The sequence below is a fragment of the Actinia tenebrosa genome, unplaced genomic scaffold (genome assembly GCF_029948245.1).
Source record: "Actinia tenebrosa isolate PJP-AT-01 unplaced genomic scaffold, QUT_ActTen_1.0 PGA_scaffold7__59_contigs__length_16204524, whole genome shotgun sequence".
Lineage (NCBI taxonomy): Eukaryota > Metazoa > Cnidaria > Anthozoa > Actiniaria > Actiniidae > Actinia > Actinia tenebrosa.
Genome location: NW_028292584.1, coordinates 1,433,459 through 1,505,547, shown reverse-complemented (window position 1 = coordinate 1,505,547; position 72,089 = coordinate 1,433,459). Strand labels below are relative to the sequence as shown.

The 72,089-nt window shown below is 37.4% G+C and overlaps 4 protein-coding genes, 1 long non-coding RNA gene and 1 pseudogene across 6 annotated transcripts in view; 3 read left to right on the top strand and 3 right to left on the bottom strand.

Annotated features, from left to right (window-relative positions):
• Positions 1–4,465: 4,465 nt before the first annotated feature.
• Positions 4,466–5,295, top strand: LOC148905304 (uncharacterized; annotated as a pseudogene).
• Positions 5,296–15,233: 9,938 nt separating this feature from the next.
• On the bottom strand, positions 15,234–18,397 carry LOC116306252 (uncharacterized). Its single transcript, XM_031716274.2, has one exon. It carries the CDS (start codon positions 18,183–18,185, stop codon positions 16,986–16,988), a length of 1,200 nt encoding a protein of 399 aa, XP_031572134.1. The 5' UTR covers positions 18,186–18,397; the 3' UTR covers positions 15,234–16,985.
• Positions 18,398–21,195: 2,798 nt separating this feature from the next.
• Positions 21,196–48,072, bottom strand: LOC116306251 (electroneutral sodium bicarbonate exchanger 1). Of its 2 annotated transcripts, XM_031716271.2 has the most exons (18): positions 47,889–48,072; positions 47,724–47,777; positions 47,475–47,553; positions 44,510–44,650; positions 39,027–39,341; positions 37,229–37,629; positions 36,062–36,307; positions 35,225–35,299; positions 33,810–33,967; positions 32,920–33,094; positions 30,894–31,514; positions 29,417–29,695; positions 28,604–28,782; positions 27,537–27,609; positions 26,412–26,480; positions 25,151–25,324; positions 24,622–24,813; positions 21,196–23,743 (listed from the first exon to the last, which is right to left on the bottom strand). In XM_031716271.2, the coding sequence occupies exons 1-18, from the start codon at positions 47,967–47,969 to the stop codon at positions 23,309–23,311; spliced, it is 3,747 nt and encodes a 1,248-aa protein (XP_031572131.1). In that variant the 5' UTR covers positions 47,970–48,072; the 3' UTR covers positions 21,196–23,308. The 2 variants fall into 2 exon arrangements, with proteins under 2 accessions (XP_031572131.1, XP_031572132.1); XM_031716272.2 differs by lacking the exons at positions 47,475–47,553; positions 47,724–47,777; positions 47,889–48,072 and adding exons at positions 44,817–44,892; positions 44,972–45,030.
• A 1,596-nt stretch (positions 48,073–49,668) lies between these two features.
• LOC116306247 (uncharacterized) lies at positions 49,669–64,895 on the bottom strand. The gene is made up of 16 exons (XM_031716268.2): positions 64,686–64,895; positions 63,167–63,387; positions 62,389–62,549; positions 61,436–61,681; positions 59,670–59,732; positions 59,291–59,400; positions 58,793–58,900; positions 57,150–57,243; positions 56,568–56,698; positions 56,225–56,311; positions 55,259–55,453; positions 54,413–54,502; positions 53,274–53,378; positions 52,085–52,243; positions 51,632–51,693; positions 49,669–51,129 (listed from the first exon to the last, which is right to left on the bottom strand). Exons 1-16 carry the CDS (start codon positions 64,767–64,769, stop codon positions 50,994–50,996), a joined length of 2,052 nt encoding a protein of 683 aa, XP_031572128.1. The 5' UTR covers positions 64,770–64,895; the 3' UTR covers positions 49,669–50,993.
• Positions 59,611–63,236, top strand: LOC116306248 (uncharacterized). The gene is made up of 4 exons (XR_004198241.2): positions 59,611–59,808; positions 60,958–61,071; positions 61,581–61,684; positions 63,171–63,236. It is a non-coding gene; the product is annotated as an uncharacterized LOC116306248 (long non-coding RNA).
• Positions 64,896–71,360: 6,465 nt separating the features above from the next.
• The window catches only part of LOC148905303 (adiponectin receptor protein 1-like), a 10,387-nt gene continuing 9,658 nt past the window's right edge, over positions 71,361–72,089 (top strand). Inside the window, exon 1 of the mRNA XM_089040259.1 lies at positions 71,361–72,024. Coding sequence (XP_088896385.1) covers positions 71,611–72,024 — 414 coding nt within the window. The 5' untranslated portion in view covers positions 71,361–71,610. The remainder of the gene's footprint in view (positions 72,025–72,089) is intronic.

Sequence of the window (72,089 nt, the reverse complement as noted above, 5' to 3'; positions counted from 1 at the left end):
TCGGTTAGCACCCAGTTCACACGCTTTAAAAGGACGGTCGGTTAGCACCCAGTTCACACACTTCAAAAGGACGATCGGTTAGCACGAGTTCACACGCTTTAAGAGGACGGTCGGTTAGCACGAGTTCACACGCTTCAAAAGGACGGTCGGTTAGCACCCAGTTCACATGCTTTAAAAGGACGGTCGGTTAGCACCCAGTTCACACGCTTCAAAAGGACGATCGGTTAGCACGAGTTCACACGCTTTAAGAGGACGGTCGGTTAGCACGGGTTCACACGCTTCAAAAGGACGGTCGGTTAGCACCCAGTTCACACGCTTCAAAAGGACGGTGGGTTAGCACCAGTTCACACGCTTCAAAAGGACGGTCGGATAGCACGAGTTCACACGCTTCAAAAGGACGGTCGGTTATCACTAATTCACACGTTTTAAAAGGACGATCGGTTAGCACGAGTTCACACGCTTCAAAAGGACGGACGGTTAGCACGAGTTCACACGCTTCAAAAGGACGGTCGGATAGCACCAGTTCACACGCTTCAAAAGGACGGTCGGTTAGCACCCAGTTCACACACTTCAAAAGGACGATCACTCGCTTTCTACTGTGAAGCCGTAGAGGCACTAAATATGCAAAAGTCAAGGTTTTCAACATGGGTTATAAAAGCTGTCATTTTTACCTAAGATGTATTTATCAAATGATTCTAAAATGTATCTATGAAAAAAAGTTTAATAATCAAACAAACTTTTCCCGATGAAACCTAATTGGTATTTTCGAAATTCGAAGAGAATTTAATCCCTGAATATGAACCATGTTTGATATACAAGCCTTTTTTAAAAAATGCTTACTAAAAAGCGTATTTTTACATGGGAAAAAATTACAGAAATACTCTTGCTGAAAGCTAGGATTGTTGTTTGGTATTTCAGCAACAAAATCCCGATGAAACCTAATCGATGTATGTTTTAGATTCTTCAATTTAGGGTTTTATTAAGTTGGGTTTTGAGCTTTTTCAAGGAAAGTTCTTTGTAGAGCCTAATTTGCATCTCATTGCACGGTTTGAATTTGGCGCGTATGGTATAGTAATATCCGGATGATGTCGCCTCATTCTGCCCGATGGTGCCAGGAAAGATCGAAAACTACGCCATTAACAGTGATAGTCAGTGGCATTAGAACTGCCGATTCTTTTGTGTGAGGAAACAAACCAACTAAACGGTATGTATGCTTCATTGGAAAAAATTGCCCATACATTTGGAACATTCGCTCTTTTCGGTCTTTTTCCTCTCTTTCCAAAGCGAGAGGTTGTTCTTAAAAGTAAAGTTATATAGCACAAGTAAACTGCGTGACACAACACCCTAAATGACCCGTAAATCTTCTGTTCCTCGCGAACTACTGTAGTTAGCGTGTTTTCGGGGCTACGAAACCTAAGAAACCATAAGAGGCGAATGTATAGGCCAACAGATAGTATGAGCTCATAAAATCAGCAAAAATACGGTTCTGAATTTTAACAAATTCTTATGAATTATATACCAAAACGTTCAGGAAAGCCCGGGGTTTTCAAATCCACTTCTGTTTTTTTGACAGGTTCTGTTTTATTTGAAGGAGAGACGATTCTCTAGCTTGACCTCGGTTATGTCATGCATTTTCTCTTGTAAAATACGTCCAATAGCGTACATTCAACTCAAAAATTACGGTGTTTTCTTTCAATAGAATTCAATCTAAACCATATAATACAGTCCGTGAATAGTTGAATTAACTGAATCCACTTCTGTTTTTTGCCTAGATAGTCATTATTTTGAGAAAAGATCCAAAAACCGTGTTTTTGAGACATAATTTGGGCTCACATGAGGGGGCATGAGCTTGAAATCGTAGCTGACCAAATGTTAACAGATTTTTCCTGATGTAAAAGTTATAGTTTCTTTGCTAATACACGGGCATTTATAAAATAGTTGTCAGTCACAGTAGGTAGTCAATAATGATTCAAAAATAATTAAAGATATATATATTTTTTAAATAAATATACTGAGCCTTTTTTAAATTTCAGATAAAAATATGAAAAAAGGCTGCGGTTCACTAAGAGTGTATAAGCAAAAAATAATAATAAATAAATATTATTGATTATTATTAAAAGATCTTGTATAATTATCTTTTAGTTCATGTCATTCAAGACAAAATCATCAACTGGACTGGAAAAGTGCCAATAGTTGTTCCGGCTCGTGAAAATCCATCTTCACTCAAAAAAGTAAAACGAGGTAGAATCGAAAAGAAAAAAACGAAGATCTCGCAAAGATGCAAATGAAGATGCTTATCTGGCACAAAACCTTGTCGAGAATACCTTCAATAGGGATCGTCCGATGAGCGACAGGGACAAGCTCTCTAAAAGTTCAAAGAAGGTATGAGAAATACATTTTTACACCACGAATTTGAAGACTGTTAAGTCGACATTAACCATTTATTTTTAAGGGGGAAGTAGGTTGTTAGGTCAAGTTAGGTGGGAGTGCACTAGAAAAAATTGTTGATGCAATATATTTTTAGGTAGAAACTTTTAGGGAATTATACAATAAATCTGAGAATATGTGGACCGCATGGCACTAATGAAATACATGAAGATATAGAAATATAGATCAATTATAGTGCTTGGGAAATACATGAAGATATAGAAATATAGATAAATTATAGTGCTCGTTCCCAAGCACTATAATTTATCTATATTTCTATATCTTCATATACAATAAATCTGTTATTTACGTTTATCAAGATAATTGTTGCAAAAAAGGGGGGTCGTTCCAGGGGAAAAGGAAATCTATGCTGTATTTTCTTCTATGAAAATTGAATTTCCCTAGTTTCACCTTTCTTAACAGACTAAAAAGTTGTTTTACGTTTTGGGACATTTCACTGCAAAATTTCAGCATGCCAAGCGATATATCGTGAAAAAAAGTTTGTAAATAAATCTCTAAAAAGTCTCTAAAACAAGACCAGCCAGCCAACAAGACCAGCCAGCATACAGAACAATAGTTTTACTACCATATGTAGATGGTGAGATCAGCCAGCCAACAAGACTAACCAGCCTACAGAACAATAGTTTTACTACCATATGTAGATGGTGAGACCAGCCAGCCAACAAGACCAACCAGCCTACCGAACAATAGTTTTACTACCATATGTAGATGGTGAGGCCAGCCAGCCAACAAGACCAACCAGAACAAGAACAACAGTTTTACTACCATATGTAGATGGTGTATCCCAAACTTTGCGTAGATGCCATGGTATTCGCACTGTTTTCAGATCCGAAACAACTCTTCTGAAGCAACTAATTAGCAACACCTTAATACATCAATAGGGATTGCTGTATTGACTTACCGGAAGTGATGGGAGACAAATTAATAAGTATACTTTTAAAAGCATATTTCACGTGTGAATTTGAGGTAAAAAATACTGTATTATAGACTTATTATACTGTTATTTATTAAACATAAGAATTTAGATTATTAATGTTTGACTTAACTGAGAATCGAAAAATTTAACCGATAACTGAGAAACTGAAAACTGATAACTTTATAAAATCCAAGGACCTAAATGACTGGAAAGCCTATAAAGAAATGCGAAACAAAGTAAATAATGTTATTAAACGTGCTAAAGAACACCACTATAAGAATGCCTTAAATATTTATGAAAAAAATTCTCGAAAGATTGGCAAACCATAAACGAAATAACGTCTCGTAAATCAAAGGATACAGGTGTCAAGGAATTGAAACTTGATGGTCTTGTAACAAATAAACCTTCCGAATTATCGAATGCATTTAACGAGTATTTTGCAACTATTGGACCAAAACTTGCTGAAGAGATTCCTCAATGTAAGGATGAAGAAGGTGAAAATGGTGTGAGTCATCTCCACTATCTCATTAGCACTGAAAATCAATTTCAGTTTAGCCCTATTACTGAAAGTAAGGTATTCTCTCTCCTGAATAACTTAAACACGTTAAATACAACAGGTTTGGATATGATATCCAGAGTCATTCGAGAATGTGTAGTCAAGATGTTTGAAAGGATAGTATATGATCAGTTCTATTCATTTTTATCTGAAAATCATATAATCTCCAAACACCAATCTGGATTTCGTTCCTTACACTCTACTGTCACGGCATTAATAGAGACAACTGATAGCTGGGCATATAACATCGATCGTGGCAATGTAAATGCAGTAGTGTTCCTATATCTAAAAAAGGCTTTTGACACGGTCGACCATGAAATTCTTTTGTCTAAGTCGTGTACATATGGAATACAAGGAGTTTCCTTAAATTGGTTTAGATCGTATCTCGACAACCGCACTCAACAATGTCTAGTCAATGGCTCATTATCTGAACCATGTAGCCTAAAATGCGGTGTACCACAAGGACAATCCTGGGACCTTTGTTATTCCTGTTGTACATAAATGATCTACCTAATTGTCTTCTAAGTTCTAAACCAAGAGTGTATACAGATGACACTAGTCTGACATACGCTGATAGTGATCCAACATTGATTCAATCAAGTCTTAATACAGATCTGAGAAACATCAGCTGTTGGCTTTCAAAAAATAGACTTAATTTAAACAAGACTAAAACAGAATTTATGTTGATTGGATCACAGCAAAAACTCAACACCCTTGCTGCTACACCAGTCCTCGAGTTAAATAGTGAAGTACTAATTACTCAAGTGAGTACAACGAAATCCCTTGGTGTACTCATAGACTGCAATCTTACCTGGAAAAATCGCATTGAAAAGCTTTCCAAAAAAATTGCTTCAGGTATTGGGGCCCTAAAGCGAATTAGGCCATTCGTCCCATTATCAACATTACACATTATTTATAAAGCATTGGTACAGCCCCATTTCGACTATTGTAACGTCGTTTGGGGTAATTGTGGAAAAACTCTCTCAAATAAACTACAGAAGCTCCAGAATCATGCAGCACGGGTGTTGACCTTCTCTAATTACGATGTGGATGCCGGGGCTTTGATTGAAAAACTGGGATGGTCTACCCTTAGTGTTCAAAGACAAAAACAAAAGGCCATCTTAGTTTTCAAGGCCCTACATGGTACCACTACTGAATACCTTAGCTCTAAATTTGTATTCAAGAGGGATACCACTTGCTATTTATTACGAAACTCCGCCAACAAACTGAGCATTCCTCTTCCGCGCACCAATTGTCTCAAAAACACTGATTTACCTACAGTGGTGCGCAATTATGGAATAGTCTGCCAAATAACTTAAGGCAGGCAGAGTCTCTCAAAGAATTTCATAGACTATTGGGAACCTATTATGTATAGTAAAGCACGGCATTCATGGAAAGCAGGTTTTTTATTTTATTTTATTAGATTAGATTACACTTAGTGTAGATTAGTTGATTATTTTAAATATTTTGTAAATCCTGATGATTATACCGTGGCAAAAGTTTTATGTACTGTTTAATAAACGAGCAGGAGTGTTTTATCGGGTATAAAACACGAGGCGTAGCCGAGTAGTTTTAGACCCGATAAAACACTCCTGCTCGTTTATTAAACAGTACTTAGAAAACTCATTAATAATTCATGAGGAAAACACAATAGAAATCATGACCATGAAGGTGATTTTATATCGGATAAAGATTCGTCTTCATTTGCATAAACTTTAACTTGGACTTTCTCTATCAAACTTGGTTCATTTCGTAAAAAAATCGGTACACAATGAGAACAAACATCATAAGTTTTCTAAGCCGTTCAATAAACGAGCAGGAGTGTTTTATCGGGTATAAAACACGAGGCGCAGCCGATAAAACACTCATTAATAATTCATAAGCTTATGGTCCAATTGGAGCCACCATACAAGTCACGTGCATGAACCTTTATACCCGATAAAGTCCTCTTCATTAGTATTCAAGTGATTTTATATAAAGACACATGTGTCTTTATATAAAGACACATGTGATCTTTATATAAAGACCACTCGAATACTATGAGGATGACTTCATCAGGGATGAGGTATGCATCCAAGTTTAGATGAAGATAAAGAGCTTCATCAAGGTCATAGTCAACCCTAATGATCTTTGACTAACGTGCCTGTCTTTGCCTTGGCACGCAATACCCAACGTGTGGGAGCTTCTATTGAATCTAGTTGCGCATGCCCGTGACGTCAAATCTCTATCGAAGTATAAAAAGCCATGTTCGTGACGTGTATGGTGACTCCAGTTGAACCAAAATCTTTTAAATTGTTCATGAGTGTTTTAAGCAGTTCAAAAAACTCGTAGATCGTGTTTTATCAGGTATAAAAGCATTCGGCTACGCCTCGTGCTTTTATACCTGATAAAACACTCCTACTCGTTTTTTAAACACTACATCTACCTATCTATATCTATCTAAAATTGATAAAATTTAGCTGTTAACTGATACTGGGACACCCCCCCCCCCCCCCCCTTCCCCATTCAGACCCTGGTGCCACCTACATCTGGTGGCCCGCATCTCCTGGCCCCACACGCATCTGGTGGCCCCTTGGCCATAACTCGGGAACGAAGCATACTATGGTAACGAAACTTGGTAGCATTGGTGAGACTTGTGTTGTGACGTGAGGTCACATATCGCGTGACTTACGGACAAAACAATCACGAACTCCATTCACGCCTCTCGTTATATATTTTGAAAGATGTCAGCCAATCACAGAAGGCGTCCTATTGAGCAAAATCTCTTCCTGTTCAAGAGTTTGGTCGGGTTTGTTTTGCCGCCATTTCGATTGTCTTATGGAATCAGTCCATAAAATTGGAAGATAAGATGGACATTGGAAAAAATTGCCCATACATTTGGAATATTTCCTCTTTTCGGTCTTTTTCCTCTCTTTCCAAAGCAAAACGTTGTTCTTAAAAGTAAAGTTTTTTCGAGTTTTCGAGGCTATGAAACCTAAGAAACCATAAGAGGCGAATGTATAGCCCAATAGATAGTATGAGCTCATAAAATCAGCAAAAATACGGTTCTAAATTTTAACAAATTCCTATGAATTATATACCAAAATGTCCAGGAAAGCCCGGGGTTTTCAAATCCACTTCTGTTTTTTTGACAGGTTCTGTTTTATTTGAAGGAGAGACGATTCTCTAGCTTGACCCCGGTTATGTCATGCATTTTCTCTTGTAAAATACATCCAACAGCGTACATTCAACTCAAAAAGTACGGTGGTTTTTTCCAATAGAATTCAATCTAAACCATAAAATACAGTCCGTGAATAGTTGAATTAACTGAATCCACTTCTGTTTTTTGCCTAGATAGTCATTATTTTGAGAAAAGATCCAAAAACCGTGTTTTGAGACATAATTCGTATGGGCTCACATGAGGGGGCATGAGCTTGAAATCGTAGCCGACCAAATGTTAACAGATTTTTTCTGATGATTCAAGTACGAGAAGGAAGATATGTATGTCTTGCAACTGGATTTGCAAAATACTTTTGTTTTCGGTTTTTGGCTGAATGATTGAGATATTTCATTCACTAAAGGTTGCCGATGAAGTCAGTCGAAGATTAGCCTGCTGTGCAGATGTTATAGAGTCGGCTCGTTCCTTTCCCTCTCCCCCTTTGTGGGGAGGGAAAGGAACGAGCCGACACTAAGAACGTCTGCACAGCAGGCTAGTCGAAGATAGGCGAATATTTACTTTAACTGCTCTCATAAAATCAGTACCTAGTTCACATTAAATATTACTTACATTTTGTCAGCTCTTGTTTGTAAGAGACAAGAAGATCTTACAGAGAAAGATGAGCGAACGCATATAAGAAAAGTAGGAGGTCAGTAACTCGCGCGGTATGACGGCATGCTGGCTTTGAATAGCCGTTGAGATATCAACACACTAATTTATTCCATAGAATTGATACAGTCTTATTGATCTTTAGGTAGTATTTATATTGTCTAGATTGATTCTATCTTCTAAACAGATGGAAGCAAGTTTATTATTGATTGCTCAACGTCTGACAACGATACATTTGCTCAATAAACCCTTACCACGATTCTGCGTTTTTTATTCTATCTACTTCAAATGAAACTTTATTTAGTTATAAATAAACAATTAGTTGACAGAAAGCGTGGAAATGCTAAAAAAAACCTTTTAACGGCTTAGAGGGAATTTATCAAATATGCGCAAGCCTCGTTTTCGTTCGCACAGAAAATAAGTTAAAGTGTGATAAATTGAGCGGCCACAACCCACAATGGAGCGAAAACTACGGCTTATGGCCATCAGTCTAACGATATGTTAAAACAAACCCTAAAAATGCTAAACATATTAAAATCCGATATGAAGGTTTGAAATTATAATGATCAAAAAAATCGGGAAAAAACTTCATTGGTGATGGAATTGATTTCGATCTTTTCGAAAGGTTATTTCCTCTTCGCCTGTCCTGTCTAATAAACGAGTCGGTCATGAGGTTGATCGATGACCTGAGGTTTAGTTACAGGCCTTATCATATCCAGTTTATATATTCGTATGAAACCGCACGCAGCAGATCAGATTTGAATCCACCACAGGTAGCCCAAGATATGTCACGTTCTCTGGTATCATATTATTTTAAAAATGTAAATAATTAAATTGTAAAATAGAGTAAAGAAATATTAGATGACTGTTGTAAAATAGTACTTCTTTCGCCCTGTGTGGTTAGATTTTGGATTAAGCCAGTTTAAACGTTTTTTTTTAAATCGGATATAATACCACAGAAACCTAGCTTGTGATGGCATGTGATTCCACATGTGACTGCAAAATGAAGCGGAACATCCTTCGTCAAGTCGCGTCTGATTCAATCAAAATGCTCGGACTTGAAAACTTGACCTATCCATCGATTACCACAAATATTTCTATTTAAAGAACTGTCAGTTTGCAAGCTTGTATTCAAGATACTAAACGTAAGATCTAGCCCCTTTCCATTGTTCATTGACAGCAATGATTGCCATCTGAATGAATAGCACTTGTTGGGTTTAGTCAACCTTCAACCTTCAATTTATAGAGCGTTTTCACGTGACGTCACAGCGGCCATTATGGGATACCAAAACAATACATTTTCTATCCTCCAGGAATTGAACTCTATTTTTATGCAAATACTGTGCAGAAAGTTTCTATTGTTTATAGCTGCCTTCTCACGTGAGTGAAAACGCTCTAAAATATAGATTGATACGATGATGTGTGACAGAGGAACAAATATTAGTCAGACTGCTAGCTTGATAAATTGCACTTTTCTAGACATCATCGATAAAGAATATCAAGAAGAAATTGAATTTAGAATATATTGAATATATAAAAGTCAACTTCTAAATCTCAATTGGAATTCAGTGGATAGAGTCACTCTGTGAAGTGCCACTGTTACGATCCTCTTAAAGTATTTCATCCAATTTCTACGAAAACCCATCCTTGCTAAGACATCACTAGCTTGCTATTCTTCAAAACAGGACTGTTTTCAGTCATCGATACAGTTCGTGGGTCTATCAACCTTCCACCAATTATACGGATAAACATTTCGTAGAACCAACATAATGTCACGAGGAACATATATCTCAAAATCTCCAAAGCGTGCTTTAGGTAGAGACCCCTGGATAGCACTAGAAGGAAAGGACGAAAACAGGTTATAGTTGATGGGAACAAGCCACGTTTCCCAGCCTGTCCTTTTCATCTTGCCGCTGTAGTCGTAAAAAACAAAGAGGTCGACCCAACCATTTGGGCAAAGATCGCTGTTAAAAACGCCAATAATTGCATTGCGATCTAGCCTCTCTTTCAAGATAAACCCTTTGGAAGTGAATGCAGATAGAAACTGTTCTCTTGTGAGTTTTGAAAAATTATCGTCGTCGCCAGACAGCCCTATATCAACGTCTTTATCCCATGGTAAAGGATTGTGGATTTTACGTACGATTCCCCACAACGAACCGAACATCAACCAATGTTTGATACCAAGTTCCTCAAGGATATCGTGAACTGCATGCGAGATGTTTACAAGTTGAGCAATCTCTTCTTTGGTTTTGTGACATCTAACGGGAGTTTTTCCTGGACTGCCAACGAGACTAGAAAGCTGAAGATTCCTGTACATGTAATAACAAAACCCTACCAGCAGTACTGTATATATTATTTTCCTTTTCCTATTCCAGGATCTTCTCATTATTAAGAATAAGGAAAAATGAAACGCTTTAGAAATAGCTAGTGCACGTAGTCTCCTTTTCACAGACGTTTTTAGTCATCACGCAAACTACATGGGAAGATACACATACTAAGTTTGGCAGAGAGTGGACTGGAACATACATTATTTTGCGCGAGCGTATCGCCTCTGACCTCTTTTATAAGTACGGTAGATGCATACGTATCCAAAATAGACGCGCGGTAAAAGTATTTTACCGACGGTACAGATGGTGAAAGTAATTTATATGTAAAATCTACGAAATCATTATGAAAGTCATTAAATTCAAACGCACGCGTTGATTAGTAGAATTGGTCACCCTTTGGTAAAGCGTGCGTGATCTGTGTAAGTTACAATGTTAAATAATCATTGCAAAATAAATAATTTGATAAAGGTATACTTTTAGGCATACAATTTAGTAAGAAAACTAGTTGTTTTTACTAGATTTTTTACTAAAAAAATAAATAATAATTGAAAAATAATCGACTCTTATGTATAAACACGGTAGACAGCCAATAAACGCACGCATTGTATATAAAAATACGGATACGAAAGCCAAAAAATTATGTAGCCCCCGTAGATTTACGCGAAGGACTACAATGAGCACGGGCCACGCGCTACATCATTCGTGTAAGATAATGAAACATAAATAATCCACTTCTAGTTCTTGTTTAGTCTCAGCTTGCATGCTTCAACTTTCCTAATTTTTCCATTCTTAGTTTTTGGCAGGAAGCATACATGGGTTGTGTGCTCGCCTCTCACCAATGCGATCTGGATTCGATTCTCGGACTCGTCGTATGTAAATAGAGTTGATTCTCTGGGTTCTCCGGTTTTCCTCCCTCCATAAACTTCTGAATTGTAATTTGGTCTAGAAAGGGTCTGGATGAAAATTACTGTGTAAATCTAGTTACCCTACCAAATTGTGTAATTTTGTTGTTGTACCGTATTCATAAAAATATACTAGTTGTTTGCTGACACGTTATGCATCTTTTATGATCTGATATTCTAAAATTCTAATGGTACAAAGTGCGTTGCACTATATCCACAGGGAGCCCAATTTAGATCAAACTTAAAGGTAATGTTAATTCTAACAGTAAATAAACTTGTAAAAAATCGATTTTTTTTAATTCGAGGTCAAGATGGTGTCCTCCGTAATACGAAAGAGTGAAAAAAGATTCAAAATATGCACTCGCCTATGCTTTCCTCATGATAATTCCCAATCTGATATCCTTTGTCGTCTGACCTAAGCTATTGACATAAGTGCCTCTCAAATTTCATGCTCATGAGCCAAATTGAAATGTTTTATGGGTCGTAAGAAACAAATAAAGAAATACTCTTACAAGAGAGCAACTAAACTCCAACTCCACAAAAACTTGACCAAAAAGAACCCAAGGATGGGGAATTCATTTTTTCGCTCCTGGAGCGTGCACTGGGTTGCCCAATGTGCTGGTATGCTGGAGCTTATTTAACACCTAATCTTTGTCATGTACCGCTATTTGGCAGGAGCGGGTACTTTGGAACAGTTTAGGTGTATTTTTCTTTCAGAATTTCCGAACACTTATTTTTCTCACATCAAATCGATTCAAAAGTGTACACCTTTTAAATGTGTTTTTTTAAATAAAATTGTACCGCTTTTGTATAGTGAAGTGGAATGACATTCGATTAGCAAAACTATACAGATGCGGGTTTGTGGCGAAAAAAATATACTTCAATGTACATGGCCAAATTGTGAAGCGACATAAATTCGTTTAGAATATGTTTTTAAAAATGGTTATTTGTTTTTGCTAACTGTTCTGAAGTTGTCGATCTCTCCATGATCGATTATATTCTTCAAATATTGTCTTTTTAAATATCCAAACCAGTGAGGTGGAACTGTGAAACTCGGTTAGTACTAGGATTCACGCCCAAAGCTACCAGCTCTATTACCGCGTAGTATTTAACGATATATTTATGTATATGCCTTTAAGATTAACTAGAGACTGAAAGCCGTCGTGTTTTCCTTTAGGCTCTACTAACCTAACCCACTCCATTGAAGCCAGAATACTGCCGACTGAGTAGCTGTATTAATACTAATAAATATCTGAATTATAATCCTAGAAATCTTCTTTTACTGCTCAATTATATTACTTCTAAAGCCCGGAATTACATCCTCAGCTGCTAAAGCCAATCTATGAGCCCAGAATCTATAAACACGTCATTCAAATCCATATATGGGTACTCTTGCGCAAGAATGCACTTTTCACGATTACGACTGGGCTACCACAGGCAACCCAGTAATGATAGATGAAGTAGAAGTATGCAAGAATCTTGAATTATCAGGTTCTGGAAGGGTATTCTCGGGAGCCGGGAAACGAATAAAATACAGCGCGGGATCCGGGAATCTAGAAAAAAAGCTTACTAATTGATTCGAGATATTGGCACCAGCACTAACTCGGGAATTGCTGAATTCAATGTCCTGATGTGAGATTTTGCTTTCTGATTTTCGGGAAAAACGTGAAAACAATTACAATACAAAATAAATATTCAAACGCCTTTGGATTTCAGGAAAAAATAGCGCGTGATTTGGGATCCGGACCCTGGATTATGTACAAACAGTTTCAAATACTAAACACCATTGTTTTCATAAGACTGCAATTTAAATAAAAGTGAGCGCTAAGATTTTAACCAAATTTTCAGAATCATGTATTAATAACCTGATCTTAAAAAAATGGGTGGGGGGGGGGGGGGGGTGAGAAAAATTGTAGAACAAGGCTTGAAATTGAAATATAAAAAGTGACTGCTTTGGCGACCGTCCATAATTGTTTTTCACGACTGAATTACCAAGTTTCGATAGGTAAAATAGCAAAAATATTGTCTCTTTTCGTATAAATCGAGTTCATTTTGTGCTTCACGAAAAATTTCAAAATGCACTATTTTTCAAGTTATAATTCACACTTATTAAAGCATTCAGTCGAGGCTGCAAGGTTCAAATGGAATGATCCTTTGAAAGTACCTTGTAGCCTCGCTTCATTGCTTTGTGTTCGATCAGTAAACTGATGTATGGAAAATGGTGAATTTTGATTTCTGCAAAATAAATTTTCAAAGTAAGGCGCCTCCTTCACGTCCCTGTGAACTTTCGTGGATGTCGTTTTATTGTATAATAACAATAGTCTAAGGGGCCGTTTACATGATACCGGAATGATTTCACTCCACTTAACGAGGATGAAATGTCATACCGCGTTTACACGAGAAAAATTCCCAATACGAGTTGAAGCTTGAAATGTTTCACACGTTGCTTCCCAGAGAGCGGTCTTACTCCGGGATGAGTGTTCGTACCACGTTCACATGGTGAGCAATATGAAATATCGTTCCAGAACGAGCATCTTGTTCCGGAATTAAAACCGGGATGAAAATATTCAGGAATGACTGGTTCCGGAATATAGGACTTTTGCAACAGTTAGTCACGTGACCCTACCCCCTTAAAAAGAGAAGTTGTGTTAAAACAACATCATAAATGAAAACGGCACCTAGATATCACTGTAGTAAGAAGGCAAAGTCTTAACTCATAATGTTGACTATGTGCTAGATGGCAAGCTTTGCCTGTACGAATCACGCGATTTTGTGTTTAATGTCTAGATTCAGGAATGACTGGTTCCGGAATATAGAATTTTTGCAACAGTTAGTCACGTGACCCTACCCCCTTAAAAAGAGAAGTTGTGTTAAAACAACATCATAAATGAAAACGGCACCTAGATATCACTGTAGTAAGAAGGCAAAGTCTTAGCTCATAATGTTGACTATGTGCTAGATGGCAAGCTTTGCCTGTACGAATCACGCGATTTTGTGTTTAATGTCTAGATTTAAAGTGCTTATAAGCCTTTACACAATATTTTCAGAATTGATTCTTTAGATAGTGAATAGTTGATTGTGAAAATATTCCGTCATTTGAATGTTGGGTCTTTGAGATAAGAAGGTTAATATTCCCAATATGTTAATGACCATGACGTAACATAAGGGATTTGAGTTATTTTGTGGCAATTTTTAATATTGAACGCTGGACATTTTTTGAAAACAAATTTGTAAGAACCTTTACATGAGTCACGAGTAAAAGGGTGATGATTTTAAAATACTGTATTCCAGAACGAGTGCAGTGTTGTATATATTAAATGATCCGGCTTATGTTAGGTCATAGTCATTAACATATTGGGAATATATTGGGAATATAAACCTTCGTATCTCAAAGACCCAACATTGAAATGACGGAATATTTTCACAATCAACTATTCACTATCTAAAGAATCAATTCTGAAAATATTGTGTAAAGGCTTATAAGCACTTTAATGTTATTATGCTGAAATTCCAATGATGTTTAATTCATAATTCTACGAATTCTGCTTCCGTTTATGTTTGCGTTTCATACTTTATTTCATCCAATTTTTATTTATATGTTATAACTTATATGTGTGTATCGATATTCATTATACCTTAATCATATCTATTAATTGTAAACTTTATTTTCGTCTTTTGGTTTTTATTTGCATCATAATATTGATATTTGATAAAGGTACTTTTAGGAATACAATTTAATAAGAATACTAGTTGTAAAAGACAACGTTTCGCTGTCATCTCGACAACATCATCAGGTCTAATGAAAACTGTAAACTCTACTATATTGATATTATTGTAATAATAGATGTCTGTCTTTCCTTTTAACCTGCCTCGAATAACTTTAAGCTACTTGCAGGTAAAAGTGTAATTACTTATAAGTCTATTAATTCTATTAATTAAGTCAATTGATTGAAAACAATAAATGTCAAATGTCATTTCTCCTATAGTCACAACATTCATTATAAACTGAAACTTTTCTTACAAATATTGTGGTGCTCTTTTCAGTTTTGATGTTCATTTTGACACAACGTCTATTTCTAAGGGGTCAGGGTCACGTGACCAACTGTTGCAAAAAGCTTTGCTCTGGCATCATGTAAACGGATACAAAGAAATATATGGCAACCGGGATGAACTCGTTCTGGAACGAAATTTACTCCGCGGTATGTATCATGTGAATTGACACTTGACAAAAGGGGTGACGACAACGAATGTTAGCCATTCATCGGTTAACACAAATCAATAGAGTAATGATATTTTATATTGGTAGACATAGAATACATTTTAAAACGTATGTGTTTACATTTAAATCTTCATTAGATCCCTATATCAGTTATAAACCGAGTGGTCACGTCTTAAATGAGGATGAAAAAAACAACAGATTTTCATCGGGAAACGCGATGAATGCGCTGTCGGACACCATTCATTAACTCACAACCTCAACAAAAAAAAAAAAAAACAAAAAAAAAAAAAAAAAAAAAAAAGACGGGATTTGCTTATTTTTATTTCACAACGAATATTTCTAATCAAAATGGCGAATGGCAAACTCGTGGATGCCCTTCCTACTTGTACTCTTTAGAAATTTGGGTTCCCTGTGTTCCTCACGCTGACAAGAAAGTTGCGTTATGCATATTCAATGTACATCATATCTTGAATTCGGATTTTTTCGCTGATTTTTCTACATAAATTCTAAGAATTATCTTGAACGCCGTAAAAAATTATTTTTAGCTCATTGTCATTAAAGAAAATTTAAACATTCCTTTTTGTGCTTTCAGTTATGTTCATTTATAGTACACTTCTCCAGTTTAGGAGCCTAGTTTTTATTTGATGCAGGATGCATCAATCTTTCCTCCATTCTTTTGATATAAATAATCCGAAGGTAAAGCTATGTTCGAGTGTGAGCATGCTCAGTGCCAGCCTGCCCTGGTGCTAGTCATCCCACATCGATAAATAGCATTCGAGCTTCTTGTATAAATACTTTGTCCAGTACCCTTTGTTGGATAAGAAGTTCGTACGTGTTTTTATTATATGACCGTGAATCTTAGAGCCTGGACACTAGCATATCGAGCAATCTGATTGGATAGATCGCATCGCGGACTAGATTAACCGGTCCGATCGCATATTTATCTTATGGCGAAAACATTTTGTCCTTTTCAATGAAAAGTGGTCATATAATAAAACTCTTATCAACCGAGCTTGGTCGGTTTGTACGGGATAATCTTGACCTCGGTCAAGATTATCCCGTACAGACCTCCCGCTCGGTTAATAAGATCTAAATATAAAGTGCGAAAGTTTCGCGTAACGTTGTAAACAGATGACGTAAGACGATTGATAAGCGTTTAATTATCGATCTGCTAACATCTTAGTGAGTGAGTGAGTGAGTGAGTGAGTGAGTGAGTGAGTGAGTGAGTGAGTGAGTGAGTGAGTGAGTGAGTAAGCGAGTGAACATTTGCATATTCAGACCCCTAACAATTAGCTCGTCTCTAACGAATCCGAGTGAACATTGTGAGAAAGTAAAGCATAGCAACATGAAATTTTGAACTTTGCTCGAAAAATCGCCTATATCTTTTGCGAAATTACGGTCGCAAATTGGAATTTCGCGGACGAAGGAACTGCGCTGGAGAATCCTGAGAAAAAATCCTAGATATCCGAAGGGAGAGACGTAAAGAATTCTGCCTCACATGTGATGCCGAGTCAGGAACTACATAAGTATGGACTATGTATAAAAAAAGAGGCTACGTGGTCACGTGACTTAAGCTCAGGTCAAACGTCGAACTTCACGTATGAGCCGAACCTAATTGAAACAATGGATAATAAGGCGTCGACGTTGACGCATAAGCCTTGAGAGGTTAGCGGCGGGAGTATAACACCACGTTACCCTCGATTTCCTGGAGTTTTTTCCATGCTAAATTCTGTGATGAATCCGTGCCCTTACATCGAGGGTCAGCCTAAATTTGATGCGTGGTTTTGATCTATTAACGTTTCTTGTTCATGTTTATTTTCCATCACTTAAATTTGTACTTATATTTACCAAGTTTTTCAAGAGTTGTTCGTTTCGTGCTTTTTCGTGTTTTAGGGTTTCCTCTAAACAGCTTTCCTTTATCTTCAGTTCGTTTGCATAATCACTGGCAGCCTTAAGAATGGCAACCTTGGATGCCTTGTCTTTCCCGGCCAAGTCAGGTATAATTTCACGCAATTTCTGGAACCTGTTATTCAAATCGCTTCTCCGATCTCTTTCCAGCTTGTTCCGAAGTACTGGCGAGCTTTCCGCTGTTGAAGAGTTTTCGCTGTTTAGTGTTTTATTTTCCAATTTATTAAGCAATTTTTGTCGTTTTTCCCGTTGTTGTCTCGATTCATGGTGTTTTCGCTTCTTTTCTGCTCGTTTTTCTTTTATTAAAGCAATATCGATTAATTTATTATCCGCTAATTTTTCTTCGTGCTTAATCGATGATTGCTCGGAAGCGTCGTCGGCCGTACCGTTCAGTTCTCGGGACTCTGGGATTTTGGCAACACAAATTGAAGTACATGAATTTGATGGCTTAATTTCCTCTCCCTTAACAAACACTTCGTCATCAATTGTTTGTTGTTTTGGGGCAGTCGCTGGAAACTGAAAAACTGATCGATTTATCGACTTATCCAAGCTTTCCAACGAAGCCGGTGTAAAATTATCAGGCAGGTAAATCGACAAGTCATCGGAAGACTTTCGCGACGAGCAGCATATTTCATACAAAGTCGTAGGAGTTTTAATCACCGGTGATGTATTCACAGAAAATAGAGGCGACAGAATTTCTAAATTATCGATTTCTGATATGGAAGTTCTCGGTAAAAAAGGGCTCCTTGGAACTGAGTCGTCCATTCTCTCACTCAATGCTACATTGAATGAATTACTATTAGACTCGTTTGCTAAACTCACAGTAATTTTAGGCCACGATAAGTGTAAATCCTTAAAATCTCTCTGTATTTCCAAGCTAGGAAGTGTCTCTTTTGTTGTATACAATTCATCTAGATCTGGTACAATTTGTAGGCTTTTACTCAGCTGGGAATTCAAACTGCTTCTTTGGATATCCTCTTGAGCGAGGCAAGTCCCCACGAATCCTTCACTGTTTTTATCCATGTTAAGAAAATCATCAAAATCAAGCTGGGATATCAGAGAAGCACGTCGAAATGAAGCTGGCGAACGCGGACTTGGAATCATCCCCAAACACTGAACTCAAAATAAGATTTCTAATGTTTCAGTTCCTCTTCTCTAGGGAAATGCAAAGAAATTCCAAATTAATGAATAAACTGTTGTCTTTGTTTCTTCTACGAGTCACTGACGATAAATAATTTTCTTTAAAAGCGGTAAATTATTTTTTTCATGGAATTCTTACAGCAGCAGTGAATTTGTGTTTTTCAAACAAGCGTTTTTACGGCATCCCAAGTCTAATAGTACCTGCTATTTCTTGTACGTATTTGATGACGTCAGCTCTTGTTTACAGACTGATTTTGAATATTAAATCACACCGTTTTTCTAGACATTTCCATAGCTTTGGAAATTAAATTTTAAAAATATCTTTCATGGTCCATCTAGTCTAAATTACAGAATGCAGTGCAAAATAGCCTCCTGGAGAGTGAAGCAGAATGGTTTAGAAGCAATGGAACTAGATTATGCCTCATTTAAAATGATAATATTTGCATACAAATGAGTGAAGAAAGACCCAACTGAACCAATACTGTTGCCTAGCAGCAGCACTTATCTGTTTTGACATTTTACTTAAAAATCATTAAAAAATCTAGATCACGCGTCTACTTGAAAACACAAGCAACCTGTTACATACGAGGGAGGAAGAGAAAAATATATAAGAGAAATTTTCTTACATGTAAGGTGAAACCTTGTTTTAGCCTCATAGAATCTAACAGACCAGAGTGTGGGTTACCTAGGGTTATTGCTATTTTGATGGAATATTTTTCCCCCTGCTTTGTTAAAAACCTGAGAGAAATAGATCCTTTTAGCTTGGGCATTGTGTTGGCTACCAAATCAGACGTGTCATTTCCAGAATGAGCCATAAATTTGTATATGCAACTAGTACTCATGCCAAGTCAAGCTAAAATCAGATTAGAAGCAATTTGATAATCTCGTCCTTTATGCTTCTTCCCTGCAAAGCATTTTCTGGCTGTTCTCCTTGCTTTCTGCTAGAAGCTTGGAAATTCACCTTTTCGGCGCTAGCCGTCACGTGGTATAAATTGTGTTTGATTGTGTTACGGTCACCTGAGAAGTTCGGATATCGTTCTCGGATTCCCATACAAATTCACTGAGTTTAAAGAGAAAATTTAGATAGATTTCTTTAGTTAGCTCTCTCAACAGCAGTAAAAAAAGCTTCAATCAAGCTAGAAAAATGATATTTTACTTGTATTTAGAGAGCTAACTAAAGAAATCTATTGAAATTCTCTCTTTAAACTCAGTGAATTTGTATGGGAATCCGAGAACGATGTCCGAACTTCTTGGTGACCGTAACACAATCCAACACAATTTATACCACGTGACGGCTAGCGCGGAAAAGGTGAATTCCTGAGGTGCAATGCTCTGAATTATATTATTTGACAATAAGTTAACGGAAATTAAACTGACCCAGTTCCATTTATTGTCCAAACTTGGTCACATGTTCACTTATCAGTAATTTTTATGTGTTCTTTTTAAGGGTCTGTTTAAAGACCCATTGCCACTTACCGTGATGCATCACAGTTTGTTTACATTTTGAATCGTGTCACCACTGAAAAAACAATTCTAACCTTTTGAATAAACTCTTAAAAGAATGTAAAAGAATCATTATTGTGCCTTAGTGCTATGTCGGAAAAGAATTTAATATGAAGTTATTATTCAATATGTGAATCTTTGAATTTCATGGACCACGAAATTCATCTGTGACCGCGGTGCATCACGGTAAGTGGCAATGGGTCTTTAAATTAAATTTCAAATTCGAGAAACTCGTTTGTATATGAATGAAAATACAGGTAGCCCAAGCTGGCTATTAGTGCTTGACTTATCGTTAAAATACAGTCAAAAAAGAAAAAAAAAAAAAATCAAAAAAAAAAAAAAAATCAAAAAAAATCAAAAAAAATCAAGAATTCATACAAATAAAGGTCTTACCCTGCGTCTTGTTTTCGTTTGGGTCTATGTGAAGTTTCAAGCCATTTGCTTCAATCTTGACCGAGTATCGTACGTAGTGGAGTATCATACGTATTTAAAATATGTAGCGCACTAAAGCTCGCTTGAACCCTCGATATGTGCCACTAATTCGCTTCTAGTTCAGTCAAAATTACACATCACGCCGAAATTCCTTCAATCCAATACCTAACACATCAACACCATTGACCTCCGTTCAGCTATTCAACGCTATCCATTTTTAAAACAACTTTTTAGCAAGGTTATCTTCAATTCTCCGTTCTCACGACCAGCAGCCGTGCAAAGGAATTTGACCGTCGTTACAAACGCCTCCCCGTCGCATTGTTATTGGTCAACATTAGCGGTGGCGTGTGTTGACCTGATGTGAAGGGTACGGTGAGGCGTTTGTAAAAAAAAAACACATTCGTACACAATCGAGGCTAAGGTTGAGGCAAGAGAATATGAATACTTAATATTCTCTTTGTTGAGGTCAAACGTCGAACCTCACATGATCCGAACAAGGCGGTCTTCTTTGATGTCATTAGGTTCGGCTCATGTGAATTTCGATGTTTGACCTTAGTCTTATACTCCATTCACACCACTGAAGGCTTAAACATGTTTTAAAGTGGTTTAACTAAACAGGTTTGGAAAACTATCTACGAATACTGCACAATCTTTGGTAAAATAATGCATGTAATGCATTTTTTGTCTTGCTCTGATAATATTTTAGAAAGTTTCATTATATTGTAGGTTTCTAGTTTCTCATTTTTTCCCCAAATGAAAACACAGTTTAACTAAACACGTTTAGGTCTGAATGGTGTTTAAGACTTAGCAAAGGTGAACTCGAAATGAGAATATTCTTACCAATTGTTAGTCCAGTCATACAACTGTATGAAATAATGTCAACACAGTAGAAAATATGCAAAAAAAAAAAAAAAAAAACGTGCAGCCTTTTATATTCACATCACCCATAGTGCATTTATGGCTTGTTTTGCAACTAATAGCTGTACTAGCATTACCGCTAAGCCACCATCAATTCTCCAGGAAGCCATCAGATAACAAGTTGTCACATACAATATACTTTATTTGCTCTTTAAAATTTTACTCACATTCCTGGCACAAATACATGACGTTTTTCCTCTTTTTTCAATCTGATTATTGATTGTTAGTATTGTTTAGATTATTCGATTATCGTAATCAGTTCCAGGTTAGGCTCAGGTCAAACGTCGAACTTTACATGAGCCGAACCCAATGAAATCAAAGACCGTCTTGTTATCCTCCATTGTTTTAATTAGGTTCGGCTCATGTGAAGTTCAACGTTTGACCCGAGTCTAACACTTATTTACACTGCATTTAATATTAAAATTTCAAACCTTAAACTGGAATGAGCTTCCATGTCCACCGTGCAAATTCCCGTCCCGTCAAGGGGTTTATTTTGTATTAACTAGAAAATACTAAGTTTACAGTCTGATCCCACTAAACGACCTCTGGCCGCTATGAGATGCCCATTTAACGGGTAACCGGGCTTTAGCTCTGTCAAGTCATCATTTACAACATTTCTAGGCAATGTACGACGACAATATATGGGGTTGGTAGAGGTTTAGTTTAGAGGATCTAGCCCGGCCTTAGAAGCCTGCTAGAAGTGAATACATTCACTACAGTAACACGGTAGATGCAGAAAGGATTGGTGTCCAGTGACACTTAAAATTAACACTCAGCAATGTTTTTGGACAGATCACGTGTTATTTTCCCGCGATACGACGTCTGCGCTAGAAAACTTCATTGCTTGCATTTCTTTACCACGTTTTTTCTACTGGCTGAAATTGGGCGTTTGTTTACCCCATCTCAAGCCACATGTCATTCCATCGAGAATAGGATTCATTTCCTTTGCATCCAAACAAAGAAATGATACTCAAGGAGTGACACGTGGTCTGAAATCAGAAAAAAATTTCATTTAGTAGCCGAAATTCTAAATACATATATATATATATATATATATATAAAATAGTTAAAGACTAGAATAAATGATCCATTGTCTTATTGCGACTAGCTGGTTTCGTATGAGCTAGTCGCAATAAAACAGAGTTTTTTATTCTAGTCTTTAACTATTTTATGTAATGCTCCTGCAATTTTGAGGCACTCTTTGAAAAATATTTTAAATGGATTTTGATATATATATATATATAAACCCAGGATAAAAAAAAATTCATTCACTAAACGCTTATGACTTCTATTATACACTCTTTGGGTGATATACCAAGTCGAGGATCCCTAGTATACCGTTGTCATCCCGCACCACTCGTGCAGGTAATAGTTGAATCAAGTTTGGGAGCCTTTGTATTTTTCCTGCGACAAACGAGACAACGAGTTCAAAGAGAGTCAAATCGAGTTCTGGTAAACGTCAAGATGGCGACTGGGATAAAATACTGGGTCTTTCTTGGTGCAGCAAGCTTTATCTTATTCCTTGTCTATTGTTTATTGTCTTCCTGCTTCAGGTGCCTTGCAACACCAAGAAAGAGCTTCAATAATTATTATAACTCAATATTAGAAATACTTCCATTTTTGTAGAAAAAGTAAGAACGCTGGATAAAGATGCTGCATAAGCGAGAGATGATGAGCCTGGTTACACCTTGACATGAATAAAATGCACGAAGATGGCAATGTTAGGTTATTCTGACCAATAAATAATCAATCAAAATCAGTTACGAGAGATATTAAGTCAAATAACACATCGGAGCGAAAAGCTAGGGGTCGCGTGAAGATTAGACGTGCCAAGAGAATAAAGCGAAAACAGTGTTCTGGTAGCGTATCAGCATCAAACAACATGCATATTAGCTATTATTATAAAATTCATTAGATTGTCCCATTTGAGTCCATGTTGGAACAAAACAGATCAGCACAGTAATCAAAATGATGTTGATGATGATCTAAATTCTCCTTTTATAATACAAAACCAAAAAAGAAAAACGATGTGAGAATTTAGATTTTCATCAGCAACATTTGGATTTTCTGGATTGACATCTTCAGCTGCTGCCAGCATAGTAAATGGAGCGGAATTAACTATGCTGCCAGGCATCTAGAAAGAAAGCTCAATTCTCTTCTTTCAAGATAGCTAACTCGAGTTGATAATGTTAAATACATAACCTTTATCATAAAAATTTTGCACCTATAATTTTTCAAGCTTCCTTATCTTTTGTTTCATTGATACCATTCGAAGAAGGCATTGTTACACGAACTTCGGGAATCTCGAGGAATTCTTTCGGGTCCACGACCGGCTCATCTTCTTCGATTGCAGTTAGTCGCCTAAGTTCTACAGTATCGTTTTCATCATATCTTCTCTTGTCCATTGAGAACCACAAGCCGGGATCTTTATCTTTATTACGCGAGTGTTTACTACGATGTTTGCCATCGTCTTTGTGTCGGTGTCTGTGTTTATTTCTTGAGCTGTGGTGGTTATTCGAACTTTTGTCTCTCTTCTTTACTGATCCTTCTCTTACAAACGACTTCCATAAGGAGCTCTTTGTCATTTCATCACTGATATTGATGGGGATTTCTACCTGAGTTGGCCCGTTGACCTGTGGTTCTTTCTTCTCTCCGTCAACATCGTCTTCCTGTTTAAATAAGTCAAATATTCCAGTCAATAGACATCTTTAGCTTGAGCGTAATGTTTTCCCATTTCAGACCACGTGTCATTTCCTAGAGTATCATTTTATCGTTTACTAGTTGTGCAGAAGAGAAGACACATGAATATAGATACAACTCAAACGAAGAATAGCGCTTTAATATGCCTTTATATATATTAAACTCATCACTAGTAGATGAGCTTGACGTTAGGTGCTTGTTCGGTGAGATGAGGGGGGCCTGGCACATAAAATCGTGGTAACTATGGCAACCCTGTCACAACTCACCGTGCAACTGTCACACTGATGATCTGGTCAGTGGAATACTTACCTATATATACCTACCATAGGGAGGGAGGGCAGGAAAAAAAAATATATATATATAGCGTTTTAATGAGATGACGTAAATTCAAGAATAGGTTACATTTTGCAGTGTGATTTAAGTGTTCTGAATTGAAATAACCTAAAAGTGTACAAAGCCATATATTTCAGTTATAAGAATGATTTGCAAATGGTAAAAAAGCAGAACTTTGCACAACAGCATTTTTGTATCATAAAGTAGTCTTGAATTTACGTCATCTCATTTGCATATTAATATTTCAAATGTTTATATCTCCAAAAGAAAATGTTACATACGAAAATACTGCAACCATACTACTACGCTATCCACATATATGTGATTTTGAAAGAAAAAAATCCTTGATATACACTTTAAAAGCTCTATAAACCATGAAAAATATACGAAAATGGTATACAAATATAACTGAAGAACTGCAACCTGGAGAATTGCAATTGGTCGCAAATTTCAGACCAACAACGTTTGTATTAAAACAAGTTTATAGATGGCGCCGTCTCGAATGAAGTCTTACCTGTCCACTTTCACTACCATCACCATCACCGTCACCATCACCATCAACTGCCTCACCGTTGAGTCCTTCACTCATTGATGCCACGAGCTTCTTCTTCTTCACTGTTTCTGGCATTAAATCATCGAGAACCTGAAGCTCATGCTTGGAGAAAAACTTTTCCATGACTTTACGTACCACAACAAGCATGAGAACCTTGAAAGGAAACATACGGACCATAAGTTGAGAACGATTTATCTTGACTGGGATAGGTCCTCTAGAGGTCCTCTAGACTCATCTGCTCAGAGTTAGCCTCATTTCAGCATCAGAATAAACAACTTCAACAATGCAAACACTTTGGGATGCATGAGTGGTATGGCGGCGAGAAAATGCTTTGTGTATGGAGGAAACTGAAACCCTTGAAGCACATCAGGAGAGAACTAACAAACAACTCTACCCACATACGACACCGAGCCCGGCAGAACTCGAACCCGGGTCGCCTTTGTAAGAGGAGAGTCCTCTCACTGATACGCCACCCACGCTTCCTTCTTACCATGATTGGGAAGACCAATGCTGCAGGTGTCGACTTGATAGCCCACAGCACAACGAGACATGTAATCTGTATGAACGTGAAGAGATGGACTCGAGTGATCTTGATTCGTCGAAGGTAGATCAAATCAGGCTGGTGCTTGGCAGGCATAAACATGATCTTGATCCTCTCAAAGAACTTTTGGTTGATTAAAATAGAAGAAGAAAAACAGTTAACGGATATGGCACAGCAGATGGTTAATGACAATATAGGCCTTGTTCGAGATCTTAAAATTCTAGCAAGATACCAAGGCTCGTGAATGAAATGTTCAAAATTGCCTTAAAACTCAAGAGGATCAGTAAGTATAGCACTGTAGATCTTATTATAACGTTTTTGAGTGGTGAACTGACTAGCATTTTTACAAAAATTTTCTTAATATTGCCAAAAAGTAGGAACGTTATATATTGTACAAGATCTCATTCCTACCAATAAATGTATTTGGTGATCCACGTGTTCGTACGATACATGAAGTACAATGCGACTAAAGCATTGCAATCAAGTTTGGATTTTAAGATATTGAACGTGGTCTATTGACCAGGGTTCGTGCTGGATTGCAAAGAATAAAATCAAGTCCCTTTCGTGACGAAAATTTACTTCTCAAGGACATTCAAACATTTGCCTAAAGCTTTATATTTTATTTATACTTTACATTTTTTTTGCTGTTCTCGACGAAGAAGAATGCCTCCATATCCGGCAAAAGGATTTGAATCATTCGTTCGTGGTTACACATTGGGCATCTCCACATTTTCCAGGGTAATCAAAGATAGCCCAAATAACCAAAATTTTCATAACGATGTCTTTTCGATTAATCATTTTAACTTACATTTTACATTATTTATTTTTAATATCAAACCTCACAACATCGACAAAATATTTTTACTTTTCATGGAGTATTGAAGGACTTTTCAATGATTTTTTATTCTTTCAAGAGCTTTTCAACAACACTTGAGTAGCCAATGTGCACGAGCATGAATCCTAGCGCAACATATTCTGGGGAACCGAGTACTAGACAAATAAGAACAAGGAAATCAATAGAATTTTTTCTGTTGAAATACTCACATTTCCATAGAAAATGTCTAAGAATTGTCAGATGGATTTTTAGAAGAGCTGAAAAAGCGCAAGTACTCGGTTTCGCATCATGCTTTGTGCTAGAGATACATTGGTATCATAAATTCCATGGTTTTTCAAGTACTTGAAGGACCTGTACGAACCCTCATTGACTGACCTGTATTCCCTTTAGTGCTGAGAATCCCATGTACAGGAACAGACCATACAACACTGGCATGGGAATATACTGCAATGAAATGACACAGGTGCATTAATATACAATATCTTGCAGGAGCTCTTCGTTAGGAATGGAAAGGTTTAAGAGCATAATACAAGACAGATTCAACAGCCCAACAATCCAGTGACCGTGGGTTATTTCCTTTCATGTTATTATGATATCTATTGTGTGTTATTTCCTGGTAGGACTAAAGACTTTTCGTCCACACCAAACTAACTGACAGATTTTTGAGTCATTGAATAAATTATGACAACCAACCAATCAGTCCAAATTGGAGACATTTTTGGAGTGAAATAATGAAAATAATAATAATAATAATAATAATAATAATAATAATAATGATAATAACAACAATAACAATAATTATACAGCTTCTCATTAATCCCATATTGGTAACTGTCCAATTATTTTCTTAATTGGACAGGTCTTGTTGATATGGGATTAATTAGGCAGCTATATAATTAATAGGTAATGGGATTTCATGCTCCCCAATCAAGAAATAATTAGATTCAAAAAATTCCTCTGACTGCCAAATTGGACTTGGCCTACGACCTCATCCAATTTTGTCAGTCCTCGGAATTTTCCTCGTCCAATTAAATGGAGTCCTATTACATATACTAATAATAATTTAATTCTAGTGCATTCCATAATCCCAATACCCTTATAATAAAATATGCACATCAAATATACAGAATGAAAGAAAAGTAATGCAAAATGCCTCAAAGTCCTTAGAATCCCATCTACATAAATATACACATCAAATATACAGAATGAAAGAAAAGTAATGCAAAATGCCTCAAAGTCCTTAGAATCCCATCTACATAAATATACAATATTCATAAGAAAAATAAGAAAGTTGAGAGGAAGAATCTGAACTCCTTGACAGTCAAAGCATTCAGACTCTTTCTCACATCTCTCTTATGATAATAAATAAATGCAGATCAAGATCCTGAAAAGGAAACAAGTCCACCACAGGAACCCCAGTTTTTGCAAAAATGATTCTTAAAATCTTTTTCTCATCAGAAAAAAGTTGATTTCATTGTTGAAAGTCTGGTATATTATTACCTTGAGAATTGGAGTCATGAGAACTGAAAGACCAATCAGTATGAAGATGGCAGTCCCGGTGATGCGCTGTTCTCTGTATATAGAATAAAATTATTTATTTTATTTCATTAACTTCTTCAGTGAGGGTAGGGACACCACAACAGTTCTGTGCCATGTAGTGTTAGCACAGGCAATAAAGATGGTTGTCACCAGGGTCTTCATTGCGTCTTTTACATCCGTCTTCTACATGGTTATAGTAAAGACAGAAAGGGCCTATGGTTTTAAATTCTTACTTAAAGGTATAACCCTTTGCAGTCTATGTTATTATGAAGGTAGCACTTTCTCCTCGGTTATTTTAGACCTTGAGTGTTGGTGCAGCTGGCACTTGAACCATGACCTTGTGCACAACAGACTGACACTCTCACCAACTGAGCTAACCAGGCAGCAGTTAAAGTAGCATCGCAGTATGTTATTTCTGACAAGAGGAAAACACAAAATACATAGACTGCACAAAGTTACTGTGACTTTATGCTGGCATCTCAGTGGTGGTCAATGAGGAACATGAGGCAAGATGGAAGCAAGGCTATAGCTTATAGTACAGTTATGGTACATCAATAACACTATTACACCATCGTGAACATTGCGTGCAGCAAAATTGATTCAGGGACGACACATGTTACAACAATTCATGCAACATCCTTCATGTATTTATAGTTATTAGTTAGGGCCTGTACTTATAGTTATGTAATTTTGTTTGTAAATATGAATGTAATTCTAGGTACAATAAAACGATGTTGTTGTTGTTGTTGTTGTCATATCTTCCTTCAATAATCATCCCTGCCATACCAAAAACCTTTGGTCTTCGTTTTAGTGCAGCCTCATTGGCTAAAAATGTCAAAATATGGCAAGTGATGTTGTACCCGTGTTCAAAAGAAAATGTTTGTTGTTGTGCACAATGTTGCACAAGTAGAGCAGGACTTTCAACTCCTGAAATGTTTACTTTATTTATCATGTAGACTTTGGGTAATTCTCCACTATCACCCCCTTGTCAAATACTAGTACATGTACATGTACTGCAGCTTACTCACCTTACTCCTAAAAACTTTGTCTTTTCTCCTGGTGCTGTGCATTGTGATTCCAAAAATAAACTCTGTACATGGGAGACAGACAAAACAGTGGCAGCAACAACCCATGGTAGACCAAGAACTGAGCAAATCCCAATAATTATAGCTACCATTAACAGATCAAGGTGATAGCCAGCACCTTTCTGAAAGAGGAAAATTATTATTATTAGCATTTAGTTAATATTATTCTCAAGCAAAAGGTGAACCCCCAACTCAACCACCAAAGAATGCACCTTTAAAATGACTATAGAACAAGTCACTATAGAGATTCAAACTTTAATATTAAAACATGTAGATGCAGTAGCCACAAAAATGTGTCAGCACATCTGCCGACCACTGAACCCCAAGAAAAGGAGTGAGAGGCAGTGTTTAAGCAGAACCTGTGCTCCACGTAATACATCTCTTTAACTTGGTCATAATTTGTTGTATGTTTTAGAACAGATCATTTCTTTGTTTAACAGTTGTGCATGAAAAGACACATAAATATGGACAACTATATACAACTCAAACAAAGAATCTCATTCCCAAGGAAATGGCGTGATCTGAAATGGGAAATCATTATGCCCAAGGTAAAGATGTCTATTACTGTGTGTGCCTTGGAAAGAGTTATGCAGGCTTTGCACCATCTTGTTGGCAGCCATAACAGGAGGCATGAGAATAATAGAGTTTCTCAGGGGGGAAAAGACTTTATTGTTGTTCCTACATACATTTACTGTACTGTCATGGCTGCCATCACATGATAGTGCGAAGTCTCTACAGTGTAACGTAACTGGTTACCTTTAGTTTGTGTTCTCTTCTGTTGACAATTAGAGCAGTAATCTGTTGATCCATGAAAACTAAAATAGTAGCAAGAACGGCAGGTATAGCAGCAGCAACGATCACCCACGCTGGGTTCTTACCAAGAGGAGGTATCAGCCATCCTCGCTTATGGCTTGCTGTTGGCTGGAACTTCAAGGGGATTATCAGTTTTGGAGTGTTGACACCAAAGGCTACATCAATACTGACAAAAACTAAGATTGAAATCAACACAGCAAAATCTGATATTACGGCACGGACCTGAAATGTAACAATATGATGACTAACTGTTAGTGCGTTTACCATGTGGACAATGAAAGACAAATATTTCAAAAAATGTTGGTAAAGGTTTTGGTGCATGTTGCATACCGAGCTCAAACTGCACTATGTGCGACGTGAATGTAATCAATATGGATTTGTCTAATAAGGAATTATATTGAAACATCTAAAATGGCTAAATTGCCTAAGAGGAACACTGGACATCACAACACCAACATCTCTGTGTTGCATTCTTGACAAGAATAATAATGAAAAACAATAGTCAATTCAGCTATTCTTGGATGTTGGAATTACCTTTTATTGCCCCTATTATCTATGGTTGTGTATAGATGGGATACTCGCAGTCCAGGTGATTGAGAGAGACTAGGGTTAACGAAGTACGTCATAGGTTTCCGAACACACGAGTGGGACTTTATAGAAATTGTGGTTCTCTTCTACGGTGGCCCACAAGGGCAATACAAAAATATCAAACACAGTACAAATATATTAATGTCAGTACAATAATGTGTATTTCAGTACACATATATGTATTCCAAACAGTATAAATATTTCCCAAAACAAAAATATTTCCCAGTATAAAAATATTTCTCAGTATAAAAATATTTCACAGTACAAAAATATTTCTCAGTACAAAAATATTTCCCAGTATAAAAATATTTCCCAGTACAAAAATATTTCCCAGTACAAAAATATTTCCCAGTATAAAAATATTTCACAGTATTTTTGTATTTTGTATTGCTTTGTATTGTATTTTGTATTTTTTAGTACTTTTGTATTGCCTTTGTGGGCCACCCTACTCCGTACACACTGTACTTCACGTAGAAAAAAAATTAAGTGAAGACACCAAGAATCGAAAACCTAACTTAACCCTAACCACTAGACCATGAAGCGAATTTGCTTGTGTGGTCTCATTTTTTTAGTCATATCTAAACACATAAATATTTATTATAGCTTAATTTATGCTATCACAGGGTATGCCTACTAGCCAACTGAATAAGATTTCCCTGACAATTATACTCTCTCTCTCTCTCTCAATCACCTGGACTGCGAGTATCCTACTAGACACAACCATTATCTATCTCCTTTGATGTCAAATTTTACAACCTTTCTTCAAATAGTTGTATACATGATAAAGTTCAAGATAAAGATGAAGTTATGATAATTGATAGACTCAACTTACTTTGGTTGGGAAGAAAGTACTGCTGCGAAAAGACTTGAGGGAGATAGCCATGGCAAATGTACCAAAGGTGAGAATAACAGATAAGAAAAACACATTCTCATCACATGCCATACCTATGAGTTTTCCTCCATTGTACTCACAGTCCTGTATTGGTACATTTAATTCAGTCCAATTGGTAACCGAATTATTCATTACTGTTCCATTGGGTAAAGTAACTGACCCAAAAAATGTAGTCTGTTTCTTACACAAACATTCATGGTGCGTTGTGTAGCCAATGTCTATGGGATGGTCAGTTTGCACATTCCATAATTTTGAAAATCCTTCCACAATAAAAATAAGTGCGATAAGAGTAGCAAAACATTCCTCTGTGAATCTGGTAAAATAGCAGACGTACGAGCTGGCATCTGTGAAGACCAGAATGAAGCAAAATAGCATAGTCCATATTCCTATCCACATTCTGAATGGAAGGTATTCTAAATCTGACATCTGGCAAAAAGAGTAAATGATTTCTTCAAACACAAGCATTGGTCCTGTTGCTCCAAGGATGATCAATGGCTGACCACCAAACAGAGAGAATAATATTCCACCAATAGAACCAGCCAACATCTGCTCTACAGCACCCTATTGAAGAGAAATGAACAATGTCACTAAATAATTTTTTTTTAAATGATTACATAAAGGCCATGTATTTTCCCTTTAAAGAAAGTGAGGTTGGCATGGGTGGTTTTCTCTGCTAATGTGCAGACCTCTCACTAGGAAACCCATGGCAAGAAGGCCTCATTCAAATCCCAATCAAGCTAGTATGTGAGTTGAGTTCGTCTCATTTGGTGTTTTCCCTGTGACCTATGATTGTTTTTATCCTGGTTCTTTGGTTTTCTTCCCTCCATAACAATCGACATGTGAGTTGCTTTTGTTTGATGTGATGTTCTCTCCTGTGCTACAAGAGTTTTTCTCCTTGTTCATCACATGCAAAAGCATAGAGTGTAGCATTGATGTGTATGACTGAAAAGTGTCCCAAATTATTATTTTTTTGCAAAAATATTCTTTCATTAGGGTATCGCTGTTACAAGAAATTTTGCACAACACACTAAGCTATGTGAAACTTTCTGGATAAAAACCTTTTTATGAAAAAATATGTTACAGTGTAACAAGTTGGTTGACTTGTTTCACAAAAAGGTATGAGTTTACAGCCAATTAAAAAAAGATAGATAAATGGGATTTAGTAGTGGCATTTCAACAGAGTAGCTATTCATCCCCTGAAATTCCAGTTGGAATTAAGAAAATTCGATTTTTGTGAAGGGAGGAAAACTGGAGAACCTGGAGTAAAACCCTTGAAGCACAGGAGACAACCAACAAGCCAAAAAAGCATATAACACAGAGCCTGGCCGGTGGCCAAACCCAGGTGGTATTAGTGAGAGGTGAGACATCTCACTGTACAACATCCATGCTTCCCAATCCAGATTTAGCATTCAAAGAACGCAGTTTCTTATGTTGCTACAAACAAAATTAATTTCTAAGGTGTGGGGAATATCTACAGAGACCCTGCTTCTCAACCCTTCTTTCTCTCCCCAATCAGTGCAAAAATAAATTGAACCTAACGAACCAACATTTTTTTGACATACAGCTTGAAATTTATTATATTCATATGTTGTACAGAAGAAAATATTCAGGAAAAAAGTTCAAGAGTAAAGTTTGACAATTTTTTTTGGACTTTATAGTGTGCAACATCCAACAAAACATTCATGAATCATTTTTGAAATAAATAAACAGTCGTTTGCATCTACACATGGACACATGACACTAAAACATTTTCGAATTGGTTGCTGAAACATAGGAACTTAGTCAACCAGAAAGTGCATGTTTATTGCTCAGCTGGCAGATTTTAAAGAGCTGCGAGCCAAACGTGCAAATTTCCAGTTGACTAATTTACTATGTTTCATCAACCAATAATTAGAACATGTTTTAGTGTTGTGTTCATGCTTAGATGCAAATAACTGTATACAGTTCTATAGATCTTTCATCTTACCATATAGTGGTCTGTCTTTGTACTCATTAGACCACCAAACGTTATAATTGGAGTCAAGCAAGCAAAATAGATAAAGATGACTGAGGCAATACACTGTGGACTGAGTGCATCTTTGAAGTCACTACAGTACCATGGCAGACGACGCCTCAAGTCAGCTAGTAAACCACCAAAAAGTCTAAATTACAAGAACAAAACAGTTAGAGATTTGAAGTGTTTTTAATAAGAAAATCCAAACATTCAAGCTGGGGGTCCTTCTGCATGTAGCGCAAACCTACATTGTATTGCATTGTTCTATTGCATATCACTGTGTCTGGTACCCGAAGGAGGAGCCCAAGTTGATCATGTGATCAGCATCTAGCTAATTATGATATTGTAGAGGTAACTTTGTTCCAAGCAAAGTTGCAAGTTATCGTAGCATCCTTCACGATTTTATAGAGAAATGGGGGAGGGGAGGGGGACAAAATCCTCAAATTTTGTATTTTTGTATTATGTTTCTCTCAATTTCCAAAAAAAAAACTCAAGGATAGCACAGGTTGGTGTGCTACTAGAGCAGTTTCCTTATGAGTGTGAAAAGCTGTATTGTGTGCTTGCCTTGCCTCCACAATGATGTTTTGTAGATTTTGATTGGTTGATTTTTCTCATATAAACTGTGATTGGTCTATAACCTTGGTGTGACCATGTCCATGACCATGCCATGTTTATGTCATGTTTTGGGCATTTGATTGGATGGAGAGTAAATTCTTTCCCAATGTGATTGGTTTGGCAAATTCCTTGCCATGTAATGAGCAAGTTTGTGCCGCAAGCTTTTAGCAGGCATGATAAGAAAACTAATAAGAATGCAAGATTTGAAAATTACAGGAGCTTTTTAAATAATTGAATGCAGTACATACCTTCCTGTTTTTCTGAGATGCTCTTCTCTGTCTGCTGGGTCATGGTCTTCATCATCATTCAATTCACCCCATTTGAGCCTCTTCTCTTGTGATGGCACAGTTGCTGGGGGTTCTATACGGATAGAGGGATCCCATTCCCCTGGTGGTAATACAGTCCCCTACCATACAATAAACATACAACATTATACTATAGACTATTAGCACCAGATTTAGTGTGAACACAATGAAGTAATCAGTCACAAGTCCAGTCAATGTGACTGGCCTAAGAGAGGTTTGGTCAGACAAGTGCCAATTTTGGTTGAACATTTCCTATTGACTGACCATTAATTTTAGCCCTGCAAAAATTTGGTACTTAAAAAAATATGTTTTTTTCTGAAAAGTAGAGAGTTGTTCATTCAGCTGTTGTGATAGGAGGAAACAGGCTGGTGGCGACATTTTACAAATAATGTATTTCCTCTATTAAACCCCCAGCCTTTTGTAAGCTCCCCTTCTGATAAAACCCCAGTCTATAAGCACTGAAAAAGAATAAGCCCCCTGACAGAAGATCTTCATCCATGCCTGACAGAAGATCTTACCTGCATGAGAAACTCATCCATGTCTGACAGAAGATCTTACCTGCATGAGAAACTCATCCATGTCTGACAGAAGATCTTACCTGCATTAGAAACTCATCCATGTCTGACAGAAGATCTTACCTGCATGAGAAACTCATCCATGTCTGACAGAAGATCTTACCTGCATGAGAAACTCATCCATGTCTGACAGAAGATCTTACCTGCATTAGAAACTCATCCATGTCTGACAGAAGATCTTACCTGCATTAGAAACTCATCCATGTCTGACAGAAGATCTTACCTGCATGAGAAACTCATCCATGTCTGACAGAAGATCTTACCTGCATGAGAAACTCATCCATGTCTGACAGAAGATCTTACCTGCATGAGAAACTCATCCATGTCTGACAGAAGATCTTACCTGCATGAGAAACTCATCCATGTCTGACAGAAGATCTTACCTGCATGAGAAACTCATCCACGTCTGACAGAAGATCTTACCTGCATGAGAAACTCATCCATGTCTGACAGAAGATCTTACCTGCATGAGAAACTCATCCACGTCTGACAGAAGATCTTACCTGCATGAGAAACTCATCCATGTCTGACAGAAGATCTTACCTGCATGAGAAACTCATCCATGTCTGACAGAAGATCTTACCTGCATTAGAAACTCATCCATGTCTGACAGAAGATCTTACCTGCATGAGAAACTCATCCATGTCTGACAGAAGATCTTACCTGCATGAGAAACTCATCCATGTCTGACAGAAGATCTTACCTGCATGAGAAACTCATCCATGTCTGACAGAAGATCTTACCTGCATGAGAAACTCATCCATGTCTGACAGAAGATCTTACCTGCATTAGAAACTCATCCATGCCTGACAGAAGATCTTGTCTGCAGTTTGCTTTATAAGCCACTTCATGGAAGATCTAAATAACAACAAAGCAAAATGGTAAATTGCATGTTGTATAACAAACCTGAAATGGGCACTATGGGCAATATGAATGCAATCAGAGAACCCAGAGATAAGAGACAAGAGCACTACCACTGCACCACACTTGATTCCCAATAGGCCACATTCATGTTTGCAAGACATTAGTCGAATGGTATCACCAAATGGCATTAATAGGTAGGAATAAGATAATGTAGAATACACAACGTTCCTATTTTTCGACAATTATAAGAAAATGTTGGTATAAATGCTAGTCAGCTCACCACTCAACGCCTGAGCTTATATATAGTATAAACACTGCCACTCATACTGTATATATAACTTACAGCACTATATCTGACATTTTATGCAATTATGAACAAGTTATTCCAGAGAGCTTTGTATTGTGCTAGAACTGTAATGGTTTATACTGTTACACAATACTGTCCATTTTCCCCCCACAAGGGTAGCACTTAATAGCCATTGGCTAACAAAACTATGGCCCTCATTCTGTGATTGAATTGGAATTTAGGAGTTGATTTTTGCGGAGGGAGGAAAACTGGAGCACCCGGAAAACCCTTGAAGCACAGGAGAGAACTAACAAACAACTCTACTCATATCAACACTGAGCATGGCGGGACTTGAACTCAGGTGGCATTGGTGAGAGGCGAGCGCTCACACCACTACTCCACTCATGCTTCCCAAATAAATATATTACAGATAAATACAATCAATTACAGATTGCATTTCTATATCTTACTTCATCAGACATTAAGGTTGCAATTGCTCTTCCAACTTCATGATATCGTCCTGGGGTACTTGGGGGTCCCAACATGATAAACATGAACCTGGTGGGAATAGGGACTTCTGTGATGTCATTTAGCAGCAGGCTGTTTTCCAGACGAATGAAAGCTATGATTGGCTTCTTTAGAAAATCTACTTCACCAACAAGAGAATTGGATGCTTCTGCTCCAGGGGGAATTTTCTTCATGAAGTTATGATCAAACTAAAAGTATCAACAAGAATATGTGAAACATCAGATATCACTAATATCAGTAGTACTGTTTATTTTCCCATGGTGTAGAGTCAACTTCAAAAGGGAATGAATTGGTAGAAATAAATAAAGAGGTGGATTATTAGCTCTGAATAAGTGGTTCTTACTAAGAAGCCAATTAACAAAAACCAATGAAATTGAGATATTTAAGTTTTGTGAAAGGAAAACAATGCTAATCATGACTCATGTTCATTAGCATAGAATATATGCCCCCCCCCCCCCCCCCCCTTACATTTCTGGTAATTAATTAAATCAATAAAGACGTTTGTTTCTTTTTTTTAGTTCTTGTGGGGGCCCCCCCCTCCCCCTCCCCCCTCACAATTCCTTGCTAAGAGGATCCAAGAATTAGATCAAAGATCCTACTGCAGCAATGTCCTACAAGATCCTCAAAGATCTTGTGCAAGAGCTTGCAGGATATTGCAGGTTTATGCAAGATTATCATACACTCAATTGAAGAATCGTTATCGGGTTCAGAAACATAGAACATAGAAACTGAGACCGAAATGGCACATGGGAAATGACATAATTATATTACATTTTATTCATTTGCGCCATCCAAGCAGTCGGTTTAGAATGCCAAACGTGTATTAAAAACAGTGGATGATGCTACTGGTCGCTGGTCACAGCATGCATCTAATTAATGTACATGTACTTCCCATGTGCCATTTCGGTCTCAGCTTCTACTGTATGTTTTGTTTCTGAAGCCTACAACGATTCTTCAATTGAGTGTATCTGGATCTTGGGAAGAATCTTGACAAGCCCTTGTCTGATCTGACATGAATCTCAGCAAGATGCAGTTTGACCTTGGAAAATTTTTTTTTTCATATCAAAAGACACAAAATAACTTTTTCAAGTAAAACTCAAAGAACTTACTGTTTCATAGGTGTCATTGTTAGTATCCCTCTCACTGTCTTTATCCTCCTCATTTCCTTGACCAACCAATGAAACAGCAGATGGGATGTAAGGAAAGGATTTATCTGAATCACTTGGCTCATCTTCTTCCATAAGCGCCGTGAGATTAAAAGGCACTGACCTGGAGCCTTCAATCACAGGCTTTTTCTTCTCCAAGCCCTGCAGCGATGGTGCAGAAGATTTTCTAGAGCCAAGGCTGGCAAGCTGTTGGCCAAGACTTTGTGAGGTTTTTGGTTTTTGTTTGCGAGACTTTGATGATTTATCAAACTGGTGAACATGTTTTTCTAGAAGCACTTCTTTGGCTTTGGCTCTATTGTCTTGTTCTAACTGTTTTGTGTAGACCAAATCATCCAGCACCAAGTCTATTAAATTAGCAAACAATAAAGTAAGTTAATACAAAAATTCTATCTTTAACTTAAGGACATTCAGGGGCAAAATTAATAAAGTTATGATTTGAATTTTCTGAAACTTGACATACTAATCCTTGATCAAATTGAAGTTAGAAATACTAAATAAAGAATGGGGGTCATTGTTTTAGAGATAAACACTGAGTAATATTGACATTATCATAGAAAAAGAAGCACTCATTTTCATGGTTAATTGTGTGTAAATAAATTATTTAAGATAAAAATGAAAAATAAAAAAATCATTTAAGATAAACTGAAAACTTATTTAAGAAAGAAAAACTTGGGAGTCACTGTTTTTGAGATATGATGTTGCAAACTTTACATTTTTTTGCCAAGATCTTGGATTTGACCGTATTTTTCATAAAAACAAAATCATCTAGGCGGTCCTTGCTCAAATAATCAACTTGAAAACTCAGGTACCTTTTTCAGTTACACTTACAGCCAACAAAAGAACAATTTTTAATTTTAAAAATGCCTTTTACAGTTTAATTGAAGTAAGAATTGATGACTAAAAATTTGCAAGGCATGCCAACTAATGATTATTGGAGCACTGCTCCAGAATTTCCCTGCTAGCAGAGCCTATTTTCCTTTTGTTTTGGTTGAGAGAGAAAAATAGACTCTGCTAATGTAGGACGTTATTTCTATCACGCATGCGTGGCGTAACTTAGCAACGCTGTCATGATATTGACAGCCGTTCTAGTCAAACAATGTTTGGCGCCACGGTGTGTTACATTTGCTCATGCGCACTACATGTAATTGGTTAAAAACTGGTTTTGTTTGTCCACGATCGTGGATGGCAGTGTATCAAAGGAAATGCTCTACATCGCCAGAGTCTCCTTCCTCCCCACCTGAAAGAAGGGACAGAAAGAGAAGAGAGACTCTGCTAGCAGGGAACTCCAGAAACTGGACTACAAGTAATCTTACTAACAATAAGCTTTGTTGGAATCATGCACCCTTTAATTGTTTTGAATTGTTAGAAAACCAAGATAAACTGCCCACATTTTTACAAGCCTAATACATGAACAGAACATATCAAATGAATTATTAAATGAATGAGATGAATGGAAGGGATGGATGAATGGACTAATATAGGGATGGATGCAATGCAGGGCCTAAAATAATAGCCAGCCATCAGCCAATCATGTCTGGCAACACTTGGAACTTGTCTGGTCAAATCTTTGCCTTGCTCATCATTTTGACCAGTGACATTGAGCAAGAAACAAGGTATGACCGAGCTAAAAACTAATTTGTCTGGTCATCTTGCCTGGTGACTGCCAACTGACCAGCTGCTATTTAAAGCCCTGCAATGGATGATAGTTTAATTCTTTTCTCTTAAATCACTTTTCACTTACCCCATATCTGTTCCAGGTTAGAAGCATTCAAGTCTAGCAGTACTGAGCCATGTAGCAAACAGCTACGCAGTTCAAACAGACTATAAAGAGAAAGAGTAGCCACATGAGGTTTGCTCCATCGGTCTCCAACTTCTTCAACATCTTCTTCAAACTTTAGCCATCTTGCTGATTCCTTCCATACTCCCCCTTCTTCAGTAACTCTATACTCATCAAGTTCAGCAAATATTTGATGGCCTTCCACTTCGATTTCTTGACCACCAAGGATGAAACGCACTCTTTCGTTGGGTAGGGAGCATGGGTTCTCAATATCTGAAGCTAGACAAAACAATAGACTCACATACAAAATATACGACTAAAACTAATGAAACAAACATCAAACAGCGTGTGCTAGCCATTTTAAAATCTTGCTCAAGTAAAAGAAGAAGATTCTCGATCAGGGATCAAAATGTCTATGTGTAAAAATATGAGGTAAAAAAAAATCCAGAAACAATAGCAACTGGATCAATGATTACTTCTTTATTATAGTATTGTTTAATAGTTGAGGAAATCCTGGCTTACACCAAGACATACAAGCAAACTATTCCAGATTTCAAATATTTCCTTTAAAAAAGTAAATAAAATGATAAAAAAAGTAAAAAATAAAAAAATAACTGCCCTTGGTTTTATGAGGATCCCCTACCGCAATTTTCATAATTATGCGAACTCTGTGTCTGCGAGTTGCAGCTAAAATTTGTTTTTGCTGCTGTCAATCAATCATTCGGACCTTTTATATTTTTGACTGGCGGTAGTGAAAAACTAAATTCCAGCGTGCAACTTGGAGACACAGAGTTTGCATGTTTATGGAAACATAAAACTCCGACAAAGGACTAGTGTCTGAAGTTTTTTCATTTTTTCACAGTGTAAAATTTACCCTTTTATCATTAATGTCTATGGAAATTGCAGTAATAGCCAGAGACTAACAAACCTGTGGCCCTCAGCTCATTTTATGATCAAATTAGAGTTAATAGGAGTTGATTTTTGTGGAGGGAGAAAAACCCTCAATGCATAGAAGAGAACCAACATTGAAGCATTTCTACTGATAAACATCATCGAGCCCAGTGGGACTGAGCGCTGAGTGAGGTGAGCTCTCTCGACTCTATGCCACAGGTGACCTGTGGTACCCAATGATGGTTTTAAATAATATAAATATATCAAATACTTTTAGTGATACTCAGACAAGTATTAATACTCAGAATGGCAGTCCTGTCTTGTCCTTCTCTTAAGGGAAGATAAATATTTACATTAATTATTAGTTTAGAAATTATATTAACTATATGTTTAATACATCTAAAAATCATTCCACACTTGGGTTTAGTTGAAGAGATGTTACGACAGAATGCATGCCATCATCAGTTAGAAGATGTGATGAATAATGGTTAAATTAGAATGAAGGAATGCCAGTCATTTCGAGACACAGTCGTTTCGAGACAGGTCGTTTCGAGACACTAAGATACAAGTTCGAGACAGGCATATATCCGTTTCGATACACCTCATACACCGTTCAATATATATCATATATATAGGATATTACAGGTTCAAAACGATCTTATAAAGATAAGTATTTATTGCTATGTTGAGATAAAAGGATACCAGACCAAACGTTACCAAGTTTTCCGTAAATTATTGACTTGAAAACTCGTTAATCGACAACAAGAATGATCGACTCGTCAAAACTCCCAGATCTTAGTCAGAAAACTATGATTTTTTCCAAAATCTTTATCAGAAATTTACATCTTCTAAACTTAATGAAGAACTTTTAGATAAACATGAAAGGGGATTCAAGTTTAGAGAGAAACACGCAAACGACTAGCTCAAAAACTTTAGACGCGGACGAGATATTTTGACTCGACAACAAGAATGTTCGACTCATCAAAACCAACAGATCTTAGTCAGAACTCTGATTTTTTTCAAAATCGTTATCAGAAACACTAATTAAAGTTAGAGAATATATTAGTATAACCTTTATTTTTATCAAGGTGAAAGTATATGAATTCGATCCACGTCAAAAAAAACTCCAATCAGAGTAGATTCATCGAGCTTTGAGCTCCAAGCGGATCAAAATCTACCTATCACAGCACTTTATTGGCTTTTTTTAACTCCTAACCAGCAAAGACGCACAACTGACCAAATACTTCAAAAGTCAATAATTCATATGCTTTTACCTTGATAATAATAAGATTTTAGATGCACTATACACCAACGAAACCACACCAACATAAAGATTTTGGAAAAAATCATAGAGTTCTGACTAAGATCTGTTGGTTTTGACGAGTCGAACATTCTTGTTGTCAAGTCAAAATATCTCGTCCGCGTCTAAAGTTTTTGAGCTAGTCATTTGCGTGTTTCTCTCTAAACTTGAATCCCCTTTCATGTTTATCTAAAAGTTCTTCATTAAGTTTAGAAGATGTAAATTTCTGATAAAGATTTTGGAAAAAATCATAGTTTTCTGACTAAGATCTGGGAGTTTTGACGAGTCGATCATTCTTGTTGTCGATTAACGAGTTTTCAAGTCAATAATTTACGGAAAACTTGGTAACGTTTGGTCTGGTATCCTTTTATCTCAACATAGCAATAAATACTTATCTTTATAAGATCGTTTTGAACCTGTAATATCCTATATATATGATATATATTGAACGGTGTATGAGGTGTATCGAAACGGATATATGCCTGTCTCGAACTTGTATCTTAGTGTCTCGAAACGACCTGTCTCGAAACGACTGTGTCTCGAAATGACCGGATACCGAATGAAGGATCAATGTTTTGTAAATGCTAAGAATTATTAACGAGAGTGCTTCAGTAATTAGATACTGTAATAAACTCATGTCACCTCACCCTATTTAAGCTAGCTAACTGTTTTCATTTTCGTTTTTCAAAACTCTTGGAATTTCAATAACCTATTTATATTAAAAATGAATGTGATACAGGAAATGCTTAATTTTCAATAATGTACTAAAATGTTAACAAATCACAGGACAATTTAAGAACATTTTCGAATGACATATGTACTTCTAAATACCCTTTATATTAATGAAATCCATCAAGTCAAACAAAATATATGTCTGTCAACAATAAGCAAAATAATCAAAATTAAATATATATTATATAGGACAGACTTCTATTTGTCACAGAAATTGTTCGAAAGTAAAAATAGCTTTCAAAAAGACTTTTTAAAATTGTGAAAAGCATAAAAATCATTTAATATCCCTGAATCTTATAATTATTTACTATGAAATGTCTTAGTGAATTATTTTCGAATGTTAAATTCTTAGGAAAGGGTTGGATCTAATTCCTTGTACTAAATATCTTTTGTGATTCTAGGTTCCAGGGCCGTAACCAGAACTTTTACAGGGTGGGTGCACATCGAATAAAATCGGACCATTGATCGTTTTTTAATACCAACTCGGTGGCGTAACTAGGGATCTTGCAGGGAGGTGCACAGACAATAATTTGCAGAACCAAAAAGGAAAAAAAAAGATAACCAAAAGAAAGCAGAACCAAAAAACACAAAACAAAACAAAAACAAAAAAAACAAAAGGGAGATAGATAAGCAGACCTTAAGCTTTTATTGCAGGGTGCAATAATAGGACCAATGACTGAGTCAAAAACTATCTTATCTAAAACAATGTTAAAATATTTGGCAAAAATACAGGGATGCAAATGGAAAAAAGTTGTCAAATTTAAAAAGCTTCATGAAAAAATAGGTAATTATAGAAGTGCATGTGTCCACTGCTTGAAATACTATGCAATAGATAAGTATGTGGTGTAATATTATGTGAAGTAAACGAAATAAGGAATTAATAGATGAGTATCTATAGTTATTCTATGCATCTAGTTCCCTATTGGCTCCAAATAGATAACACTAATATTGAAGTACTGTTTTACAGGACAATGAGTATTTCTCACCAATAAAAACAACAGCAGTGAATACTTTAATATTATTGTCAAATGCAATTTTAACCATTGGTATATATATTGAAAGCACTTGATGTTTGATTAAACAAAGCAATTAAATGATCTTTCTAGTCTGAAATTTGGAGTAGTTCTCAAAGAAAAAAAACTGGAAGAATCTTGACAGGACATAGCTTGACATGTTTGCTGTAGCCTGTGTTTGGTTATTTGTAAAAAAAATTGAAAAATCATAACTTACTTTTCAAACATTCGCCTACAAAGAAAAACCTATTATTTTGTCATCAAGCAATATATGGATATAACAATTACGGTGATATTCGTATTTAGGGTGATAAAATTATCTAGATCGACTCCGACGAAGGACTAACGTCCGAAACGTCAGTCTATTATCTTTTGTATTTACGGTGATAAAATTATCTACTACGACACATATGGATATAAGAAATGAAGGATAGATAGATAATCGTAAACTTTAGAGAGAATGACAAAATCACTGTCATTCATTATCATATCAATGGATAGAGTCTGTTCAATGGACTCCCATTTGATCCAAGCATCTACCAAATTGCTTTTGTCGTTCATAACTTAACTTCAAATATTCATCAGGGCATACTACAGACATTATTTAAAAGGATAGTCCTTCATGTCATACTTTTTGAATTTTAATTTTAAGTAATCAGTCTGGAATGCTGCATAAGCAATGTTAACAGGAAGTACATACCAGCCAACACAATAGTATAGTGTCTACAGCTTCTTAAAAACACAAAAATTATATAAAGCATGAGCATTTTAGGAATGAAAACAAAAAAATATTAAGTCTTGCAAAACTGATAAAAAGTATAATCACTGGTGTTTCACACTGGTGTACACGACTCATAATGAAAAGAAGAAAAAAGAAAGCAAAAGAACAAAGAGTAGGGGTAGAAATAAACAAACTAATAGAGATTTATTTTAATCATTACAACAAGAGAGAATTAAATAACAGCAAGGAAAAAAGAAACAAAAGGAATTAAGAGGAAGGGAGAAAAACAACAACAACAACAAACAAATTAGGCAGAAAATTTTTTTTGTAACATTGCGCTTGCTAACTGAACTTCAAAGAGACATCAATCTGATCAAAGGAAGGAAAAAATGACTTCCGACCACTAGTCCTCAACAACAACCGCTCTTTTCATCACAATCGGTTTTCCTACTTCTTTAGCATCAATAAACAAACAATACTAACTTTTCCAGGTACTACGTACAACGCTACGAAAACTCCTTTCGAATCGAAAAATTATTAAGCTCTTAAGACATATTTAATTCTCTGTTATATAAAATATCTTATCTATACTCATGCAGTGTATATATATAACTATAAAAACGGTCTAAAAGAAAGTAGTTTTTAACTAGTTACGATTCAAATTCCGGATCATGAGACTTCCTCCACCCTAATAATACTTTTCGGAATGACAAGAATATTGTTTTATCTAGTGACAGGATAAAAAAGGAAAACCTGCTAGATGTACTGTGGATAAGAATATTAGCCATACCATCAGAACCCTTTTCTCCTTTGTGCTTTCTGCGATGTCTGTGATGATGGCGTCTCCTGGAAGAATCCTTGCTTGTTCTTCTCGTACGAGAGCTTGCATTCTGGATGGGAAGGTGAACACCAACGTAGACTTGTCTATGATCTGTGGAAAGAAAACAAACGCATTAAAACCACAACCAGTAAACTAGCCCTAAATTAAACTCTTTAATATCTCGGTATCCGATCAATTGGTTGACGAAATTTTTATTTTTTAACTCAAGGCGAAAAAAAGAGGGCAAAAAAAAAAAAATTGAAACATTATGTCGTACTTCTGTAATCTAACTCATCGAAATAGTGATTAGCGCTTTCGGTGATTGCCTTATCCAGTAAAGTCCCTTCTTCGCCCTAAAATAACAAAGAAATAGTCACTTTAGAGTCCAAAATGCCGACAAAATGAAAGTTTTTATGGCGATATTGTATTCACCATGCTAAAACGCTTCTCGTCCGCCATGTTTGTTGGAGTGATTTAAGGAATGCCTCGATATCGTGTAACCACGTGAACTTTCGCAATCGAGCTTCGCGACAGGAAACGAGTAAACAGCCAATCAACACTTGACATATGACGTCATTTTGGACAACATAACTACCCTACGTCATCCCATTTACGCTTTCGCTTCTTACAGACTTCCCCGTCTTTTCTAGACCTCCAAGGAAAGTTATTTAATACACGGTACAACTCATGTTACTAGTAAATGACATGTTGAACTGACGAGATACGTGGATGGTTGGGTCCGTTGACGATCGGATTTCGAAGTTTCAATCGGAAGTTCAAAACAAACTTTGGAACTTTGTTCACGGCGAAGGTCAAAGTTGAGTTCTTTGTTGATCTTGGACAATTATTTAATGTATTTTTCTATACAATGAAAAGCGCTTCCCGGAGTAGGTGCATACAGGGCGGGAGGGTGCATAGATCGTTGGTTGTTCGGCCCGGTTACAATGAATAAATCTATTGAATAACAGCATCGATTTACCACTTATAAACATTTATCTATCGGATAGCACTAAAACCGAGCAACTTTAACCTTTCGAAGCTAACTGTTTCCAATACTCACAGTATCGTTAGGAGAGAAACTTAATAGGTGCAGCATGGAGGAAGTACAGGTAGAACAGCAAGAACGGATATTAAAGCCCCAGTACGTACAAGTGAACTCGAAATTAAATAAAATATGATTTGAGAATATCGTTTCTAAAACATCATTCCCATTTGATTATAGTTTCAAACTGTGTCCTATATACTTTTTCGCAAGAATCCTTATCTATGTAGTATGATGAGAAGGTCGATTACCACTCTACTAAATCTTTGTCACTTATCTTGAGTCATGCATCAACAAACTTCTCCATGAAACAAAGTTTCGAGGTTTGTTTTGAACTCCCAATTTCATTTTGCCATAATAGAATGCTTGAAGTTCACCGCCCAACTTCGGAAAAACTTCGGAATCCGATCGTCAAAAGATATGAAGCGTCTGCTAAGAATCTAAAATTTTTGCCATTACGTACGCCTTGGTTTTACCCATATCGAGGACTATATCGAGGGCGATTGGAGAGGCAGCGATCGATCGAGGGCTAGCTAGACTACAAAACATTGTTGTAGCATGTTAATATGTGCGCTGGGCTTGGCTTGGCTTGTCTTGTCCGCATTTCAATCCCATGATACAAAAACGAGTTTGGGAATGGGCCGAGTATTACCTTGCAAGGATTTCTGGGATTATTACTGGGGACGTGTGAATTTGTTTAGAGCAGTAACAATCCCAGTAGCCTTTGTTAGGCGATACTCGACCCACTTCCCCACTCGTCTTTTAAAGTGGGGGAGTGGGTCGAGTATTTCCTTACAAAGGCTGCTGGGATTGTGTGGGGTGTTTGCAGTAATTTCCCTATTTCACTATGACGTCACTGCTTGTTTATGTGCTCCTAACGAAACTATTTAATCTAAAATGGCCTGGTTTTCAGATATAATATGCGTTAATATGTACTAAAAAATATTCTGAGCGTTTGCTGGCTATTCTACTTCTCTTCGTGGATTGATACGGGTTTTAGAACAATTTTCGGTGAATTTGCGTTGATTTGAACCCCTCCGACGACCATGATCCTTTGCGTTTAAACGATAGATTGTTTTGATGTGACGTCATAGTGAACTAGGGCAAATTCAAGCTGCACTATTATTTATTTTTGTATCAATCCCTCCACGCAAATGTTTTCGTATTTGCTGAATATTTCTTTACTGAAAGGAGAGGTTGCGCGATATATTTTTCGTAGGTGAAGTGCTTGCTCGATATTTTATTGGGGATTTACGCAACCCTCCTCTTCTCAAGACCTCAATTATCTCTAAAAGGTCCGTCCCTTATCCACCATCACAATATAATTTATTACCGATAACAAGGTCATCAAATACGGTTGAATCATTGTGATTTGACGCTAACTCGCTGAGCATGAAATGCTCAAGAATCCATAGCAGAGAGATCCTCGGTTCAGTGAGCAATAAAATTTATACGAGAACCGTATCAAACATACGAGTTTTTGATTTCCTTCATTATTGATGGTTTTCAAAGCCGCCATGCTGGATGAATTTAACGAAAGATTCGTCATTAGCTTCATCCAACATGGGCGCCGTGTATTTTGTCATTTCCCTCTCTTTGGAATGATTGAAAACCAGCAATACATATCGAGAACTGTCGTAAAATAGATAAAAATCTAGCTCCCAAAGGATAGTCATATCATATTCAAACAGCTATAGTCAATTTCATCGGCCATTTTACTTTTAAAATAGCCTGAAAATATAAGAATTCTAAATACTCCCACATGTTCAATAACTTAGTTATCAAAATTTGACCTGATTTCGTGGCAAGAACCACACGTCAAAAATTTTTTGCACTATGTCTGGCAAAAATTGAAAAGCAGTTTTTCTAAACTTCCTACTACGGTAAACTTACCGGTTATTTCTGTGGCTTCGAGCTTAGGTGTATAGAAGTCCAAAGAATGGGGATCTAAAGATACACCAGTCTTGGAACCCTGTTGAAAAATAGGTCAAGATAATTTGACGATTGATCGAAATACACGTACAAAACAACTGTCGTGAGACTTCTAACACCTTGGTATACGAACGAAACACAGCTGCTGCTAGCTGAAAAAGGGACGACTTAAAAATAATGATCTAAAATTGTACAAAACTTGTACATTACCGCCCGAGGTCGAGTCAAATAATTGTATGCTTCGTCTCTGGCTGTCTTTGAGCCCTGTAAACAGAGAAATATTACTCCATATTAGTCCTTTAGCTTGCTCGAATGACAAGGCAGAGCTGCATCTATACTTGGAGAAGGAAACGAGTGTTTAGTCTGCAGATTTACCGAGCGAGGACGAGAATCTTCGAACTCCAATGATATTTCTGGATCATCACGAACATTGTCTGTCTTCTTGGGCGAAGACATCTTTTTAACTTAACAGCAGACCAAGCTACATCGAGAATCCAAATATTTCTGAAGTGAAGCGCGAAGGTTTATCGCTGAACTCTTGACATGGATAGGAATTGTTTTGAATGTCTTTGCAAATGTATTCACGCATATATATGTAAAACATGTCAGAAATCAGCCAATCAGAAGGCAAAACATTATACAATAGAGTAGAAGCTCAATATAGAAATGTTAAAAAATAAGAAAATGAAAAATAAAAAAAATACGGCTTTATTTTACTCGCACAAATCACCTCCACTAAATACCCACCTGCCAGCAAAACCTTTTAAAGCCGCATGTCATTTAAAGGATGATAGTTAAGAAAGATAATGGCCAGTTCACTGTTATCTTACAGGAAATTTTTGTTTTCCATTCTGTAAACAGGTGCCTGGCAAAACAAAAACATATCAAGATTAAACACTGAGGCTGGTATCTGACATGGAATATGAAATTATTAATATGGAATATTCAGCAAGCTTTTTTGGTATAAGTATCTTTCTTTTAAGAAGGAATGAGGGAGGGGGGGGGGGGGGGGGGGAGAAAATCTGATAAAGACTAGCGAAAATGTTCTTTATTACCTTTATTTTATGACCCACCCCCTTCGAAGACTTCATGTAAGCAATATAACGACAAACAGTCGCTGTATAAAAACTATATATCCTATAAAGATTATTAGAACGATGGGTTGGAGTCTATATATATGACTTTTCTAGAATCAATGAACTTTGACTTTGGCCAGAAAACACTACGAGACGTTTTTATAAAAAAACGTAACCTCCTTTCTGATATTGTTTCACAATTATATGTCGACCCACTCCCTGTCAATTAGAATTATACACCTTCTCGAATAACCCAAGCCCTAGATTTCTCCCCCCTACCCTTTTCATTACAAAGTCCTGATGTGCCCTCCAGATAAATTAATAACATTACTGCATTCTGATTTGACACACATCAAAAGGAGGTTTATTTAGCTATCGTTAGTTCTGGCTGCTTTCCGGATAATATGGCGAAATTTCTGATTAGGTTATTTTTTCTACCAACATATAGAATATCTATAATTAGTTTGTTATGACAAATGAAAATAATGTACTAGACTTTCTCGAGCTCAATTCCTGAACGTGCTTGACTTCACTTTCGCGTCATTGTATTTTCGCGACGGCTTATTTATTCGCGTCACTTAATTACATACCTTTTCTGTTCGATAGCGAACGTAGTGCATTGTGGTCAGGCATCCACAAACATATGTTATTTGGTGATGTTGGTACTCATGCTAGACCAGAATGCATCATATTTATGAAACTCAAAAAAGGCTTGTCATGTTGCATAATTGACTAGAACAATAGATTTTCCTGCGTGGCATCGCATTCAAGCACTTAGGTAGAAGGTTTTGCCTGGCTAAACAAAAATTTTTATTCTCGCCGTGTGATATCGATAAAAGTCATTTCAAACCACGTATCATTTCCCTTAAAGGAATGTTTATTTTCTGAGATTATCAGTCAGCAGTTACTGTAAAAAAATATGAGGAAGTGATCAAAGAAAACATAAGGAAGTGATACATAAGCAAGTAAAAATTATTCTCAAGTTATGGCTATTTTCATTCGCTCACTGGGAAACAATGGTTAATCCAACACTATTGAAAGTCTTTTACAGATATATTTTCAATTATACTGACAAATGCGACGTTAAAAAAATCTTTATTTTCCATTTTTCTTGAAAACAAAAACGCTTGGATGTGAAGGATGATTACGTCACAGACTTGAGGGTTTTGAGAAAGGCTTTCATCTTTTTAAAGATGAGTACAATTGATTTTTGTATGTTACACGCCTGGCTAGACTAGTATGAGGGCCACTGGGTTATCAGTATGATTTTTTTAAATTATAACTGTCGTGTGTTACCCTCTTGAAATAGAGTTCATTCGTAACTTTTTAGCTGGCAATAGCCAATAGTCCCTTTCACCGTTCCCTGCTCCATCTTGAAAGGTAGCCGTGCCTTTGCATCGAAGCGAAACGAACGATGACCTTGCAATGATAGAAACATTTTTAACACCTTGGACAATCATTCACATGTCTCTATCACTGAAAACTTACCGTTCGTCTCGCTTCGATGCAAGTGCAGGGAACTGTGAAGGGACTATTTTGATATTTTGGTCGCGTGATCAAACACGAATCAATCCCAGTCCGAGTCGAGGCTCCGGGGAAACAAAAGAATTATTACGATTGCATTATTGTTTTCCAGGAGCCTCGAAATTAATGTTTCAGTCATGCTTGAACATTCAAACAGTACATCCAAAATTGGATATTGACTTCTTAATTAGCCATTCCAAGGTTAAGGGAAAGCTGGGTCGAGTTAGCAATGCTAAAACAGTCCAACAATGAAAGGCAATGTTAACTCGACTTAACAAATAGACATAAGTTTTTTTTACAATAACTTAAAAACTTCTCGCGCGCTGATTGGTTATTTTTCATCATCAATAAGAGGACAAAAAATTTGTAAGTTGTAAAAACAGTTTTTTTCCTAAATCTCGGAATGGTTAATAAGTCGCATTGTTCTTCTTTGAGTTCATTAAACAAGATGCATTCTGGTCTAGCTTGGGTACAAAATTGACCACAAAAAAGAAAGAACTTTTGTACCAAAGCTGGTCCACAAAGCACCATGTTTGCTATCTTAAGAAAACCTTTGTGAGCAAAAGACCTTTACTTGAGCTCTTCATCCGCATAAGTCTTGCGTCTTATTTGATCAAACATTCGGTACGCCGGGGAGTGTTGTATGCATTTTGCAAAGTTAAAGTTTTTTACTTTTGTTTTCTGGATCGAGGCTTTCAGAATCAAGGGTCGTGTCCGACCCAGAGAAAATGAAGATGGGACTCGGGAGGAAATAGCCAGTCAGACGGTCCTTACTAGCAGACGATGTCACGTGTTATGGTGCTGTCCTTCCATAGCCAATCGCAGAGTTGATGATGTCATAATGACATGGTCAAATTTATTGGAGACTTGGTTTGTTACATCACATCAAGTCATAGTCGTATCCTTCTAGTTTGGGAAGTTTCATTCTATCTTCCTCGATACGGCGATTTCTTTCTTCGAGCTTCTTTTCGTGGCGTAACTCTTGTAGCGTGATCTCACGTCCACGAAGAAGTTCACTGCGGTAATAAACATATATAGATATTTTAGTAAACAGATGGATTAAATCCCCTTAGGAAAAATTTTTCTCCATTACAGTCCAAGTGTCATTCTCTTGGAATAACATTCTTTCTTGAGTGGTATCCATATTCATGTGTCTTCTCATGTGCATTCGTTAAACAAAGAAATGATATTCTAGGGAATGACGCGAGGTCTGAAATGGAAAACGATACGCCCAAGTAAATGTGGTCTTTTTTAATTTTATTTAACTATTTTCTAACTGTTTTCTCCAAGAGCCACAAAGGCTCATCTAGTGAGATCAAAATGTGGTCTATTACTAATGAAGAGGAGCAGAGCTGTGAAAGAAAAGATAAAGAAACGAATGGAATGAAATGGAAGGAAGAGCTAAAGAACAAAAAAGGAATGAAAACAAGGAAAAAGGGAAAGAATGAAGTAAGGAACATTCTTAATTAATAATTCAAAATGAATACAATTCAAATCATAAAAACCTCACATCTGTACCTGTAATCGATTTCTCCATCATCATTAATGTCAATAAATTTAATTAGACGATCAAGCTGGCGCTAAACAGATAATATCAAAGAAAAACTAGTCAACACCTCAATAGACCTTTTTTTGCCGAATGTTTTTTCCATTACAGTCCAAAAGTGTCATTCTCTTGAGAATAAGATTCTTCATTTGAGTTGTATCCATATTCATGTGTCCTCTCATACGCAACCGAAGAAAAACAAAGAAATGATTCTCTATAGAATGACACGCGGATGACATGGAAAAGCATTACGCCAAAGAACTCCATTAATGATTCAATGTTCCTAACAATGTAATAAGTGGGCTGCTAGATTGGCACTCGAAAAGCAAGATAAAAAGAAAAAATAATGATAAAACACTTCGACCTTTGAGCACTTAAAGTGACATCGCACGGTCAAACTAAGGCCATGTACACCAATCACTTACCGTCGTCATAACGAGGCCTGTTTCTTTGAGTCCTTTACGAAACTCTTCGCGTGAAATCCCACCACTCTGATCCTTGTCAAACTGGTTAAACCAGTCAATCAGGCGGAGCCGGTTATCTTGAACGAAATCCAGTAATATTCGCATTCCAGGTGGCATTTCCTGAAGAAAAGAATCAAAGACTGATAAGTAATTATCAGGACTTAAATAAATAAATACAATGGATGGATGGATGGATGAGATGGATGGATGGATGGAAGGGAAGGAGGGAGGGGGGGATAGATTGATGGATCAGAGGATGGATGGATGGATGGATGGATGAGATGGATGGATGGATGAGATGGATGAGATGGATGAGATGGATGGATGGATGGAGGGAGGGAGGGAGGGAGGAAGGGAGGAAGGGAGGAAGGGAGGGAGGGATGGGTGGAGGGATGAGATGGATGGATGGAAGGGAGGGAGGGAGGGGGGATGGATGGATGGATGGATGGAAGGGAGGGAGGGAGGGGGGATGGATGGATGGATGGATGGATGGAAGGGAGGGAGGGAGGGATGGATGAGATGGATGGATGGGATGGATGGATGGGATGGATGGATAGATGGAAGGGAGGGATGGATGGAAGGGAGGGAGGATGGATGGATGGATGGATGGATGGATGGGTGGATGGATCAATGGATGGGTAGGAGGAATGAACGGATGGATGAAAGGGAGGGAGTGAGGGGGGGATGGATGGGTGGATGAGATGGATGGATGGATGGGTGGATGAGATGGATGGATGGATGCAAGGGAGGGATGGATGGGATGGATGCAAGGGAGTAATGGATGGGTGGATGGGTGGATGGATGGGAGGGATGGATGGATGGATGGGAGGGATGGGTGGATGGAAGGGAGGAATGGATGGATGGGAGGGATGGATGGATGGATGGATGGATGGGAGGGATGGATGGGAAGGTTGGATGGGAGGGGTGGATTGATGGATGGAAGGGAGGAATGGATTAATGGATGGATGGGAGGAATGGATGAATGGATGGAAGGGAGGGAGGGAAGGATAAAAAATAAAAAGCACAACTATGACTACAACGAATAAAAAGAATCTCTTGACCATCCCTCTGTCGTAGACATAAATAAAACAATAATCATTTCCACCTTTCAGCTTGGTTATGTCTATTCATACACATGATATGTACATACCTTGGGTCTTTTGTACCCCCCTATACCACCTGTAATGACCTTCAAGTCTCTTTCCTTTTCCAATTCTATGATTTCATCAAAGATTTTCGGTGAAACAGTTATGTCCTAAGCAGGAAACAATGGATAACATTAGAAAAGATTATTGAAGTAAATCTGACTATCAAATCTTGGTCCTAGACAATGACATTGTGAGGAAAGATGAAATTACAATACCTCTTTAAGCAGACACCCTTCATTAAACACACTGTCTTAGATCAGCCCAGAGGTTGTCTTAGGGTTCAATCTGTGAGTAAGCCATACCCTGACTTATATCAGCCCAGAGGTTGTTTCAGGGTTTGATCTGTGAGTTAGCCATGCCCTGACTTAGATCAGCCCTGAGGTTGTTTAAGGGTTCGATTTGTGAGTTAGCCATGCCCTGACTTAGATCAGCCCAGAGGTTGTCTTAGGGTTAAATCTGTGAGTTAGCCATACCCTGACTTATATCAGCCCAGAGGTTGTTTCAGGGTTTGATCTGTAAGTTAGCCATGCCCTGACTTAGATCAGCCCTGAGGTTGTTTAAGGGTTCGATCTGTGAGTTAGATATGCCCTGATTTAGATCAGCCCAGAGATTGTTTCAGGGTTCGATCTGTGAGTTAGTCGTGCCCTGACTTAGATCAGCCCTGAGGTTGTTTCAGGGTTCCATCTATGAGTTAGCCAGTTACTATACTGACAGCAAAATATCAGGGCCCTTACTTTTGGGGGATCAGCAACCACACTTCCCTCCCCTTCTCCCCATTATCATATATGAAAACTGAGGTAATGGATTCAGTTGCTCCGAGTTTCCTTGTATCTCGACTGGATGGACAAGAGAAAGGGGAGGGGGAGACGAGAGAGAGAAGGGGGGGGGGGTCATTAATAATGGGTGTAACTCATTTGGTAATCCCTTTGAAACTAAAGATCTGTTCCATCTGTTCTGTGTAGCTTTAGCTCTAAATTCTCATAATAAGGAGCACTGATAGCCTGAGGGGGTAAAGTGCATACTTTTGGGTGCTTTATACATGAGCCCCTGGCTTGGGAGAATTGGGCATAACCACTTCCTGAGTTCTAAGCTATGGAAGTGAAATAAATAACTCTAACTTACGTTTTCTTAGCATTCTTACCTCAAGAGAAAGGAACTTGATGGTATTGTGGGTTCTGATGACATTAAGAAGGCATTCCACTCCTACATCACCAATAGGGTTTCTACCAATCTAAAAAATCAAAATATAAATGATTTATTATAATATTAGTCCAGTCAATCTACGACTTTTTGGGGGTCCAGTTCAAACTAATCAATATATTGCAATAGAATTTTTTAAAAAATATAGTAAAATAAAATATTGATAAACTGGTGGTCTTCTGAAAGAGAGGGGTTAGCTAGGGGGCAAGGGGGCCTACACCCCCATCCTCACACCTAACAAAATTAAACATATATATAGTCACATGGTAAGTTTGACTAACTGATGTTCTGAAAACTGGTATTGTCTCCCCCCCCCCCCCCCCCCCCCCCTCTCCCAAGGCAAAATCCTTGCTCAGACCCTGCTTGGTAACAAAATATAAAATGTTCACGTTATTTACTTGGTGTTGAGCTGAGTATAATGAATGCTGTAACCTGCCAATACTTGAATTTATCAATAAAAACACATTTCGTTCATCTTATTTTGGTCATTAAATTCATTATTTTCTCAATAATTGAGGTCATTTAATTTTCCCATCATATTTTTGTGAAACTTTTTAGAAATCGTGAAATTTCAAATGCCCCGAAAATTTTGTGCAATGAGCTAGGTACTTTTCACCTTTTCACTACAAGAGTCATTATCAATGGTTTTCCCTTATTTCTTTGTAAGCAGACGCGTCTGGCACCTGAGGTCTTACACATGCGCAATGGTTTGGTGGTAGTCCTGAGCAGCTGCCTGCAGCTGACTATAGTATAGTTTGGGTTCCCTGTGGTAAGTCACCTTACAAACCTTTAAAACCTTTAGATTAGGATGAGATGAAATTCCTGCAGCAAGTTTCTGAGTACCAAGGAGACCAATGCGATTGTTACTGATGTCTAACTCAATGAGGGCTTCGTTTTTCTTGAGGAATCGACCAAGAGCAACACAGCCAAGCAGAGACAACCCATTCCATGATATATTGAAGTGTGTCAAACAGTCATTAGTCTGAAATAGCAACATCAAAATTCACATTAAATTAGTTCTAGTGAAATGAATAATGCGGTAAAGATTTAGGGAACATAAAGCATTTAAGAGGTAAAGTTTGGATGGCAAATAGCTTGCTATTGGCGGCAGTTTCTTTGAAACACTCAATAAGAAGCGGAGATAGGTACCCCTTATTCCACTAATTCCTTATCCGGGGTCAAAACAATTAAGTTTTCTTCTCCTGTCTTTTCTTCTCAGATTTGAAACCATTTCTCACATAAATGTTTTTCATTGTTTTGTCCCCCTAGATCAACATCACATGCAAGTGGTCTAAAGGTGACGAAGACGTCTTTTGGACATCAGAGAATGACAACAGGAATGTGGTTGGGGAAGGGAGGGTGGGAAGGAATATGAATGCCTAAAAGATTGTATTGGTTAACGTAAGTAGTTTTAACTGGTTAGAAATACATAGACTACATAGTGGCTGCCAGAGGCACCTTCCAATGCTTTTAGTTTGACCCCGTCGAGCTGCACCAATGTGGTACTTGCGGTAAGTTGTGATTAAAAATAACAAGGAAAAATAAATGATTCAATAATTGTTTTTATTTATTTAACCATATATTTTCTAATTGTTTACTCCAAGAGCCATAACGGCTTTTCTAGGGAGATCTTGTCAATAAATGATCCTTAAAGAGGTAAGAAAATGACACAACTAGTATTAGGAAAACCCAAAGGAATGGAAGAGAAATTGCTTCTTAAGTTAGCTGAATACTATTAGGTGAATGATTGTACCTTGAGTGCCTGTGCAAGGCCAACCGCTCCTTTAAACCTAATGCTATTCCAGCTGACATCGAAGTGCTTCAGGCCATAATTCATTGCCTTTTAATGAAACACAGAAACATGAAAACAATACTTTTGCAATACAATATTTTGATTTACAACCAATTGATGCCTCCCAGCTCTCCTATCTTACCATGGCTTAAATTAAGGTATGTTCTATTGCACACTTAATGTTCAACTTCATTCATACCAGCCCAGCTCCTAGATAAATGCCTCTCAGCTCCCCTATCTCATTGTGGCTTAAATCAAGGTATGTTTTATTGCATACTTAATAACAGTTCAACTATATTCATACCAGACCAGCTCCTAGATAGATGCCTCCTAGCTCTCCGATCTCATTGTGGCTTAAATCAAGGTAAGTCAATGTTCTGTTCTCCTTTAGTGCATCAGCGAAGACTTTAGCAACCTTGTCTGTCAGATGATTTGCTATAATGAAAACCAAAAACAAGTTATAGGCAATTGTTTTCTTACTTCCTAATTTATATAAGATTTGAATAAAGAATACATTTTATCAAACCCTGCAACAACCTCTGGGCTGATCAAGAGAGAACTTGCAGTGAGAGCACTTCCCTCTGACTAAGGTGACCTGGGTTCTATTCCTGGACTCAGCGTCATGTTTATGTTAGTAGAACTGTTAGTTTGTTCTCTCCTAAGCTTTGAGAGGTTTTCTCCGGTTTTTACTCCCTCCACAAATATCTACTACTTAGATCAGTAGCCTTATCAAGTGGTTTGCAAAACCGATTACTAGGCTTTCTGTCCACCATGGAGCGGTATGTAATTTGAATTAGATTTCCTCGATGAAGTGAAGCAAGCTAAAAAGCTACATATTAATTATTTCTCTTTTTCCTTAAAAAAAAAAATTATTCCTTTAACTCACATCTAAGAGAAAGTTTCTTTAGGGACTGATTCTTGTAAAGCATTTGTCCAAAAGCAATTCCTCCTTCAGTCCTAATGAAATTCATTGACAAATCCTGAAAAGATCCATCAAATATATTCTAGGGTATAAGTTGTTCTGATATGATGTTCAGCATACAAGACAGTATATATGTAGGTTCTTCCAGCCCCCTCCCCCCTCTTAAAAGAAGATATTATTTTTAATGTTCTGTTACTGTCTTATCTTTAATCAATTTTAGAATGTAACTCAGTATTTAAATCTGTAGCTTGTTATGAATGGTTGCCATTTCTGGTCTCCCTGTAAAAATATACGTCCAGCTGAATGTCAAGTTTATGACTCACAGTTTTTACGACTGATACCAAATGATTGATAAACCTTAAGGTGTTTAACCTTTACAGTGTTTGCACACATTATGATAGCACTAATTAAATAAGCTGTGGTTAGAGTAACCATATACATTGTAGGGGAATATTATATTACATGTGGACACTCACCCAGAAAATTATACTCAGTCTTCAAAGTTGTGGAAATTTACTTCTTTGTTCCAGCTGTGATTTTAAAAATTATTGTTTAAGACTTTTTAAATTGATTCTGACTCTTAATGATAAAAATCATTACATAGTTATCTTTTAATTGGAAATGATGTCTAAATTATCACCATTATCATTATTACTAATGGTTTTAAATAATTCAACATTAATATCAATTATTTAATATCAATTATCAATTTATTAGTAATATCATAAAATATGTTATAATTATAATAAAACAATAATAATAATAAATTGTAAAAATGTTAATATATTAATTGATTTTAGTGTAAAATTTATAAGTATGATCAAATTTATAAGTGATTATTAAAGGACTATTATCTTTAAAATTTAATCAAATAAAATAGTCTAAAGGCATCGTGTTTTCTCATACATGTATAATGGCAATTTTGAATGATAATCTGTGGAAACAATCCTTAAAAAATATATAACAATATTTTTTGTCTTTGCTGTTTGCTGTTTGTTATAATCTATAGACAGCAAATGTTTCATATGAAAAATTACCGTAGTATCCTCCTTCCCATGGTCCCACATCTGCTTAACTACTATGCTGCAAAGCCAAGGGAAAAGAACCACAACGTTCCCTTGGGGTGGGGGCTTGGGGCTTATTTAATTTGTTGTGACTCAGACTAGGGGCTATTAGAAAGCAGGCTTATTAAAGGCTGGGGGCTTAAAGGGGCACTTGGATGAAAATGCCCCAATCTTTGAAAGTCCGAATAATTGAAGTATTTGAGGATAATATGACTCAATTATAATTATGGAAATCTGATTAGTTAAAATTCTAGCCTAGCAGCCACTTGCTGTTGAAATATTTTGGGTTAAAAGCGAAAATTTAGATGCTGAATAAAATTGATAATTTTTCCCCGCCACTTTCAATTGTGAAGGAAACATGTGCTTGGCTACTATCTGGGCCATATAGATATTAAGTTTAAACAAGTTTCAAGTCATTTCCAATTTTCATTGATTTTCATCCAAGTGCCCCTTTAATAGAGGAAATGTAGTATTTCATCAGCGTAGATAAGCTTGACAATTTTTTTTTTTTTTTTAACTAATTCAAACATGATTTATACTTACAATTTCTGTGATAAAGCAGTTATCAACAAGCATTTGTGAGATGGCTATGGCACCATGACGCTCAATGTAGTTATCTGTCAGATCTAACTTCTCTGTAAAAGTATTTTTCTAAAACAACATATCAGAATAATATTATTAAAATTATCACAAAGCTTTTTAGAAAATAAACTGCAAAGAGACTGCAATGATAAAAAATGTATGAGTGGGATGAATGGAAGGATGGACAGACAGACAAACGGATGGATGGATGGATGGATGAATGGATGGATGGAAGACAGAATCCAAAAAAATCCTTGTGCAACCTTTTTTTATGAACTTTATAATGAGTGGTTAGATGCAGAATTTAGACTGCAATGATGATGCGTTGGATGAAAAATGTATGAGTGGGATGAATGGGAAGTGGGATGATTTATCACAAGTGGTTAGATGCAGAAGAAGGACAACATTGAATGAGTTTTTATAAAACAAATAAATAAATAAATAAATGATAACTAATACCTTCAAAGATCTAGCAATCGGTAGAGTTCCTTCTTTTCCCAACCCATGGTGCCTCATTATGATTTCTTTCTCCTTGAACCTCTTGCTAAGAAATGACACAGGGACCAAGTCTACAACAGAATTAATGTGATGTTTTAAAGATAATCTACATGACATTGTACTCTGTGGCTCTCTCACTCCATTTTTTTGGGTTCAAGGTTTCATTATTGAGGTAAACAGAATCATTATGAAATCATAATGTATTGTATATAATCATAATATTTGTCCACTGAAATTGATTTTTGCAAAGGGAGTAAAAGTTGGGAACCCAAAGAAAAGCAACTCTCATACAACACTACCCCTCCCCGCAGTCATCAGCACCTTATTCAAAACTACCAACCTTTTTGTTTGCAGGATTTGATGTACTGCTCTCTGCCAGATGGGTCAAATGTTCTGGGTGGTTCTAATAGATGCACATTTCTTCATTAAGCAAACATTTTTGTCTATATTAACCTGCACTATGGTGTGGTTAATGGGTGGTAAGTGGTCTTCAAGGTGTCGGAAAGTGGTTGGTAGGTGTTGGTTAGTGGTCAGCAAGGTGTTGGTTAGTGGTTGGTAAGGTGTCTGTTAAGTGGTTGGTAAGGTGTCAGACAGTGGTTGGTAAGGTTTCAGACAGTGGTTTGTAAGGTGTCAGTAATATTTTTGGTTGGTAAGGTGTTGGTAAGAGTTTCAATGAGTGGTTGGTAAGGTGTCAGTGAGTGGTTGGTAAGGTGTTGGTAAGAGTTTCAATGAGTGGTTGGTAAGGTGTCAGTGAGTGGTTGGTAAGGTGTTGATAAGGTATCAGTGAGTGGTTGGTAAGGCGTTGGTAAGGTATTAATGAGTGGTTGGTAAGGTGTCAGTGAATGGTTGGTAAGGTGTCAGTGAATGGTTGGTAAGAAGTCAATGAATGGTTGGTAAGGTGTTGATAAGGTTTCAGTGAGTGGTTGGTAAGGTGCTGGTAAGGTTTCAGTGAGTGGTTGGTAAGGTAAAAAGGTAAAAGAATGGTAAGGTGTTGGTAAGGTGTCAGTGAGTGGTTAGTAAGGTGTTGTAAGGTGTCAGTGAGTGGTTTGTAAGGTGTTGATAAGTGGTATAAGTGTCAGTTACATACTGTACATGTAACAGTCATGATATTATACTCAGAGTGAAGGGAAGCTGTATATTTTTCAATCTAGTCTCCTCCCCCCCCCCCCCCCCCCCAACACACACGCACGTTTTAGGGACATGAGTTACATAATCCATTAATCCATTATTAAGTAAGAGAGAAGTATAACAGCCCTACAAGATTACAGATGTAGGTCATATGCATCAACTCTAACCTATTAAGAGGTTATACAGCAGAAAGATGTAGTTGCACCTAGAGATTTGACCACTCAAAGTGCACACTGCAAACAGAGATTAGACAGGATATTGTACCAAGCTCATCAAAGACCTCTGAACCACCTCTACTAATCACCATGACAACAGACAACAATAGACCCACATTTAATTAATCATCACGCTTCTTATACACTTTCATCCTTTGCTGCCTCAACATTCTGAAGGCAGCTGTTCACGACAACTGTATTGGAAACATTAATATTTATGTTTCACAAACAATGTAAACGTGTGAAAACTGAAAATTCTCTTTCTTATCTTTTATATCCTTTTAGATAGAATTGCCTGTCTGAGAAGTTACAAGTTGAGAGGGGATCAATCCCTTAGAAGGTTTCATCTGAGGGGCCTACATCCATCTCTTTTGCTCCACCCCTTTATATTTCAGCTTAGTGAGTATTCACAATTTATAGGGTTTTGGATAGAGGCCAAGGTATGACAGTACTTGAATGGGGGGCAGCCATTCATCCCTATTATTTAAAAGCCAAAGATCTAGTGTCTACTCAAAGACTGCATAGTTTGGGGGATCAATGAAAGATATGGTATGTTTGTGAGTGGGGGTGGGGCCATACAAAAAATAATTTGTAGATGTAAAATCCCTATAGCCCCTCTAACTATTATATTTCAATAAATTATGAACCCTCCCTTAGCTCAGTGAGGGGTGATTGTGAACGTCCTAAATCAAATTCCTTCAAATTTAAGGTTTTCAATTTAATCAGTGTCAAAAGAATCTGATTTAAAGTTATTTTGAAATACCTGGAAAATCTTCCTCTAAATCAGTATCATAATCTGAGCTTGCTTCTGAGATCAGGACATCAGCAAAGCAAGGTGCTTTAGGAGTCTTGATTTCACCATCACTAACATTTTCACTTATTTCTTCATCTTCTTCACTCTCCTGTAGAGCTACCATGGTAGAGACAGATCCAGGTACCAGTGACATGGGTTTAAATGAAGCTTTTTTAGACTTGCTGTGAGCTGGTGATTTGAATGGATGATCCCCATCTGGTAAGAAAAGTATTTAAGGCGCTTTACTTAACAGATCAAAAACAGTTTTCCGTGTTTGATACTCTGATCACAACACACGGGATGTCAAGAGGACACGAGAGGAGCGAAGGAAACCATGATGCGTAGCAGAAAAGAGCAAGAAAAAAAAAGCAAAGTATAAGTAAATTCTCCCTACATGCCATCTTATTCAAACTGGCCAATGAGGGTGTGCGATAGATTAAAATCTGACAGTTGCAATACTCTAGCACGCTTAAATGACGATAGCGTGCTTTGATACTCTCATCAAACATGGTTTTCGAGCAATCATAGCATGCGTAGTATCCCAATTATTTTATAACATTCAATCAATCCTAATGGTGCATTTAGGAGGTCCATGCTGTAAATGGTTCACATCAGTTCTTGAAGTGGACCAGCCCATGCAGCATGAATGAGTTCTAAATATTACTGACGCATTACTATCTGGCCGCTCTGACTAATTAGTTCAACTTAAAGAGAAGCATCTTATGTGTCACTAGTCTTAAAGATATCATTATGGCTTTATTAAGTAAATTCCCTTTTTGAGTTGTTGCTGGAGAAACAAGGTGTCTGTGACAAAAGACCATGTGACTCTGCCACTACTGTTGTCTCCCCAACAACTGACTTATAAAGGTTCACCAATAATTTCTTACCACAGGGATCCCACTGCAGAGAAATCATACACTTACCTTTTGCATCTTGTGGTCTTAATCTTTCTTTGTCATTAGATGTCTGGTCAGTACCTGTTGTATCATCCCATGCAATGTGTGTTTTGGGTTTGATTGACTTTCTTCTGCCCTTGGGACTTCTGCTTCCTTTGGGCTGTCTGGGTTTCTTAGAAAAGCTTGATCTATTTGAATTTTTAAAAAAATATTATTTTAAATTTGAAAGTCTTAATTAAATCCTAGTTAAACACATGATAGGTTAAAAACAGTCAATTATTAATTAGTTCTTGTTTAACAGCTTCATTGATTATGGAAGGGACCACCATTTTATATGGTCATACCGGCCATGTATGAAGATCTAACCAAATATTCTAATAATCACAAAGGCAGCCACCTTTTCTCAGTCATTTTAATACCCTGAGTGTTGGCCCAGCTTGGACTAAAACCAACTTCCTACACAAAAGATAAACACTCTTAGACAATCAGAGGTTGGTTAAATCATGAGATTTTGCTTTGCCTGGCAACATATGGTCATACTGAAGTAATGTGCAAGATATTGTTTGTAAAGCCCCCATCAGTTTTGTGATAAAACCATTATCATCCCTTAGCAGGATATTCATTAAGTTTTGAAATAATATATAGGAGAATATCATAAAGCCAAGCAAACACTTAACCAATTACTAAGCTGTTATTGGTAACTTAAGCCACAGAATTTTGCTGACTCTAGATACCGGAGCATTCTTCTATATATCTACTGACCCTTAATGAAGACCCTGAATCAGTCAGTACCTATCTTTATTACCTAGGAGTACTTGATACACTTGGTGCATCATCTGACATCCCTGAAGCAGATTTGGGGCGTGACGGAAGGCTGTATCCATGCAGATCCTCATAAAAACCAACTGTTGTTTTTGGTCTGAGGAGAGACTCAGTGGATGGTGAAAGAGTATTAGGCCTATCAACAAGTTTGAATGGACCAGAATGTTCCTTTCCTGGTGCAGTCAATGGTCTAATAGATGGGATCTGTAGATGATTAAATACTGTGGTTAAAAATGCAAAATGGCGACCGCAAATTCCAATGACTTAAAATACTATTAAGCTGAAGAAAAACCAAATGCCAGCTTTGAAAAGAGCAGTGCTTTACACTTTAATAGCAACTCTACAAAGATTCATTATGTCAAGTGTTAAATTGGTGGAGAAAACTTTATTATGTCTGGTAGGGTAATATAACACTCAGACATACAAACGTCTCTAAATTTGTCAATTTTCAACTAAAGTGTTTTCGGCTGATATAACACCTGAGATAATAAATCTTCATAGAGGTGCTTAAGTAAAGGTGCTTTTTCTAGTGCTGTTATTTTTTTAAATTTTTTACTCATTTTGTTTTTTTGGCTGCCATTTTGGCAAAGGGTTTAGTATGCTATAAACTTGCCATTCATTTCAGTGTCAGAACCCACTAAAGACAGGCCCTGAGGCCCTGTTAGGAGTAAATTCGGACAAAGGCATGCCATGCACGACATGACTTTTAATCGGCAACCTAAAGCCACAAACTATAGAGCAACAAACGACAGACTGTTGTAATTTGAATTACCGACAGTGAGTCCCTGTTAGGTGTAGATTCTGACAAGTGACACAAGCGCATTCCAACATTGCGATATATAGGCGTTGTGAAACTCCAATGGAGGACAAATATAGGTACCCCACCTAATCAATAGGGCCTCCTGCATAAATACCCTTGACTTTCAGAGACTTTGATGGGGCAGTATTACAATAATCGTGCAAGTATTTAGCTCTTTTACAGAGAATATTGCAGAAACCCTTCGTTTTAAGTCAGAAAAAGAACAATAACCTATAACAAAAAACAACAATAAACAAAAGGCAATGGATAATGTTCGCGCGGACAGGAAGAACCAAAGCCATAATTAATAAGCTGCATGTGTCACGTCCCAACACAATATTCGATTGAATAATTTGACACTCTGTCTTTCTTTATAAAACTTTATCAACTCTGAAAGCAAATTGATCATTTAACGATTCTCGATAAATTTGTAATGAAGTTATCAAATTATAAAACCACTGAATGAAAAATGACCGAATAGTTCTTGGACGACACAACAATTGTCTTAGCAACGAATAAACTATGTAAATAAGTTTTTAACTTTATCAAACAAGAATTTTCATAATCAGAATTTCTTTTGCATAAAAAGCAAGCATAAAAACTTAATTCAATGATATTAGCTGCAGTATTAATAAGTTATTCAAACTAATATTTTTAAATCATATGACATTATGGAAGACATAGCTACAGTGTTCACATTTACCTGTTTTAAAGGACGCCGGTTTTTTTGGCCGTTGTTGTTGTTCAGTTCTCGCTGTTTTGCAGTTTTCATGTTTGCAATTTTCATCTATTAGTATTGTTTTCTATTCTGAGGCTAAAATCATGTAAAATGGGGCCTCCGAAGAGGCCCGATGACCTTAGTAACGAAATGATTTGCGCCAACTAGGTTCGGGACGTACGATCTGAGCTTTTAGAAGAGTTCGATACGAATAGAAGGACAATCATTCTATTGTCGGGGGAGGGGTGAGACGAGATTTGAACTAGGGGAACACAGGACCGGGAGAGGGCAAAGGGTGCCCGTGACCCCCGTGTACTGATAATAGTGATTAATGTACCAAACATTAACAAAAACACTCTTTAGTAATTACTACTTGTTGGGTTACCTGTGTAAGTGCCTGCCTTAGGTCAGCGGAATCTCACGTTTTGTAACGACGGCCATGTTTGTGTAAGCACATGGTTTACTTGAATAAAGCCTACTTTCACGGCTTAATCGTGTATATTCTTCACTACAATTTATTCAAGTAACCAAAAATGGATAAAGTTTTACGTCCTGAACGTTTCGGCGTCGATCCAAGTGATACTGGAGCATCCAAAGCGTGGATACACTGGAAACGAACTTTCGAGAATTTTCTCTCAGTGCTGCCCGATGAAGGTCTCAATAAATTCGGAGTGTTAACCAATTTCGTTTCACCTGCAGTCTTTGAGTACATCGAAGGATATCCAAGCTACGAATCCGCTATGCAATCGCTTCAAAATGTTTACGTTAGACCAACTAACGAAATTTACGCGAGACACGTTCTTGCAACTCGACGACAACAGCCTGGAGAGACACTGGACCAGTATTTACAAGCTCTAAAGGTGCTCAGCAAGGAATGTAATTTCCAATCTGTTACGGCTGCTAAATACTGTGAAGAGAACGTCCGGGATGCCTTCATTACTGGGTTGCAATCAAATCAAATTCGTCAGCGGCTTTTGGAGAATAAAACTCTTGATCTAAAGACAATGTTCGATCAAGCTAGAGCTCTTGATTCTGCCATGCGAAGTTCTGAAAGCTACGCAGTTTCTCAGCCATTCAATGCTGCAGCCGTAGGTGTGTCACCTGAAACCACATCGCCAGCGTCATCTCAACCTGACCCCAATCTCTTAGCTTCAACACTGACGACCGGTGGTCCCAAATGTTTCTTCTGTGGAAATACTAAGCATCCCCGTGCCAAATGCCCAGCTCGTGATGCTGTGTGCCATAAATGTCAGAAGAAGGGGCATTTTGCACAAGTCTGTCGAGGGAAACCGTCAAAGCCTGGTGACGTCTCTGCGGCCCTCTGGCCACCATCACTTGCCTCAGTTGGGACCCCGCAAGCTCTTAAGGCCTCATCTGCTACTGTCATAGTCAATTCAGGATGGAATGTGAAGGCGCTCTTTGATAGTGGTAGCAGCGAAAGCTATATTCACCCAAGTTTAGTAGAAGCAGCTGCTATTCCTGTTAATCCTTCTTCTAGTACAGTGTCCATGGCGGCATCAGCATTATGTACAAAAACCGAGGGATTCTGCACCGTCAACCTTAACTACCAAGGACACAGCTATGAGGAATTTCGCCTGTCAATAATGCCCGGCCTATGCTCTGATCTCATTTTGGGACTTGACTTCCAGTCTCAACATGACCACGTCACGTTTGAGTATGGTGGAACAAAGCCACCCCTATCTGTCTGCGGCCTAACTACGTTAAACATCGACCCGCCCTCACCCTTTGCAAACCTTACATCAGATTGTCATCCAGTTGCTGCTAAATCCAGACGCTACAGTGCAGAAGATCTCACATTCATCAGTGGAGAAGTGGATCGATTGCAAAAGGAAGGCATCATTGAACCCAGTCAGTCTCCGTGGCGAGCCCAAGTAGTTGTAACTAAAGACGAGAACCACAAGAAACGTCTGGCTATAGATTACTCACAGACCATCAACCGATTCACACAGCTTGATGCATTCCCATTGCCAAGAATCAGTGACACTATCAACGAAATCGCTCAGTTTAGAGTTTTCAGTACCCTTGACCTGCAAAGTGCCTACCACCAGATACCGTTGAAAAACGAAGACAAGCCTTACACTGCCTTTGAAGCTAAGGGCAGACTCTATCAGTTTACCCGGTTACCTTTTGGAGTAACCAACGGGGTAGCATGCTTCCAAAGAGAAATGATGAGACTAGTCGAAGACCATAATCTGAAAGGAGTATTTCCCTACCTGGATAACATAACTATCTGTGGAAAGGATCAGTCTGATCATGACATCAAATTGAAATCCTTCATGGATGCTGCACGAAATGCCAATCTTAAGTTCAACGATAGCAAGAGTGTCTTCTCCACGCGCCGTCTTCCTTTACTTGGTTACGTCATTGAAGAAGGTACCATTAGTCCTGATCCTGAAAGGTTACGGCCCTTGAAAGAGCTTCCTCTGCCACACAATTCAAGATCCCTCAACAGATGTCTTGGACTTTTCTCCTATTACTCGCAATGGGTACCAAATTTCTCTGATCGAATAAAGCCCATCACAAGCTGTAAATCCTTTCCATTGCCTCAGGAAGCCAAAGAGGCATTTCAAGGAATAAAGAAGATCATCGCAGAAGCCATTGTTTCAGCCATAGATGAAAGTATCCCCTTTGAAGTTGAGACAGATGCTTCGGAAGTAGCACTGGCAGCCACTCTCAACCAGAATGGGAGACCAGTGGCCTTCTTTTCGCGTACTTTGCAAGGAAGTGAGCTAAAGCACTCTGCTGTCGAGAAGGAGGCTCAAGCTATCGTTGAATCTGTAAGACACTGGAGACATTTTCTCACCGGTCGCCACTTCACTCTAAAAACTGACCAACAATCAGTTTCTTACATGTTTGACCAACGACAGAAAGGGAAGATCAAGAATGACAAGATAATGCGTTGGAGAATCGAGCTCAGTTGTTACAGCTTTGACATAGTCTACAGACCCGGTAAAGAGAATATGGCACCAGACACCTTGTCCCGAGCCAGCTGTGCTACGACTACTCACGATTCCCTCTACAAGCTTCATGAATCACTATGTCATCCAGGCGTTACCAGACTCTGGCATTATGTTCGAACGAAAAACTTACCGTTTTCACTAGAAGAAGTCAAGAAAACAGTAAGCGCCTGCCCTGTCTGCTGTGAGTGTAAGCCCAAGTTCTACCGGCCAGAAGAAGCTCATCTCATTAAGGCTACCCAGCCATTTGAAAGAATAAACATTGACTTTAAAGGCCCTCTACCCTCCAACAACAAGAACAGGTACTTTCTAAACATCATTGATGAGTATTCTCGTTTTCCGTTTGTCTTCCCATGTCCTGATGTATCCACTCCCACCGTTGTGAGGTGTCTTACCACGCTGTTTTCTCTTTTTGGCATGCCGGCCTATGTGCATTCAGACAGGGGAGCATCATTCATGAGTCGAGAGCTACGAGAGTTCCTGACTAGCAAAGGTATTGCGATGAGCCGCACTACAAGTTACAACCCCGCCGGGAATGGACAGGTGGAGAAATACAATGGCACTGTCTGGCAGGCTGTTACAGCTTGCCTGAAGTCCAAAACCCTCCCAGCAGAGTACTGGCAAGATGTCCTCCCTGATGTCTTACACTCAATCCGTTCTCTGCTGTGTACTGCAACGAACGAGACGCCTCATGAGCGTTTTCTGGGCTTCTCTCGTCGGTCCTCTACTGGCAGCTCCATCCCTACTTGGCTGTCTGTACCTGGTCCTGTATACATCAAGCGTAACGTTCGAAACAGCAAAATGGACCCCCTCGTCGATGAGGTTGACCTGCTCCAGGCGAACCCACATTATGCTCATGTTCGCTACCCTGATGGGCGGGAGACAACAGTGTCTACGAGAAGTCTCGCTCCCCGAGGTCAGCCGATAAGTGAAGTCATCCCATTGATAGGCTTAATCTTTAGGAAGGGGTGAATGTACTGATAATAGTGATTAATGTACCAAACATTAACAAAAACACTCTTTAGTAATTACTACTTGTTGGGTTACCTGTGTAAGTGCCTGCCTTAGGTCAGCGGAATCTCACGTTTTGTAACGACGGCCATGTTTGTGTAAGCACATGGTTTACTTGAATAAAGCCTACTTTCACGGCTTAATCGTGTATATTCTTCACTACACCCCTTTTTGACTTGGAATTTATAGTTGATTTAAACATAAAAAAGACTGTTAATTTCTAACTTTCAACAACAAATTTTAAAATCCCAAACAAAGGAGATGTACCAAAGGAAGTGTGCCTGTCCAAGCAGCTTTCAGGTGACATAACACCTTCTAAAGATGCTGGGTATTATTATTATGGGAGTGAAATGAGTGAGCTTTCAGCCCAAAATATTATAGATATGAGTAATTTAAAGATAGCATTTTGCACTTTGTTTTACTCTTTTGTTTATTTATTCTTTCATTCATATGGGAGTAATCCAGTACTTCTTTCCTCCAAAAAAAAAGAAAAAAAAAAGACATATACATATAATGTCAATATATATATATATACATACATACATACAGGGACGGCGGAGCAGTTTTTTGATTGGGGGGGCTCAATAGTGACATTGTATGGCAAGGTGGGGGGGCTGAGTTTAGTGAAAATGTATTAAAATTTCACAAAAAGTGGGGGCTTTAGCCCCAGCCCCCCTGGTTCTGCCATCCCTGATATATTGACATTATGTCTCGTGGATCTGCATACTACTTTGATAATGTGATGATGTAATTTAATGTCAATAAGAGGACAGACACAAAAAACTGATATCATTTGTTTTTACAATAACATAAACGACAAAATTATAAACTTCTCATTTTTACTGATCAATTAACAACTAACGGAATGAGCACGTGCTCATTGACGTCAGCTTTATCTGTCTGTCCTCTTATTGATGATAAAAAATAGCCAATCAGCATGCAAGAAATTTGTAGTTATCGTAAAAATATTTGTGGATACTTTGATAAATGAGTTTTGCAGAATTTTTTTAGAATTGTTTTAAGTTGTAAAAACAATATTGCTAAGGGGTAAAATGAGAGCTGGGATTTGCTTTTATGGGGGGGGGGGGGGGGGGGGGCAGAGGGCTGGCAAATGAGATCTTGCACTGTAAGTTTTAGCAGTTTTGAGCAAGAAATTCACCTATTTAGTGAAGAAAATTATATTCCAATTTCCAAATATGGTAAGTACATTCCTTATGTGGAAAGTTTGATATGTAGGCAATAAATAGTAATTGTACTAAATAGGTTAAATAGGTGAATCTATTATAACATAAGAAAAACTACTATAAATCAACAATTATAGCCTCTATACGTTAATGTTTATTCTGGTAAAATGTCAATGTATTTTCTTATACTCGATACCGAATAAAAAAGTGTCTGTCTGTCTGTCTGTCTTGCACTGTAACTTCATGCACTGGGACTGGGAATCACAAATAAACAAAATAATCGAAAATTGGGAATGGGAATGTGACTGACTGACAAAGGCGCTCACGAAAAAATGTTCCAGTGCATCTTTTGTTGATTTTTTTACTCTTTCGCATTACGGAGGACATTATCTTGATCTTGAATTTAAAAAATATGAATTATTAAATTTTTCCGATTTTATTTTCACCATTCACTGTAATCTAAATTGGGCTCCCTGTGGACTGACTACCTGAAGTAGGGAGTAGCTTTCTTTGTCCAAGTTGTAATTGATGATCCATGGCCAATTCAATTTTGAAATTAACCCTTAAAAATTAATAATGATAGAATATATCCCCATAATTCAATAATGAGCACCCACTAACCCCTGTCCGGCTAAATTCCTGATGGTCTGTTCTCGTGTGGCGGCTCTCTTACAAATATACACTCTCATATTTTTGATTTTGTTTTTAGAACTTTCAATTTACATATTTAGGATGCTCTATTTTTTGCTTATTATATAGTCTCATATACACCCGGTTGCGGGAGGGTCGTCGCGTGGGGGAGGGTAGGGGGTGGATGGGGGGTTGGAGGGGCATTGATGGTTTGGCGGGGAGGGGATTTTGATATGTATATATATTTTACTATTATTTATTATTATTATTCTATTTTGTATATATTTTATCGAGGGCCACCTGAAAATTATCATTTATGGTAACGGTGTTACCCTGTCTAATAAAGTTGTTATTATTATTATTATTATTATTATTATTATTATTATTACTAACAAGTTTTCTAAAAAAATGGTATGCTGAATACTAAAGAAAACAATTTGAAGCCATGAAGTTATACTGTGTGCATGGGGGTTTAGGAGTCAGGGGTTTCAGAAGGCAATGCTCCCAAAACTGGCCCCATCCCTCTTAAGAAATGCTTAGCATTTTTCCATAACTTCCTTTTTCTTTTTGTATGAAAATAATAATAGTTTTGTCTCCCTCTTGCGGTGTGTTTTTGCTCTACCAGTTTCTATCAATGCATTGTAGTCCTGTACGTATTCTCTACCACCCCTCCCCTATTACAATTCCTGGACTTTGAACCGATAACATCCCACAGATCAGCTGACGTTTTTTATGAATATAACGAGCTTATTGATTGGGTAATACTGATTGAAATTATGCGTTAACCGATCAAAAGTGATACTACGCCAGCTGTAATTGGATAATTAGCTGTCAAAACACGTCAGTCTAGGTTGTTCGGTTCGTTCGGGAGTTGTCGTAGTTGACCTCGTGCAAGGATTGATTTTACTTCAAGACTTTTGATCTTACTTTCTACCAATTTTAAAACTATTGTCGGACATTTGATTTCAAGTCTTGAATCTTATTGCATCCACAGAGTTTTGTAGTAACAGCAGGTGTCGTTGCAAAGTCTTAGTATTTCCATTTTGATCGTGATTGCGTGTTTTGAAGACAATAAGAAAGCGTCATACGCTCAGGCCCTCGCAGTCGATGGCCGAAGGACATACGTACAACTTGAGAAGAAGAAGAACCAGTAACAAGATGAATAGCGAAGAGGATTTATGTGATACTGGAAGCGTTACCATCGAAGGTGGTTGGTACTCAGACTCTTCTTCCCAAGGAAGTAAAGAGGAAATTGTCGTTGAAGAATCTGTGGCGAGACAGGAGCCAAACAACGATGAAGACGGTGATGAAAAATTGAATGAGGAAACGAAAGACGAAGAAGAAACTCAAGAAGAAAATGTCAACCAAGAAACTTGTCTTTTAGACTCTGAGTCGAACAAGGCGAGTGACAGTGATGCAGGGAGTGATGCCGAGAGTGTCAGTGAGAGTTCTTATGAATCGGTAAATGGAAAGGAAAGCGGAGAGAGACTTATAATTCACCCGGACATCGAAACAGCTAAGGTATAGTACCCAGATTACATCTCAATTTTTTTTATGAATATCAACTAAATTAATCTGAAAATAGT

Coding starts and splice junctions, on each gene's coding strand:
- LOC116306251 (XM_031716271.2), bottom strand. CDS start 47,969: ATGTCTTCGCCCAAGAAGACAGACAATGTTCGTGATGATCCAGAAATA. Junction 33,968..35,224: donor TGGATGAGTTTCTAATGCAG/GTAAGATCTTCT, acceptor ATTGTATGGTAG/GGGACTGTATTACCACCAGG. Junction 24,814..25,150: donor CATTGGTCTTCCCAATCATG/GTAAGAAGGAAG, acceptor TTTCCTTTCAAG/GTTCTCATGCTTGTTGTGGT.
- LOC116306247 (XM_031716268.2), bottom strand. CDS start 64,769: ATGAAAATTGCAAACATGAAAACTGCAAAACAGCGAGAACTGAACAAC. Junction 59,733..61,435: donor TTTAGAGGAAGATTTTCCAG/GTATTTCAAAAT, acceptor TGCATCTATTAG/AACCACCCAGAACATTTGAC. Junction 55,454..56,224: donor GCCTTGCACAGGCACTCAAG/GTACAATCATTC, acceptor TTGCTATTTCAG/ACTAATGACTGTTTGACACA.
- LOC116306252 (XM_031716274.2), bottom strand. CDS start 18,185: ATGATTCCAAGTCCGCGTTCGCCAGCTTCATTTCGACGTGCTTCTCTG.